The sequence below is a fragment of the Dermacentor andersoni genome, chromosome 2 (assembly GCF_023375885.2).
Source record: "Dermacentor andersoni chromosome 2, qqDerAnde1_hic_scaffold, whole genome shotgun sequence".
Taxonomy (NCBI): domain Eukaryota; kingdom Metazoa; phylum Arthropoda; class Arachnida; order Ixodida; family Ixodidae; genus Dermacentor; species Dermacentor andersoni.
Window position 1 is genome coordinate 23985898 of NC_092815.1, and position 60951 is coordinate 24046848.

The following is a 60951-nucleotide window of genomic DNA, read 5'->3' on the forward strand; positions in this document are numbered from 1 at the left end:
ATGACGTGATTAAGAACTTACACAGAGAGACAAATGACACTTCTGGCACTTTTCAACTCTATCTAGGCCGTCGGATACCTCCCATCCTCATGGAAGGAGAGAGCGCAAACTTTTATTTTCGAATCAACAAGATTCGAGTCCGGCGTCCTTTTAGTGGGTTTGGAAGCTATTGTTATTCCCGTCTTGAAGCTGGGTAAAGACCCTTTCTTGGCGGCAAGTTATCGCCCGATAGCTCTTACAAGTTGTCTGTGTAAGCTATTTGAAAAACTGATTAATCGTAGACTAATACATTTCTTTGAACTGAACAATATGCCTGATCCCTATGAGTGTGGCTTCAGAGAAGGGCAGTCCACGACTGATCATCTTGTGCGCATTGAAGGAACTATCCGTGATGCATTTGTACATAAACAGTTCTTCTTATCGATATTCCTCGCTATGGAGAAGGCGTATGACACAACGTGGCGATACGGGATCTTGCGAGACTTATCGGGAATGGGCATTCGTGGGAATATGTTAAACATACTAGAAAGCTATTTGTCCAAATGTACCTTCCGCGCGAAAGTCGGCGATGTATTATCGCGACCTTTTATACAAGAAACTGGTATACCCCAAAGAGGTGTGCTTAGCTGCACGCTCTTTATCGTGAAGACGAACAGCCTTCGTGCTTCATTACCGCCAGCCATTTTTTATTCCGTTTACGTAGACGACATAAAAATAGGTTTCAAATCCTGCAACCTTGCAGTGTACGAGAGGCAAGTACAACAGGGCTTGATCAAAGTGTCCAAATGGGCAGATCAAAACGGATTTAAAGTGAACCCCAACAAAAGTTCTTGTGTGCTTTTCACAAGAAACAAAGGGCCCATTGCAGATCCCAATATCGAAATGCATGGGCAGATAATACCTGTGAACAAAGAGCACAAGTTCTTAGGCATCATACTTGACTCTCAACTAACTTTTATTCCACACGTAAAGTATCTCAAGGTGAAATGCTTAAAAACAATGAACTTACTGAAAGTTTTATCCCATACAACATGGGGCAAGTTCTTAGGCATCATACTTGACTCTCAACTAACTTTTATTCCACACGTAAAGTATCTCAAGGTGAAATGCTTAAAAACAATGAACTTACTGAAAGTTTTATCCCATACAACATGGGGCAGCGACAGGAAACGTTTAATGAATCCTTACAAGAGCCTCATTCGATCACGAGTGGACTATGGTGCCGTGATCTATCATTCTGCTGCCCCTAGTGCGCTAAAAATTCTAGATCCGGTCCACCATCTAGGAATCCGACTGGCCACTGGCGCTTTCAGAACAAGTCCCATTGAAAGCTTATATGTAGAACCAAATGAGTGGACACACCATCTTCAGAGAACGTACATCAGCCAAACATATTTTCTAAAAGCTCACTCTAATCCTTAACATCCGTATTTTAATACCGTTAACGATATGAGATGTGCTACCCTCTTTCGTAATCGTCCATCAGTAAGACAGCCCTTTTTACTGCGTGTGAGGGAGCTTAGCGTTGAAATGGATGTCCCACTCCTCAAACATCGCTTAATGCCTCCAGCTAAGCTACTACCTCCTTGGTAGTGGCAGCTAAGACAATGTGATATATCTTTCCTACTGTCAGGATTGGGGGCTCAATCCCATCGCTCGAGATCCGTTGCCAAGATTGGAGTCCGGCATGAATTCGAAGGTAGCTGGCCCATGCCGCCGTCCAACTTAAACACGCTGAGGACGTTGATGAAGGGAAGAACTGCTTCTCATCGAGAACGAGGAAAATGGGTTTATTTACAGAAATTAAATCAGTCTAACATGACTGCTTAAGAAAAAGAGTGTCAGTCCAACCTGACTGCACGAGAGAAGTGTGTCGAGCCTCCGCCCAACAGCCGTTTTTAAACGCTCGGTCCTTCGGCGATACAAAGCAGCGAATGTTCGTTTCGTCATCGCAAAACTAGCCGCCTCCCGCGACAAGGTGACGCACACACACACGCAAACACACAGGTGCGAAGGACAGGAGCCGACGACAGAGGGGAGTCGTTCCGCAGTATCGTTTACGCCCACACACACGCAAACACACAGGTGCGAAAGACTGGAGCCGCCGACAGAGGGGAGTCGTTCCGGGAAGCTCGGAGACATTCTGGGTAGCTCGTTGTCCCGCCGCGGCTTGCTCATGCGTAGCGAAATCAGGTTCGCGCTGGGGACCTCGGGCACAATAGTTCGTCCGTCGAACCCGTTTCGTCACAACGGAGATGGGGCTCGTGGATGGAGGCGGTTTTCAGCACAAAGCCCGCTTCTTCGAACGCAGTCTAGCTGCAGCGACGGAGAGTGGGGGATGCGCGCCTTGTCCCCCAGTCGTAATTGGGTGGCAATTTTTCCTTGCAGCTCGCCATTCTTAACACTACAAGTTACAAAGCACGCTCCAGAGATTGAAATCCGAATGCATTTCCTGGAACTGCAGTACAAGCACTCCTGCACGGAGTTCTACACAGACGCATCGAAGTCACGCGACGGGGTGTCCTACGCAGCCGTCGATCCATCGTTCTCGGAATCTGATGTACTGCATTCGGAAACAAGTATCTTTACGTCTGAGGCCTACGCACTATTGTCGGCTGTGAAGCATATAAGGAAATCAAAACTCCAAAAATCAGTTATATATACGGACTCCCTAAGTATTGTGAAGGCCTTGTCATTCTGTAAGCACAAAAATCCAGTAATTATTGAACTCTATTCCGTCCTCTGTAAAGCGTATATATCTAACCAGCATGTGGTTATATGCTGGGTGCCTTGCCATAGGGGCATCGAGGGTAACGTTCTAGCGTACCAGATGGCCACATCCATTGCATCGCATTCTGTTAATCCTACCGCTGCAGTCCCTGTCACAGGTATGAGGCCCTTCTTGCACAGGAAACTACGAAACTACTAAACTACTGGCAACGCTTGTGGGATATGAAAACAAATAATAAGCTGCACGTAATAAAGCCGCAATTAGGTTTCTGGCCTTCTGTAACAAAATCACGCCGAACAGATGTCCTATTTTGTCGTCTTAGGATAGGACAAACATTTGGCACCCATAACTTTTTACTTACTGAAAATGAACCTCCAACCTGTGGTAGATGCGGGGAGAGGCTGATCGTCCTCCACGTCCTCCTGGAGTGTCGAGAAGCCGAATCTGAGAGAAAACAACATTTTCCCCTAGCATATCGGCAGCACATCCCCCTTCATCCTGTAATGCTACTCGGCTCAGAACCGCTCTTAGACACTAACGCAGTCCCAGGTTTCCTGAAGGATGTTGTGTTACATGTTATTAGCCCCATACATTCGTAGTGCTTCCTCTCTTCAGAGGATGCCACTGTGATAGTTGTTTCGTATAGCACATGCCTCTAGGCCCTTGTGTTTCAATGGCTCTGCCGAGGCAGTAGTGCTCTAGCCAATTTTAACATCTCACATATTTTTATGTAGTGTCATTTTTTCGCGATGCATTTTAGTGTTCATAGTACACGTCATAAGTGATTGCCGTAATGTTATTACACGTAGATTTTATGTAATTTTCATCAACTCTTTTATACCCCTTTTCAGCCACGTTACATTAACTTTACAGAACTCATTAGTCCACTGCGAACTCATTAACAGTAGCATGGCGCTCGTTGGCCATACCTGGCCCTTGCGCTATTAAACGTCAAACATTCATTCATTCACTTCGACAGTTCTCATTTTATGGCTTGCATTGCCATTCTATATTATTATCACAGGGTGTCTACCAACCGGGAAAATCGGGAATTCTCAGGGATTTTGAATAGTCTAGAAGTACTCAAGGAATTTGTGCTTCTATCAGGAAAAATTAGCTGTAATTTAATTGAAAGGGAACGAAAGTCGCGGTAATGCTGGCTCGAGTCACACAGAGGAATCGTAATGAATCGTTTTTGACGCCCCGTCGTCGGCTGGCGGAGTTCCTGCTTACAGTCAACGACCGACTTTCCGGACGACCGATAATTCGGACGGTTTTGCGGCACCACCACGTGCGCCATAGAGTCAACGTATAAAAACGTCTGAAATTTCAGACGCAACAACCCTTCGCCGTCCGATTCTCCGAACTTTTCTGTCGTGACCGCAGGTCCGAAACGGCATTAATCAAAGCGACCGCCGCCGCCATTTTGATTACCTCGCCGCCTCGAACCGGCTCTCTCGCACGCAGATCCGTTGGTACTAACGCTGCAACGCTAGGCTTAGCTGCTTCGACGCTAGCTATTAAGCTTCTTGTCGTTCTGTGCCGTTTTTTTCATTGAACGAATTCGCCGCTGTCAGCAATGGCACCGAATCCGCCTTTGTGGTCCTCGCGATTGGCTTCGAAGCTCGGAAAGCTCGGTGCGTTGCATAATGCTAGTTCCCGAAAGTCAGCTTCGCCTCAAGAAAGTAATGTTACGCTGTGAAGCAAACGCAAAAGTATTGCGGTGAAGCATGAGAGTACGAAGGGACAATTGTCACGGGACACAGTACGTATTCCTCAATTATACACGCGTGCACCCGCCATCTCCTGTCACAGTACGAGCACCGATATGCCTAATAAGTGTACTGGCAGGCTTTCGGAGCTGTTTCGTATGTCCCTGTGGGGACTTGCGCCCTTAAGGGCAATAAAAGACATGCATTCATTTTTTTCGAACAGCCCGATTTTTCGGACGTTTTCGAGGCCCCTAGGGAGTACAAAAAAATGGGACGTTGACTGTACAAATGACCAAGAGGATGCCTCAAATTGTCCGTGGGGTGAACGCGCGGCGCAAGGAGGACGAGAACGGAAAGGACCTACGCATTTATGAATAAATAGGAAAGAAAGCATGCCGCCGCTTCTTTGAAGGAGCTTGATTTCAAAAAACAAAGTGTTGCCTGAAGCCGAGATGCAGGTGTCCCTCTATCAAACTCTTTAAAGGAGTGAAACGCAATAACGAGGCGTTGTGGGTAGGCTAAGCGTATATTAGGGCACATCGTTCTCTAGGTGACCTTGCTACCTTGCTTCAGCATATGTCAGGATAGTTGACGTTGACTTACCAGCTGTTGAGAGAGGATCTCACTTGTGACAAAACTTGCTCTTTATGCCATTGAGCTTGCTATTAGTTGTTACAAATAGCCTATGTTCGAAAATATTTGCTTCTGTATGCTTATTCATTTTATTCGTATTTGAGGATGTTCGACTCGATTCGCAGTGGGTTTTACCATTTTTCTTTTTCGCAGATATTTTATTAGCTGTGCATTTTACTAACCATTCTGTTTTCTTTTTGAATGAAATAAACACTACTCCTTAATATTCAAACTGGATTAAGTCGTTTTTTTTTATTTTTGAACATGCTCACTAGAGAGTAAAAGCTTTGGGCGACATGGTGTCAGCCCGTCTTGACATAAAACAAAGTTCTACGTCACTCAGGGAATTTCGCAATGACACTCAGGGAAAACCTGGAAAACTCAGGGAATTGAGAAATGTCAACTAGGTAGACACCCTGGTATATCACCTACGTTAATGTAAATATTTGGTAGCGACATCTTGCGACGCTTTGTCTGACCACACCGCATTAGAAATGTTTTTGTTACATGCGTGTTCTCGTCGAATGAAAAATATGCAGAATTAATGTTTACGTTTACGTCGCGGCCGACAACCTATACACCAGCAGCAAGTAGAACATGGTTGGTTACCGAAATAATAGCCGTTTCCTCTGTGGTTAAACTCTGCGTCACAAGATGGTGCCACCTACTTGGCCGCTCGCGCCACCGTCTCCACAACCAGGCATTCCGTGAACTGCAATACGTTTACAGACAGACCAAAACTTTCTTATATCTGCGTCCTCCTTGGTTAAAGTCTGCGTCACTTGATCGCGCCAACAACCCTGCCGATTGCGTTAAAGGGCAACTCCGGCGTTTTCTTAACCATATTAGGATAATAAACAGCTTTAGTTTAGCGCGGAATAGCGGGGTCGAAATGCGCATGCGCAGAACGCTAAACGACCAGTACTGTTTAGCGTTTAGCGTACGCGCGCTATTTCTCCGATTTTACGCTACCGTCTTTGCGTGGTTTACGTTGCTATCACGTGGTGCAAGATGACGACAAATGTTCAACTGCGCCGTTGCGAAGCCAACTTTACGGGCGTGATGCCGACTCGTCGTTTCCGTCAATGCCACCGACATTGCAATCAGCGGAACATCGAACGTGTGCTGCATTCATCGGCTCCGTGTTTCAGGTACGGTATCCGACGATATTAAGTCAAGGACATTGGTGAAGTGATACGAAACACATCATATTGACACTTGTATTCCAGTATGACTGGATGCAGCGCACCATACTGCACAAACCACACGTAAAGTGGCAAAGCCTTTTACGCGGTGTAGTGCGGAGGGATAGACGTGCGCCGGCGACTAGTATGGGCACTGCGTGTGGGCCGAGGCCAGCCGGCTCCGAAAGGGACCACGATATGCGAGGTGCATTCACCTTGTTTACAGAGGTGAGTTTGCCTTGTTTATACTAAAGCAACATTTATCTCGAGTAACACCCTTATCGCTGAGATGCGTACGTACGCCTGGCATGAAAGGTTGTTCACTTGTACGATTTTTGGCATACATGTGCAGCGTGACACAGATACGGGGCAAAGAATGAACTATATGTCTCTGTCGCGCTGCACATATACGCCAAGAATGTTAACCTACTAACTCGCCTGATTCGCTGTGTTGCTTGTACGGTTGTTCTGACTATGCGACTCTAGAACAGTGTGTTCAAAACAGAGTAAATACTAGCAGATACAATTTGCCCGCTGCACCCAGGTTTTTCGCTCCTCTTTTTCTTTCTTTTTCTTCTTTTTTTTTTTGTCGGCGTACTGATTTTTTATGTAACGTTGATTAATGTGCTAGTGTTAATTGTTTTGTAGTAAGCGAGAACCTCGCGCGCTTCCGCTTAGGCGAGAGACAGCTGTGATAGCTTCAGCATTTACCGCCCACAATGTTACTTGTTCGATCGATCTTAGTCGACGTGAGCAATGTAAAATTCTGCTTGTATGTTTAATAAGCGCTGTGTTATAGTAAATTGACCTGAGTAGTATGAGGAGACCAAGAAAAATGTGTTGTCTTATTACAGCCTACAAGGTGTGAATAATTACTTTGCAAGTTTGTCATTTTGATGTGATTAGTGCAATAAAAATAACATGTTGTTATTCTTAATTGCTTGTTGCCTTTCCAATTGCTTTGAATTCTGCCCCCCGAGGCGCCACGAACCAGCACTCGTGCCCGGCTTCCAGCAGCCATCGGTCATCCATTCCCTTGTACGAAATAAATTTGATCTAGAAGCTCGTGCATCTTGAATCTTTGTATCGGCGCTGTGCCAGCTGGCCCTGTAGATTCCCAAGCTCTAGCTTCCGCCCGGCAAAACGTCCCCTAGCTGCGCCAATTGCGGGAACAAGACTCGTCGAAACTTTCTGCAGAGCTGCTGCTACAAAGCGGCTGTTTAGTCTGCGGTATGAATGAATCGTAAAAATAAGTTTTGCATAAAATGTGCGCTTGTAAACATTTCAAATGTGTTTAAATCCACGTGTCTGCGCCGCATATATCGAGATCGTGCAGCTGTTGTGAGCGACGGTTAGTAATGAATGACGCTCTGTTAACTATCACAGACCCGATAGTTCTCTTGGCGACAATCATTAAACGGCTGGTTCCGGCACCCACAATGCGCTCACATAATTTTACACCTTACGTGCGTGAAGTTTTCCTTAAACGCCTTTTAAACCATTTCTTGCCTTCCGGCCTCGGCGAGAAAACTTCATATGCATGCTGCACCGCTTTTTGTTGCAAAGTACAGCGCGTTCGCACTCGAATTTTTTAGCTGTTCGAGCCGTGAGGGTAATCACGATTTTATTCCGGGGAACCGAGGTGCTGTATGTACGTTCGTGCGTGTGTTTCCATGTGTACGTGCATATACGTACATACAAACTAAAAATTTCGAGGGGTTGGAACCCTACTCCCCTCCGGCTACGCCAATGGTTCGAGCGTAGCCTGCACATTAAAAAATGCCATCTGGCTCAGCGCTTGCGAACAATTGCCGTATGTAGGTCGCGACCAGCAGGCAAAAAAAAATAGAACACCGCGCGGCATTTGCCTCCTGCGCACGCGACAACTGGCTTCACTACATAACTGGAACATAATGACGAACCTGGATGGATGGATGGATGGATGGATGGATGGATGGATGCATGGATGGATGGATGGATGGATGGATGGATGGATGGATGGATGGATGGATGGATGGATGGACGGACGGATGGACGGATGGACGGATGGACGGACGGACGGATGGACGGACGGACGGACGGATGGACGGACGGATGGACGGACGGACGGACGGACGGATGGACGGACGGACGGACGGATGTTATGAGCGTCCCCTATCGAACGGGGCGGTGGGTTGCACCACCAAGCTCTTGCTATTATACTGCCTAATGTCCTACCTAATTTTTTTAAGAAAAAAAATACTATGAACTCCCACAACCAAATTTTCTGACTCCCTATTGCAAACTTTACTTTTGCACGCCTCCGTTTTTTGTCGTTTCCCTACTTTTCTCCCACCAATCTTCCAATCGCCTCTTACTTATCTCTATTGCGGACGTTTTCTTTTCCCCTGCTCTCGCTGAACTCAAGGGCTTCAAGGAGGCCATCCACCCTCCGAGATGCCAGTGCCACCTTTTGGTAAAGTCGTGAGATAGGCGCGACGATGGGATATCGCCTCTGTGATTGCAAGATTTCGGAGGCTACGGTAGACAGTTTGTACTACTGTTCTGCCGCAGATCGGCGCACATGGAAAGTACTAAGTAGCACTAAGTACTAAGTAGTGTATATACCTGTGGTAGCATATACAGTATCTCTAGCACTAAGACAACGCGCTCCGAGAGGCTTTACGCGCCTCTGGCCTCTATTGCGCTGCCTCTCGCGCTTTCCAGACGCACACACAGATAGACTTGCTTAGGTGTGATATGTATGCGAAATTCAAAGCGTAATGGAATAGCGTCCCGCATGTCTTGTCACAGGTAGGGTGGTTCAATTTGCTTAGAAACTCATCAATAATCTTAAATAACCAATAAACGAGGTACCAAAACTGAAACGGGTAGCTGCTTCGTGTGACCTCAGGATGGGTCGATTGCGTCACATCCCACACTACCGTGATGTAAACACGCAGAGCGCGTGCTGAAGACGCAGTACACGTGGCGCTAACGCCAAAGAAGTGAAGCTGATGATGTCTCCTGACGTCTCGGGGAGTTCTTCCAGCTCTTTCGAACTAGACAGCGGCGATTTCAGTGACAATTTCAGCGAAAGTTATATTTATTTATTTATTTTATTGTACCCTAAAGACTGAAGTATTACAGAGGGAAGTTGGTAAAAAACATGCACAAGTGAATAACAAAGCAGCAAAATATGGTTAGTTATTACAGCAAAATTGATTAGTTAGTTACATCCGGGGGTGATGATTACTGATAAGGCCGAACGAAACTTTGAGTTGTCCTTGATTGTGACAACTGCGTCAGGAAGGTGGTTCCATTCCTGAGAGGTCCCAGGAGTTATATACTGTATATCTGAGCGCTGAAGGATCGCCGCTTTTGAGCAGCTGACGAGCCTAAGCTGAACGCATTATGCTGCGTCAAGACGAAGAGAAGCACCGGTTATCACGTCTGTCAAAACGATGATTGTCGACCGTCCTCTCGTAGGAAAAGGAGCCAGCTTCGTCGTTTCTGGACGAAGTGGCGGGCAACGTTTTTAGATTAGGTCCTAATCTAAAAACGTTGGTGGCGTTGTAGTCTCTGACGTCACAAACAGAGGGTGGGCAGTAAATAGTCATACATTCGTGGGCCTGAGTCTGGAACACGCAAACAATCTCTAAAATTAATTTTCAGGAAACCTAAACGACTTGCAGCCATATAGTTTGGCGCTGATAATGAGAGTGCAAAAGAGAACGTATGTTCAAACATTAATTAAGGTCAGTGGACATCGCAAAATCGCCGGAGTTGCCTACAGTAACCCGGTATTTCGCAATGAAGCTTTATGGCGACAGCTGAATTCGAAACACAGCTAAACATGCAAATTACCCGCCTATGATCGGCCTTCTCTATCCCTTTGGCCATTTTGCTTTTCACAGACTGCCACAGACGCTTCATTGTGGCTTCGGCTTGTTGTGCTTAAAGTTCGATGAATACATGATGATAAATTTCACGTTTCGGCCTATTTAACGTACCAAACCACGATCTGATTTGCGCGACGAAAGACGGCGCGCGAGATTGAGCTGCGATCGTCGGCTTCCCTCGCGAGCTTTCGCTTTACACCTACACCATGCGGTGCGCGGCGATGGCGGCGACTGCGGCAGAAATGCGCCTGGTGCGTCCATCGCAATAAATGTAGTGTTAAGAATGGCGAGCTGCAAGGAAAAATTGCCACCCAATTACGACTGGGGGACAAGACGCGCATCCCCCACTCTCCGTCGCTGCAGCTAGGCTGCGTTCGAAGAAGCGGGCTTTGTGCTGAAAACCGCCTCCATCCACCAGCCCCATCGCCGTTGTGACGAAACGGGTTCGACGGACGAACTATTGTGCCCGAGGTCCCCAGCGCCGACCTGATTTGCTACGCGTGAGCAAGCCGCAGCGGGACAACGAGCTACCCAGAATGTCTCCGAGGTACCCGGAACGACTCCCCTCTGACGTCGGCTCCAGACCTCGGAATGTGTGTGCCTTTGTGTGCGTAAACTGTTCTTCGGGGCGGCGGCGAATTTACAATGAGTAAACGAACGCTCGCGTCACCTTGTTTCGCGGGAGGCGGCTAGTTTTGCGATGACGAAACGAACCTTTGCCGCCAGGTATCGCCGGCGGACCGAGTGTTTAAAAACGGCTGGTGTGCGGATGCTCGACACACTTTCTCTTGAGCAGTCATGTTGGACTGACATTCTTTTTCTCAAGCAGTCATGTTAGACTGATTTAAATACTGTAAATAAACCCATATTCCTCGTTCTCGATGAGAAGCAGTTCTTCCCTTCATCAACGTCCTCAGCGTGGATAAGTTGGACGACGGCATGGGCCAGCTACCTTCGAATTCATGCCGAACTCCAATCTTGGCAACGGATCTCGAGCGATGGGATTGAGCCCCCAATCCTGACAGTAGGAGACGCTGTACGATTCGGCGTCCGACACGGCGTCGGACGCAATCGCACCCGCTGGACGCCATATCAAACGCCGAACCGTACCGTGTGTCTGCTGCTGCACGGCAGCAAGTTCAAGGTGGGATTATTATGCGAGAAAAAGAAAAAGAAACATACTTCTTGATTGAGAAAGTGGGGGGAGGGGGTGACGTTCATTACGCGAGTGCGTCCATTAAGCGAGTAACTACGGTATTTCAATGCACGCGGCCGAGTTTTGCGAAAACCAGAAAAGAGCGTCTGTCCTGTCACGTCCTTGTTTACCCCCTGCTGTTAAACCGTTCATACATTTACAGTAAAGCTTGGAGCAAGTTGGACTATATTTTGTATTTTGCCCGATTGCATAATTCAGAATCAGTTTTATTCGTGACAAAAACGGGGATAATTACATGATAAGTATTTACAGAATAAGGTCCCGTAGTCAGAGACTGAAATGGGACCTCCTCTGCATGATGAGTAGAATTAATAATACAAACAACAATGGCAACATGCAAAATTCATGATGATAAAAGTTTTTAGGAGACAAGGCATAAATGAACAGAAAAGCAGAAGAATTTATTAAACAATAATAAAACTTCACATTAGTCAACAAAAGGTGAAACTACGAAGGGAGCTTAAGAAAAAAAGTAAATAAAAAAATGCGGGAGACAAATATAGAAACAAAGTGAAAGTTAAAAATACAACACATACTACACTCAAATGGGAAAGTCGGAGAAAGCTAAAAGAAAGTGCTTAAGTTCTGTACGAAATTTGTGAGCTTTGAACAATTTTAAAGGGAATGGTAATGTGTTCCAGAGAGATAAAGCTGAAAAGTGTAATGACTGCTTACATAGTCGGTGCGAACGAAGGGTAAAATGAAGTTCATATTGCCTGCAAATCTAATATTGTTTATATTAGTAAGGGATGTCTTTGGTATGATGGTTACTGAAATGTCATTGTTTAATGCCCAAAAAATAAATATGGCCAGGTTATATTTAACAAGGTCAGTCACATTCACAGCTGATTTGTGCTAATTCTATGAGGTGAAAATGTTATTAGGCGAATAGCTTGATTCTGAATGACTTGCGACAAAGTTAAGTGACTGTTATAAGTGTTTCCCCATGATTCAATGTTATAATTAATATGAGAATGAACAAAAGCATAATAAAGTGACTTAAGAGTAGAAAGTGAGAAATATGGTCGTGCTATGAAAAAAACGAGTATTCCATATGCCATTTTCTTTTTTACATTAGCTATGTGAAGGTGAAATTTAAGGTGGCGATCAAATTCCACACCTACATAGATGCAATGATCAATGCAGCGATTAGGTGATTGTTGATTGAAATAGACTGAAGGAGCTCAAGCAATCGCTGATGCGAGGCAAAAACAACAAAATTGGTCTTATTGTGGTTAACCTGCAGTTTATTAGGTTCACACCATGTGGAAATTTTCACGAGATCTTCGTTTAGCTTACTTGTTAGCGTTGTTACACAATGGTTAGAAATATATATAATAGTGTCGTCAGTGTACAGAATGCACTTCGATGAGCAGAGGGAACTAGGCAGATCATTAATACAAGTTAGGAAACGTAGGGGACCTAATATGGACCCCTGTGGCAAACCAATGTTAGTAGTAGTTTCTTTAGCATAGTACACAGAAACGTTAACAACTTGTTTTAAATTCTATCTTGCAAGTAACTGCGGATTAGAAATAGAGGCGGTCCAGGTATTCCAACAGCTTCAAGTTTAGCACAAATAATTGTGTGATTAGATCTGTTGAAGGCCTTGGATAGGTCAATGAATATTGAGGCTGCAAATTTACCTTCATCAATCGCTTTTTTCAGATAATCAGTAAGAGATATAGGTGCTAGAGTAGTTGAAAAGTCAGAACGAAAGCCAAACTGATAAGGGGAAAGAATACTAAATTTATCTAAATATTTTGTTAGACGGTTTTTTTTATAAGTTTTTCAATATCTTTATTAAAACATAGAAGAATGCAAATGGGTCTATAATTCTGTGTAGGCGTGTGATCACCTTTTTTTGAAAACATGAATGACTCGACCGTGTTTGAGTTCACGTGGGAAAATATCAGTTTTAAAAGTCAGGTTAATTATAGCTGAGAGGACGTTAGCAATATGTTGTGCGATCATTTTAATGTGATAAGCGTTAATATTATCTAGGCTAGCACTAGTGGCTTGAAGGGTTCTAATTATTAGAATTACTTCATCAGGTGTTCTTGGAAAAAGGAAAAATGAGTGAGGTAAGCGGTTAAAGGACATGTTAAAGCATGAAGTGGAATCAGAAGTGCTATTGAAGAAAGCACCACAAAAGGCATTTGCAATATCAAGCAGATTAATGTATACCATGTCATTGTGAATGATTCTCGAAATGACGTTCTGAGGCTTATGGTTTAAAAAGGTGTTAACTATTTCCCACTTTTTCCTAGTTCTATAATTTTTTGTTCATTATAATTCCTCTTTGCACTCCTCAGCTGTGCAGAAAGTGAGTTAGAAAATTTTTTGTAAAGGGCAAGTAGTTTAGTATTGAAAGGTTGCTTCTTAGTATTTTTATACAAATTTTCACGAGACCGCATTGCTTTCAGAAGGCTATCTGCAAGCCATGGATTTAGTTCTTATTAATTAATCAACCTCTCAAATATTATATTCAGAGCAAGAGCGTCAATCAAAATTCTGGGCCATCCTGAAAAATTTGCACTTCAGCTTTGTGCTGCTCAATACATCCTATTAAAGGTTTTTTCCAAGCCTGAAAGAAAGCCTCCAAATACGAAAAAATGTTGGGGCACTTCCTTCCAAGTCAGTATCCACATTGGCCACTAAACCCAACCGCACGCCATTATCTTGCTTTTGTTAACGTCGAGGTGTCCTTCGTGCATTAGTGCCAGGACAGTTGGCCTTGATGCCTGTGGTATTACAACTCTGATCTTCCATAGCAAACACCCCTGCTCAATACAGAGCACATGCTGATGCGAGAAATATGCACAGTACTTTTGGTTCGTTTTCCTTTGGTTAGTCTCGCCACCTCATGTCAATTACTGCTTTAAGTAGCACGTCCTTTTCTGTTTCTTGTGCAATATCTTTTGCAGTGAAAAACGCTTTTATCAACGGCGAGAAAAAAATTGATTTGTTGTACTAATGGAAGGCGTGATGAGACATCCGCATGCTTGACACTTGGCCCTTTCTTATATTAGAGAGTGTACCGATAAGAAGCAAACAAGTTTTTTCATCATTCCACTTGTGCTGCTGCCATTTGGAGAATGCCTTCTCGGATTGAAATGAGTCAATTGTTAATGGTCAACATTTTATTATCTCTAACTCTTGCTGACCAATTATAATTCTAAATTGGAAGAAAAAGTTACGAAGAACAGTATGTGGTGCAAACTGTTGGTGAAACCTTGGTTCTAGAGATGGATGCAATCAGATTACTGTATGTAAGTCGGTTGTTATAAGGCACATCATACCTATTGCTTAAAATCGCAGTCTTTATATTATTACATAGGCGTATGCACTTTATTCCATGTGTATTACAAAGTAAAAAAGTTCATCACAAATCATCGACGATGATTCTCAATAAGACTTGTTGCTAGGCAAGTTGGTTCATACTGTGACAAAGAATAAAGGTAATTGAAAGGTAGTGCTTGTCCGTGTATCTTACTATATTCTTGTGTTGAAATTCGTGCAGTAAATTTATTTCCTCGCAGTGATCCTCAATGTAAATGAATAGCCCAAATGAACACACAAGCAAACAAAAGAGCGAGAGAAAGAGCAAAAGGATGTTTTCCTTACCGAGTCCAACCGCCATCTACCGACGTACCTACAACTTACCTGCTACAAAAGTGACAGAAAGAGCCCAAGAAAGTTATTTGCTTTAAAAAGTCCAGGCTAACAAATGGTGCTGCCTTCACAGCAATGCATACAATGGCAGAGCTGTGGCATCTTTCATTGCATGGTGATGCACATGAGTGCTTTTGTATGCGCATAAGTTTGCAAGTGACTAATCTGTGTTCTGTAGTCTCCCTGTGAGATGAAAAATGCCACTGACTGATTGTGCCATAAATAGGTATCATCACTAAACATGAATAGCACTAGTGGCATATCCTACCGCTTCCCACCAATGTCAGTGTACATTCATGATCACACTCATCTGTCACTGTTTCCAGCATGTTTCCATTGCACGACTTAATGACCCCGGTCACCACTGCTGATGGAAAAATTCTGATAAAAAATGTTCCACAGCATTTTCTACGTTACCACTGCTGGACTGTGACCAGTTGCACTAAAGAAAAGGCTACCACAAAAATTCATTGTCGGTCCCTTTAACTAACCTGAGGAAGACCTTCAGCTTGGTTACCAAGGTGGATGCCAGAGCTTGGGCTATGGCCTCAACCCTTTCTTTTGCCAGACAAATGCCTGCTTCATCATTATGGTGGCCAAGACAGTGCACCCTACTTTGTAGAAACTGACATTTCTTCGTGTTAATACGCAAGCCGTGTTTACGCAGCCTTTCCAGAACTTGTTCCGTTCATTGCTGGCATTTCTGTTCTGTTCTACCTGAAATTAGAACATCACCTAGACAACAAACTGTGCTTGCTATTCTATTTAAGGGACTCCATTACGGACTGAAGTATTTCCAGTGCACTAGGAATTCCAGAAGGCAACCTGGTATATTGAACAGCCTAAGATTAGTACTGATAGTAAGCACCTTTTATGACTTCCCATCCCCTTTTAGCTGCATGTATGCCTTCAACAAATCCAAGACTGTGAACTTCTTTCCACCAGCCAAGGACGCAAAGACATCCTCTTGCAAAGGTATCAGGTAATGCACCACAGTGAGACAGGGGTCCAAAGCTACATGACAATCTCCGCGAAACCTGATAGTTGCGTCATCACTCTTGGGAACAATTACAAGAGGCGTCACCTATTCGCTTTCTCCTGCCCTATTCGCTTTCTCCTGCACTGAGTATAACACTCCTTTGGCTTCAAGGTCATCCAAGTTGTCCGCTCTCCGTCAGCCAGTGCCACAACCAACGACAGCCTAAAACAAGCACCATCACGCCATACAATAATGTCATGCTGCTTTTTCCTGTGACATTTGTGCCTTTGTAAGTATGCAGCCAGAAATTAACTTGCTCTAGCTGCATCCTAGCAAAATGCCTGATCAGTTCATTTTCTGGAATAATAGATACGGTCGACCCAAAGTCTATCTCCACTGAAATCCATTTTCTGTTCACATTCAAATGAAATTTGTATGAGAGAGAGAGAAAATGAAAAGGAGAAAGGCAGGGATGTTAACCAGACATACGTTGCTACCCTGCACTGCAGAAAAGGGATATAGGAATGCAAAGAGCGAGAGGTGAGAGAGAAAGAGCACTAGTTGTACGCATACTTGAAGGTGCTGTATACGGACAATTTTGCTTATGGACCAAATATGTACAATCGAACACTCGACACTTCATCTTCTTCAACAAAACTGTTCCGTTTAGTATTGCACATGCTAGCCAAGTGCCTTATCTTAGAGCAATTAAAGTGTCTCGATGACAGCATTGGGGTCAATGCTCTTGCCAACATCTCAAGCACAGTGGTCCACTGTGTAGTCCAGCCATCCTCTTTCGAGACAACATAGTTTTCTGACGAAGCTTGTTTCCCCATGGCCAGTTGGTGTCCAGAGGAGACTGGGTCGAGGTGCGCCCTGCCTCAGCATGTTTTTCAAATGCAATGTGACATACACATTGCCATGAAGGTTAATCATGGCCGGTCGTTGCTGAAACTGTCCCGATCACACCAATTTTGCATGTTCTTCGGCAGCTTCCACAGATGTGACATGGTGCAAGCCTTTTCCTATGTTATTGCTGTCTTCAATAGCCAGCAGCTTGCATCGGACATCCTCGCTGTGTGCCCTCCCACAACCAGTTGATCCCACAGTGCTTCATTCCAAAAATATGCCTACCTCACAATTCATTGCCAGCTTCTTCAGTTGTACAATAATGTTGTCTGCCAACTCTTGTGTGCATTTGTGGAAGCCAAACTGCTCTGCTGCAACAAAAAACAAACCTCTTTGGTGGGTAACACTTTAGAAGCAACTGCTTCAGCGGCTCATATGTTTTCTTTCCAGGGGTCTCAGGAAACACCAAATTGTGTAGGGTCACATAGGCACTTTTCCTCAGCACTGTGATAAACATATCAGAGTGAAACTGTTGACACTAGCAAATGCATTGAAGCATTCAATGTAGGCTTTCAGGTTACCTGTTGCTGGACAGAACTTCAGCAGGTGTTTCATGAGCACCTAGCTGGCTTCTGTACTTTCTTTTGTGTCTGGCAAGATGCCTGAATTTTCTGCACATCCAAGACTGCCGTGGATTATTTAGCCATCCTTATCATCACTGTTAGAGGCCAGACATACACCAGGCAGAAGACACATTTATTCGGCAGTGGCTTGCACACCAATATGAATACGATAAGACACACAGCCCAATGCAGCTCGGGTTTATATACATAAATAGGTGTCACTGCTTATGCACTGATACTCATGACCCTCTGCTAGCTAGGTACACAACACACACAAGAATAAGTTATGCTCACATAAAGCAAGCAAAATGTAAACAAAGAGGCTTAAATGGGAGCACTTAAGTATTAGAATGAGAGTATTCAAGAAACATTCTCATGTGACAATTTATGCTGCAGAAAGCAGAATGTCCTTCATATGCAAAAGCAACTTTAGCATTAAACAAGCTGTTGAAATCAATCATAAAAACAAGCCTCTTACTCTTACCTCTATTAAGTAGAATTTATTGATGACATTGGATCTGAAACCCTTATTAACTTGAATTACCTATAAGTCATGTGCCATTGAATGCAAAGGTAATTCATCTCTCCTGAGTCTGCTGTCACTTGGGTGGTGTACCCTCTTAAGTAATTCAAAGAAGATGATTGACATTGAACAAAATACAGTGAGAACAATGTGCCACATGAAAGACAAGAGCAGATACATTACGGTTGCACAAGTCTAACATACCACACTGTGTATGTTATGCAGGAGTAATGCTCATGTTCACTAACGTATTGAAATGTAACTTATACAGATGTGTTACTCACTTACATTCAGTCATGTCGGCCATGACAACTTGTACAGAAGTATCAGAAGACAGGAACCTACACCTGAAACATGGCGAAGCACCTCACACGCATGTTTCTGCAGCTTACACACAAAACACCACATCAATTTACTATGTTATCCATCAGCCAACTGAAATGGCTACTAATTATTTGTCCGCCGACGTTTGTCACAAGGTACACGGTCAAACATCCAGTCATCATCATTCAGGCCAAGTTCATCATCATTGACAATTCCTAAAGTGTGTGTTGCGGTGACTTCCTGCGTTGACGGTTTACTTTGGTTAAGAAATGACAGTGTGTTGTAGACACAACTGCTTGCATTTTCAGATGGACTTGTGGTGTTTGTTGAAGAGCTACTTATTAATACAGTCCCATTTGCCACAGCTTTCAAAGTGGTGCTATGTGGCGATGTCTGACATGTCTTCACCAGCGCAAACCTTTTCAACTTCTCTTGTGCACTACTGAACGAAGTAGTTGGTCTCTGCTTTGATGCTTTCTCTGATGAGGCACAATCTTGCTCCTTCAAAACACTGACATCACCTGAGGTATTTTGTAGTGTGCAGTCAGTGACACTTTGCTGGGAAGGCTGAATGCGATTTTCATGGCTGGGTGTCAATTTATCACCTTCACTTGAGTCCCCTGATGATGTCGCAGGATGCTCTGCCACTTGCTCTGAGGAATGTACCACTCTGTGCAAGTTATCTTCAGCATGAGAGTTCACCCCCAAGAAAGGCCTCCTCTCATGTGCTGAGGCCTGATTTTTTGGCTTCCGAACAAAAGTTTTAAGTAGCTTTGCAATGTCAACACTTTGATGAACATCAGATTTGGGGGAGACATCACTTGTATTTCTTGCAAATGGCACACCCTCCTCTGATGCTTCCTCAGCCTGATGTGCCTCCGAAGTGCGCCTCTTCGTTTTCAGTGCAATACAATGTTTATGAAGTGAATTGTGGAGACTAGTGCTACATTCACTGTTAAGACCTTCCAACCGATCTTCATCTGAACTAACTACACTGTGCCGTGCTTTCTTTGAGCCGCTTTGATGCTTTTCTTTTGCACTTTTTGATCCTTTTCGACTATTGTGGGATTCTGCACATGCAGCCATTCTAGATATGCCAAGATTCCGAGCTCTCTTAGTTGCTTCATCATGATGCGACTTCAGCTGCCCTGTGTTACTCTTCTGTGATGTGTCACTGATACGACCAGCCGTGTTAACACACTGATCTTGAAAATCGTCATTAGAAGACAGGTTCAGTTTTTCGGCAGCGCGTATGTGCTCATTGCAGCTCCTGTCTTGTAGTGATAATTGGGAGTGATCACTGCTCCTGTGGAATGGGTAACTCTTCCTACTGCAGTGCCTTAGTTCCTCGTCAAGGATGTCAAGAAGGCCAAGACGGGTCAGAATAACTTTTGCTGAAAGAACAAGAAAGGTGCAGCAATGCAAGCACAATGTAACTTTGAAGGGAGCTTTGCAATATCATCAGACCTGTAAATATGTATACAGGGTGTCCCAGCTAACTTTAGCCAGAGTTTAAAAATATATTAATGCCATGTAGCTGGACAGAACCAAGGTAATGTTGTTTGCCATCACTTGGAGATACTCAAATTATTTTCTTCATTCTGCCTAATTAGATAATTAGTCTTAATTATGGAACTTCTCAAATATTATGATTAGGTGAAAGGTGTCAATGAGAAATTGTAAAGCGACATCAAAAACTCCCAATACAGCTTTCTGTTGCTCAATACAGGCTATATAAAAGTGTTTTTCCAAGCTTTAAAGAAGCCTACAAATGCACGCAAAATTGCCGCGCGACTGGCCACTCGAGGCACTTTGCGTGTATTCGCAGGCTTCTTTCACGTTTGGAAAAACAATTTTATGAAGCACGTACTGCGCAACAGAAAGCTGTATCGGGAGTTTTTCATGTTGTTCTACAATTTTAGGATCAATCCTTTTCATCTAATTATAATATTTGAGAAAATGATTAATTAATTAGGATTGATTATGTTTTTAAGTAGAATGCAAAAAAATGATAGCCCCACCCCTACCAGGAACAAGGGTGCATGCGAAGCTTGTGCAACCCTAGGGGAGCAGTCGGTTAGTTTTTTTAGCATTTGAGACACATTATGCCGCTACTGTGAAGAGGGGTGCAAGTGAAGCTCGAGATCTGCGGCTTTTCGTTGTCGTAACACTTCAGGTTCACGCTCCCTCACGGCGAGGTTGGCACATCGACGATGAGCCCTTTTTCGAGCAAGTTCCTGGCGGCTTTCATCCAATGCTGCATGTTCCTCAGCCGAATGCACGACGCACGGCCCGCTCCCGCTGCCGTTCTTTCAACACAGCCTGCTCTTTGTCCACGTAGCTGGACAGAACCAATGTAATGCTGTTTGCCATCACTTGGAAATATACTCAGATTATTTTTTTTTGCATTCCATCTGATTCATAATTAGTACTAATAATTTAACGAACTTCTCAAATATTAGTAGTTAGATGAAAAGTGTCAATGAAAAAATTGTATAGCAACATGAAAAAAGCCCACTACAGCTTTCTCTTGCTCAATACGTGCGACATAAAAGCTTTTTCCCGAGTGTGAAAGAAGGCCACAAAAATTTAGAGGATGCTTAAGCTTCGCCTTTAAGAGTGGAATGTGATAGATTTCGAAGATCCCCAACTGCTTGTCACGGTTCCCGGCAACCACAGCTTTCGTGTGGAGGTGAGCGCGATGGTGTTGTTACAAGGAACCGAGCAGGCTGAGCCGCTCGGAAAAGGGGTTTATGTTTGAATTGCCGTGTAACAGAATTATATTTTCTGCAATATTAAAATTAAACTCCGACGCTATCACGTCTGCAGATTGTGTTTAGGTCGTACTTTATGATTGCTGGATGTATTTTACTTTGAGAAATTCAATTAGTTCAGTAACGCCTCTGCACCACACGGGCCTGCATGGTTGTGGTTCAGAATTTTTCACCAAGCGATGTCCGATGCCGACACTGGACCTTTTGTGACACGGGGGCCCTTGACACTATCGCGTTAATACATGCAAAATTACTGTGCGTCTGGTTACTCAAAGCACTTTGAGTGTTTTCGCTGGCTTTTTTCATGCTCGAAAAAACACTTTTATGTAACACGTATTGGGCAACAGAAAACTGTATTGCAAGTTTTTCATTTTGCTCTACAATATTCTGATTGATGCTTTTAATCTAATTATAATATTTGAGAAGTTCATTAATCATTTAAGACTAATTATATAATTAGGTAGAATGCAAGAAATAATCTGAGTACCTCCAAGCGACAGCAAACAACATTACCTTGGTTCTTCCCGCTAGTGGCATTTGCATATTTCTAAATCTTGTTACATGATAGCTGGGACATCCTGTATACCTGTATGTATATGGTGAGCAAAACGAGACGAAGGTGAAAGCTGGAGCCAACGTTTCAACAAGTGGACTTGTTGAAATGTTGGCTCCCGCTTTTACTATGTTCTCGTTTCGCTCATCATCTTGAATTTCCATCTCCCACCTTCCCTGTGTTTTCCCAATATGTACATGCGTATCACACATAATATTAGCATTAGAAATTTGCTACAGGACATGGGATCTACGAGAGGGCTACATTTCAGCTAACTGTGGGCTCGCAGCCTGATACAGATTAATGTTTTCACCCTAGAGTGAAATATGTGGTTCACATATTGGTGTCCCCTTGGACAGCCTAAAGGAACAAACTGCAGGAAAATTTAGTATTCACATAGAACTTACACCTCATAAACTTTTGATGCCAACTGTACATAAGTAAAATATCAAATGATGCTAGTGAGAAAGTTTCTTTCAGAAGCCACATGCCACTTTGCAAAGCCAGCCCACATGCCAAGTATCTGCCTTTGAAAGAGGCCAATGTTCAAATGTACATGAGACAGATCACTAGAGTGTTTCTCATTATTACCAATGCTGCTGTTGAGGTGCAATAAAGGCACAGAAACTGCGTATCTGATCATTGTCTTGGAGGATTTCACAGGCACATGGGATTTCGAATGAGTGCATTTCTAAAACTAAAAGTGGCTGCAGTAAAAAGCAAAGATGTTGCACTACAATACAGTTTACCTTGATTTCGATACTCCTTCTCCGGGTCTGTTGCAAATCCAGTGTGCAATGCATCAACATTTTCCACAAGAGCTGAACTTTGCATGGACACTTCCATAAGTGCCACAGCGACCACTGCATCTTGGACACCAACTTCCTCTCGAAACATGAGCCTTGCATGACCTGTTGGCAGATTATAATGTGTAATTAAATGGGAAAGGCTTGAATGCAGACATTCAGATTCAACTCAATGTTTCACTACAGGCAAAGGCATGTTTTTTATTACAGCATCTGCATTGGCTGCCTTACACTGCCCTTATTCCGCATGCTATGGGGTGACATGGATGATGTTTGATCCTATGTGAGTTCACTATCATCGCTACCGTGACAGTTACTTCACAACCTAAAACCAGAGATTAATATATTACATCATCCATAAGCTTTCATTTTAAGTCAGGCCAACACTGTCTGCCGCCCTGGCATACAATGTTGGCCTGTGAGGCTGACGATGGTTATAAGCAAAATAATTGCTGCTCGCCCTTCAACTTATAGTGAGGTTTTACTGTATATATCCAAGTTAGCCTGCAATACTCAGAAGCAGCAGACAAGGGCAAGCTGTTTTCTTTTAAATTATTTTAATTTTAGTAGTTTTCTATGAGCCCACACATTTGTGTATTATGAAGTATAAGCAAGTTGGCGTTAAATTTCTTTCTGCTGAGAAAGCTGCAGCTGCACCTTTATCGGAAATATTTTAGTCAAATTTAAATACTGTGCTCGAACTAACTAAACATTTAAATACATTCGAACAGGCAAAGCTTACACAACAGTAACAGACTTCCTTGGTGACACCACAATCAGCCATTCAGGATTAACACATCAATCCAAAAACAAAATAAACATATCTCGCCACTTGTCCACCTGTTACTTTTGCAGTCATTGGCCATTACAAAAGTGGATCTTAGCTGCACCTCTAAGCACTAGCTTGAGGAGTTTATTGATTACTGACACTAAAGACGCTCGGTGACCATACTGTAACTGCATAACATGAGCCTAAAACTTGTACTAGGCGCAAACAGTTTATGTGAAACCAAGTATAAGTTATAATACTTAAGTAATGGTCCACAAATATTACTTCAAATGAGGCAGGGGTAGCAAGTACACTAGCTAAAAATATTTTTTTAGTTTGTCGCACTTGGAGGATGGGGCAAAAATGCACTCTAGGATTTCACAGCCATTATTTGTGCATGTCATGCTTTCAATATGTAATTTGTAAACATTTCGTTGGAAGACTAGAAAGAGTGCATAAAAGACAGCAAAAACACAACATGGGTGCAGACTCGCAACTGGATATTTATTGGGAAAGCATCTAGCATTGCGAGTCGCCGGCTGTGTTGTGTTCTCACTGTCCTAAGTCCTTTGTGTGCTGTTTCTAGCCTTCCAGAATGTACCAACTTGCCCAGCTCTCGATTCTTTCACATGGATTGAATTATTTCAAGATAAGCAAGTTCACTTTTAAAATGGTCATTATTTTAAAGTGAAAAGCTTTCTCTGGTTCTTTCGTCTGTTTTCGTGGTCGGTGGCTGGTGGTCAGAGGTTGACACTGTTGAAGCTTGGGCAAGTTGGTGTGACATTCTTTTTCAACAGCGCAAAGGATGAGGTCACTTGTGTTGTTCTTGTGCACTCATCTTGTCCTTGTCCTTTGCGCTTTTGAAAAAGAAAGTCAGAGGTTGTTGGACAAAGGTTAATGGCAGCAGGTTGAAAAAAAAACACCTTCGCAAAGGGCATGCACCCCTCATGTTGCAGGGTGCGTTCACTGCTGAACGCCAACAGTAATAGCTCTCTGAAGTGCGCATGCTGTCCACCTATTCTACTGCTATGGACGTGCTGGTTAACAGCTCTGTACTCCGTAGAATTACGCAATGAAACAACAAACATTACCTAAGTGTTCTCACTGCAACAAATATATGTCATCAAGTACACCATTCTTTTGATAAAACGAATAGTACCTTTCTTTAAGCATTCAGCTATTTGCTTACATTGGCAATCATCGTCGATGGTTTTTGCTAAAATTTTAATTGTGGCACCATATTTATATTTATGCTCACTTAATATTTCTTACACAATAGGGGCCAATGCAAAATACTGAAAGTAGGCTTTTCTGCACTATATTAGGTTGCCCTACTCAATTTGGTCCTCACTCTCATAGCACCACTGAACTAGGGGTAGGCTTGCAAACAGCAAGGATGTAGTGAGGAAAAGATGGCTGCAAGGGTAGCGGCACCAGCTCATGTACTCCAGCTTTATTCCCACTTATAGGGTGATGTACGCCGTATTGTGAAGGGTCAAACAAGATGTGCGAGGAAATGTACTAGCATAATTTCACATATTCAGTAAATTTTGCACATTTCCAAATATTTCACATGTAGAAGATACAAAGAAATAGTCTGATGGCTTCATACCCTGTGACAGTCGAACTAGACTCTCCAAAAGTCGCAGTGTTGTCCTGGCAGCATCACGCTGAGCTACACTCCTCTGACATCTGTAGTACTCCTGCAGAACTCTATAACAGCAACCAATACACCATGAATTAGCATTGGTAACAGACACATGACACTTGAGATGGGCATGTTGCAATCATTTTCTGATGCAAATAACTATATACTTGCTGAACAACTGACACCACAAGAAGCTAGCTGTGCTCAGGTAAAGTAACAGCTGCTGCAGCAGTGCCCGAGCCATCACACTTACAGCCAACTGACAAAAGCAGCTAGACTAACTACATTACACAAAGCACATAGCACTGAATCTTTCTTTAGTTAACGGGGTCCTTGCAGTTACACATAGTACTTGGCTCTTATACCTGGAACACTAACAAAAGCTAGTACTAATTCAAGGTCGACTGGCAGGATGGCATTATTTCTACATTTGTGCAGTGCAAAAAAGTTGTTTTTAAGAAATGAAACAAAGGATAAAATAAGAAGCTTGTAAAGAAGCAGCAGTTGTGAACCAGTAGAGTATGGGTGAGTGACAATAGCTTACATAGAATGCACATTTATTGCAAATGTTGAAGTGCTATTTGCTGCGGGTTGAGGAAATCGAAGCTACTGAATTCTTCATTTTTTCCGTAAACTTATCAACTATTGGAATTGTGCGCTTCAGTTTGACATTAATTACATTTCAATTTGAATTTCATCTGGGCAAAACAACTGACACTCACCCAAGCCTACAAGCTACAGTGATGTGACAAGCGTTCACATGTTTGATAGTTTGCTGATAGTTTGCTTTCAGCAAACCAAGGCCATCACAGATGGAAATGAAAATAACTGCTCCAAAAATAACTATAAGAATATTGTAACGACAAAGTTTAGTGCAACAACCAAGAAACTAAGAAGGAAAGTACTTTAATTAGTACTGAGCTCTTGCTCTTAGCCACCAAGTAAGCTCAATGAAAATCTGAACTCCTCACTACCAGAAATAGAAAAAAACTGCTACCTTTGAGCATCTTCAGTCAACCTGGGAGTGAGAGTTTTGATTGTCAAAAAGTAGGAGCGCATTCGGCTTATGGACCAATATCCAGTGTCCTCCCGTTCTTCTGGAAAATGCAAAGCATATGACACTTTTAATGATCCATCTGGTAATTTTTAACATGTCAAGCACCAAAGAGTATTGCAGCATGTTTGAAAGATAGTTCTGGACAACTTCAAGAAGTGCAGAGAAATCAAAACCAAGAGAAGGAGAAATCAATGCCATTAGATAACCTTATGGCATTGATTTTAGCGGAACCTTGCATAACATGCCAGTGTTTCCTAAATTCCCCTACCCTGCAATCAAACAACAAGTCCAATCAAACCTCATTATAATGAAGTTGCATTTAGGCACGAAAGCAGCTTCACTATATCTGATATTCATTATAAGCATATGTGCAGATATCAGCAGAAAAATAATTGTGATCACATCTATGTAAAGGAAACGCAAGCAAGGTGCCTCCAATAGGCCAGAAAAATGTCATCTTTACATTTCGATGGCTTGTTGACACCTTGCCGTGGTGACGCAAGGCACAGGAATGACAATAAGTTACATACATGAACTCTGCACTGCTTCGGATATGTAACAATAGGTGTTGTTACACGGGTAGACACGGTGGCTTGCTGACTGCAGTCCAACCAAGCCACACCATTGCTGACGTCATTCGACTTTTCTGACATGGAGGGGACCCACACTTGGATACTCTACTACTACGTCGATCAGTCATGCCCATGCACATAATCTCACACTCTATCGCTAAGGTCAACGAGTGCAAACGCATTAACGGCAAGCTTCCTACGATGGCTTATTACCAGCCACTTTGCAGCAGCAGTGCTTAAGCTGCTAACTCAAACCTGGTTATAACTAGAGTTGTTTCATCAATAGTCAGCCAGTAAACTTCTGGTTTAGTGCCTGGTAGACATGGCAGCAAATGGCCACTACATTTGCAACATTGTGCGTGTGGTACATGTCCAAAACATTGTGTGGTGTCCGAAATGTTGGCTATTGCCATCATTGATTGGTGCTAGGGGTGGGCAGCGATGCCACAGGAGTTGTGCTGGTCCAAAAATTTAGGCATCTACAAATCGGTTGGCGGCAGTAATTGACAGTTTTGCCACCAGAAGGTATATGGTTAGCCATGTGCACATAAAGAATTGCTTCACTATAAATGATACTGTGTGTGATCCTGCATTTTCTGCTTCGCTATGACAGAAAACCCTATAGAAATAAAGCACAGTCAACCAAATTTTGGATGTACTTCTTCATATCCAATAACTTGTTATATCTGTGTTCATTATATCGAAGTTTGACTGTTTCATCCTTTTCCTTGTGTCGCAAGAGTGTCATCACAGCTTGAATGACACAAAAAAGTCTAGAAAGGTTTTCCAGTGCCATGAGCATGTGTTACTGCCAGTGGCTGTGGGACAAGGAGGTTTGACTGATGCATCTGAGTAACGCTGTTCTATGGGCGAAATCATCCACACTGTGGCATCAAAACTTCTATCTCACTCCCGCAGGTTTTATATACATTATGCCTAGAAGCATATTGATTACATGTGATTGCAAGAGAGCAAGTTGCCATGATGCTTAGCACATGCAGCTAAAAGCCATCTCTCCACTTGCAATTCGAAGCTGGGAGGTGGGTTCAAACACTGTATGGTGTACATTGCGAACCGACTACCGGTGGAACCGTGATTACGTGCAACTATATTTAAGCGCCTCTTTGTAAGGCGCATAATTAGTAGCATGAGCAACTGACCCAGCGTGTCGTCTGTCTGTGTTCACTTGCAACGGGGATGGAAACCAAGAAAACATGTGCACACTTAGTAGCATGCCAAATGAGTCCGAGGTATCGCTGTACGACAAGATGAAGGTACATCAACTTGCCCAACTGTCGGTTCCTGTTACACATTTCAGTGTGTGACTCGGGTCTGAAAAAACTTGCTTTAGGACCCCTTTAACTGCTTTCACTGTAACTAATATTATCAGGCTTAATGTTCAAGTATGATGAGCACTTCGTTACTACGGAATAAAGTAGCAGCGCTAACTCAGAAAGGTAGAGGTGCCACCACTAACCAACCTGGAAATGTTTAAAACCACTTCAGCAAATCTAGCACGATGATCTCACCCCTTTTCTGATATTGAGGAGCAAATGCTCCATATGGAAATCATAAAACATGCTCTACGAAGAAAAAATAAGCTGACATAGTAAAAAAAAAGTGAGGTATCAATAACAGACTACAAACTACAACACTGCCACATACCTTCACAACTGTTAACGATTATAAGGGCTAAAAGCAACCTACCAGTAAAAAGCATATTAAGTACAGAAGTTTCCATCATGTGTTTAGTTATTTTTATAATAAACCATACTTTCTATAAAATTTCGTGTCAATTTATTTCACATATTTCAATCTTTCCATCAGTCTGAACAAATCTCAGTGTCTCTCAAAGAGTATGAATATTATTGCGACTGGAATGTATGTGTATTTGATGAAGATATTGGCTTTACATCATTTTTTTTTACTCACCAAGTGGGTTTTGTCCTCGGAGAATAAATTTGGAGACCAGTCGATCCCAGTCTTGATTATGAGAATCCTTCAAGACAAGAACTAAGTCAAATCGACTAAGCAAAGGACTGGCAATGCCAGTGTTCACATCCAGCTCCTGCAAAAGTATATGTTGTTAGTGTAGTGAGTATTTATGCAGTTTTGGCTTCAGTATCAAAGTTATGTAGCGCCTCTACCAGCCAACCACTTTACACCCTGTGACATCTTGTCACATCATTGTACATAACCAACCATCCCCTGATCATAAACTCATTATTCCTCCATTCTCTGATTGCGTCTGCTTGCCTCCGTGTCGCCCAGCTGGTGGAGTTCTTTGTTCAGCCATTTATGCCTCCCCGCTGGCTGCCTCAGCAGTTGCCACATTGGGCGCCTCCATTTTATTTTATCCATTTACACATGTCCCTACATTTATTTTTGTATCTTTTCTATTATGTATCCTTTCTATATCCAATAGGCTTCTGTTATCCAGAGGAAGCTGTTACTGGTGAGTGCAATGTGGACATTGCCTATATGAAAGGGTGCATGGTGTAGGAGATTGATTAATCTTCTATCTGACTATTTATTAAGCCTTTTGCTATCGAGTATTCTCTGCAAGAACAATCCAAATTTACCGAATGTATTTATTTGTTCAAAGAAACATATACACAATGAAACAGCCAGAAATACGTACTATTGAATATCTTTGTTTCAGAACAGGGTTTAAGAAAATACATTATGAAAAATCTAAAATGAGAGGTTGTTTAACTTTAGTACTAATAATTTTGCTGCAGGGCTTCAAAACTATAAGGTTAGCTGAGAAAAGTGTACTCTTTGCATTAAAATAGAGCAGTACTATCACTCTGATGAACACCTATATAACTTATGTGCAAACTTACACAATGTAGTGAAGTCAAACCTGTGCGTGTAGGTTTTCATATGCTTGAGCTCAGCTTGTTCTCATTGGGAATGGTACAAATTTTGACAACTAGCCTGGCTCGTCCTTGGTATGAATGCCCTCCTATCACATGCAAGCTAGTGAATTCAGCTTCCTTACCCCATCTGCTGAGCACGAGCCCTTTGGATTTGTGGCTGCCAGCACAGAACATCTTGTACTCAGCTTGGTCACCAAGCCTGCCTGTAACATAAAAGGTTGAGGCAGGATGAGATGCGACCACGAAAGAAAGAAAGAGAGAAGAACAGGTGAGCAAGAAAAAAAATGAATGACCGCTTAAAACGTGAGTGCTGGATTGTCAATGGTAACTGAAGCTGGACATGCATGCACATTTTGGCCAATGGATTGGCTTGGCTGACCTGCAGCTGGCAAGCCAACATGATGATCCCCTATGATCATGTATATTGCACAGCTGCATATTGACGATGGTTCAAAGCACATTTGCACCTTAGCACTGTTTATGTGCCATGTATCAACATGATGAGCAAAACGAGAACAAGGTGAAAGCAGGAGCCAACGTTTCGACAAGTGGACTTGTCTTCTTCAAGGCGACATATGCATTCCTTGCCACGGTATATATAGGTGGGGTTCTTCTAAAGGGGAGAGGTCGTAAGGCGGGTGCGTGCAGCAACGAGCGAAGGTGTGTTAGCAGCGAAGGTAACGAATTGAGAATAAAGGAGTGCTGTGCACAAAGCCAGGGACACGGCCGTCTGTCAATCACATGTCAACGCTTGTGTGTCAGCCGGGATGTCAATGGCGTGCACAGCAGCCCTCTATTATGGTCGTGGGCTATAGTGTCACTGAAAGAGATAATAGATGGAGCGGCAGAAACGGGTGCCTGGGGGGAAAAATAAATAAATAAAAAGAAAAATGCTAAAATGGTATAAATAAATAAAAAGAAAAAAATGGAAAGGAGAAAAAAGAAAAGGAGAAAAAAAAAAACGCTAAGAAACCAAACTAAGTCTTGTTGCTTATAGCTTGAAATTTAGCATAGCGAATAGATTCTAAAGCTCCCTTTGAAACGTTTATGCCTATTGGTTGCAATGTCTTGAACTTATGGATGAGGTATGATTCTCTGTATTTTCTTTCTCATTCAAAATGGAAATTTGACTGAAGATGTAGAGTTTAAGTTCATCAAAGTTATGACCTGGTTGGTTGAAATGCTTGGTGACGGCTTTAGGAAGCTCTTTAGCTGTGTTCGCGCAATGTCAGTTTAATCTGACGTTCACTGATTGTCCCGTTTCAATGATATATTGTTTCTTACAGAAGGAACATTCAAGCAAATAAATCACATCCAAACTTGTACAAGTGAAGCTAGATTTGACTTCGTGTGTATAACTATTTGCAGTGCTTTTAATTTTAATGTCACTTTGAAGGTGCCTGCAGGTTTTGCACCTGGGGCGACAACATGCTTTAATTATGGGGGAACGCAAGTCGCCATGGCTAGCCACTAACAATCCATCAAAATCAACAGGAGACTCTCTGCTGGCCTATCAGAGGCATTACATTTGCACTTCTCTCACAGAGACCCAATAGCAAAACTTTTTCTCACTAATACCAGCGTGTACGCTTACAGTAAAGTTCAACTGTACAAGTACAGGAATGAGGAACTGCTTAACTTATAGGTCTAGCCACTGAGAAACTGGCTATGTTCACCTAAAACCATGCACCTGACCTTTAGCTGCTCAGTCTGTGGTCTGAGACCGCAGACTGAGCACTACTAAGGGCCACAGATGCTGGTTTGAATAACCTTAAATTTATATTACTGGAAAATTTATACACTGATTAAATATATAGACAGGTATGTACACACACAGAGTATATGCTTCCTTCAAAAGTACCCAATAAAATCGCATTACACACATATAGTGCTAGAGAAAATATTGTCACCTGAGTCACTGTGTGTTTCAGAATATTTCTGTATAGGTGACTGTTTTGTCAGCACGTGATTTTGGAAGATAATTTTGCATAGGAGCCCCCCCCCCCCCCATATCATGATTATCTACTGCTTTATGAGCATGTGCTGTCACCGCGTGACTCATTTTTCGCTAAGAGGAGTCACCTAATCTTAAAGGTATTTGCTCAGGGAAAAAACAAGTTTGAATCAACTAAAACCTGCTTGAATTAGATTACCTTATTTAAGTACCCCAGAGACATACATGGCCAACCAAAAGTTTTTAATGTTAGCTTAATTAATCAAAATTAAGAACTATTTCAGAATAAATGATCATGACTTGGTAGATTTAGTGATTTCCAAAATGACTATTAAATTGCTGTCATCTGACTTTCTTTATATTACTTACGAAAGATATCTGTAGCCTGGTTGGAAGTGTTTGTTGTTCATTTAGAAAATGTGCATCCTTTAGGAATATCTTTTACTTGCTAAGTCACTGTGCTGTCTTGCAAGCTCATGTGGATAGGGTTCAGCAAGAACAAGCTGAAGTAGCACACCTTCGCCACACTGATTGTCTGCTGCTCCATGGCCTCATGAATGCTGCCACGGTCATGCTCTCGAATACTGTTGAACTCATCGATGCAACAGATACCTCCATCTGCCAGGACCAAAGCTCCAGCCTCCAGCTGCCATTCCCCACCATCCTGCATGGTTGACGCACAAGCTGTGTCATCATGACTCTTCAACACAAGCATGCTAAAGGCAAACGCAGTGGCTCATACCAGCAAACAAGATACACTTGCCATGTGAACTGATTCTGCTGCTGATGGGAGATATAAATAAATAAGACTTTGTCAAAAGTTGAAACTGTATAAGGAAAATAACATGTACTTTTGGTTCCCACTTATGAACTCTAAACAAATAGTAATTTGTTGATGGATGAAACTGGCATTTGCAAATTGTATGTAGTTATCTCGATCAACTCAGAATATTATCTTGTAGTCCATTTATTCCCCTAATATTCTAGAAGATATAAGAATGCATTCAGAAGTACCTAACGGAGTTGTTGTTATAAGGTTACCTATTACATTATCACTTTTTCTAGATTCTTAAGCGCAAGTAATGAGAGCCAAATGAAGCTCTTTTGTACAGTCCCTTTTAAACCAACACATGGGCTTTGTTGTTTCTAAATATTGAGTAAAAGCCTTCTAGGTTTGCTTCAAACTATGTGAAACACCCAGAATAGCCATGTAGGAAGTACATGTGCTACTTCTTTCATTACACATTGTTTTTCTTTAGTATCATTGTAGAACTATCACGAACAAGGTGGCATAGCTGGCATCTGGGGATACTTGTTGTGGACTGTTGATCCCCAAGACCCAACTGTCAATAAAAGCTGTTGCAGCTGTTGGAATCAGCGCTGTCACAAGTTATTCAACAAGTGGTGCATATACAAAAACCAAAGATATGATGCTGGCTGCAGCTTATGGTGCAATATGCTACATCAGAAAGAAATTAAACATTTCATCAAGATGGATAAGCAGGGTAGTGTTGTGACTTTGGGGTGGAGGACGAGAGACGGACTCTTTCTGCAGACGAGGAAGAAACGAAAAATTTTATACAACATTTACAGATAGTGGATGATAGCGTACATGTAGCTGTAAGAGCACATCAGACCGACTGGGCGGCTGGAGGCGACTCTCTCTTCACAATGGGCCAGTGCTCCCTTAAATCCTTTTGGCGACTCCTCGTTGGCAGGAACCAGGTGGAGCGGATGATGACATCAACCACGTCGAATTCTTGATTCGTTGCGGAGATGGCTGGGTGCTTCTTGAAGTCACCTACCGTGTCGAATTCTTGATTCATCGCAAAGAAGTGGGAGCTCTTGTCACCTCGATGATAGGCACAAAGTATGGCAGCTCCCGTCGCTTCGATGATAGGCACGTGGTATGGCACTACAGTAGTTGGCTGACATTCATCATGAGTATTTTTTCTAGTATGAACCCCATGGGAGCAATCTTGTGCACAACAGCGACAAGCGACGTGATGGAGATGGGAGGGCAGGTGAGCACGAGGTAACGGGATCAAGTCCGCACTGGGGGCTCGTTCCTGCTCCTTCTAAACCAGATAAAGAAGTAGGGTGCACGCAGCTCTGCTTGCTCCGATTCAAGCTTGGCTCCCCCCACATCTTTCCTCGTCACTTTGATGGCATATGACATCAAAGTGACGTCATATGACATGGCGAAGTGTCGTGTCTTCTTTCTTGGTCTGTGTTGCATATGAATTCGTTCCATACAGTGGAACAAATTGTTGCCAACTTACCTTGATTGCAGCTGCAGTAAGGCCGGCACTAGTGCTGCCAATCCCTGTTGTCAAGACCGAACGAGCACTCATTTTGGCTGCATATTTCAGGAACTGAGACTTGGCTGTTCCTGTTCATGTAAATAAAGATGCTTCCATAAGAGCAGGCAAAAAGCAAAACTATATGTAATTAAACTCGGAGAGATAATTGTGCAGATGTCTTTAACACTGGGCCACAGTGCACAGAGTTGTCACGTCTGGACGTAGCTAAGTTAAGAAAACATGGTAGCTGACACCACCACACTCCCAACTCATTCCACTGTTGTACTCAAGCATGAGCGAAACCTATCACACTGAAGCGCACATAGAACTTTCTGTTTATAAGGAATGACCAACATTTAAAACTGCAACATTTTTTCACAGTGACAGCACAGAATTTATAGGTGCAAAAGGCAATGGAGCATGCAAATGCACAGCATCGTTGGATACAGAAACGTTAGCAACAAATGACAGCATTGTCCAGTCAGGGGGACTTGGTAGAACACAAAAAAAGCAATTGTCACTCAAGGTCAGAAATGCAAGATTAGATCCCTTTTATGCACTTTTTGATGTGATGGACGCTTACCATTTGTATTCAGCAAGGTGACAAAGTAGTACTGATGGTAAGGAGTGATTGGTCATAATGTCTAAAGAAGCTTTATCAAAAGATGTCATGCTTCATGCATTATTATAATAAGCACAAATGGTGACAGAGACTTCAAATAGTTCCAGGAAATGGTAGGTAATGTTGCAAGCAAAACTGTGGGCTCCCTGCAGGTTTATGAGAACCCTGTTTAACGATGGGGAAGGTTTATTTGCTATGTCAGAAGCCACATGCCGACTGAACAACAGATAAAATAACATGTTTATTTATCATTTTAGTTTTTTGTACCTTTCTCCCCTGAAGCCACTGATAATGTCATGCATGAAAGTCGGGGATGCAACACAGCATTCACCACATTAAAAAAATTGCAGCAGAACCCATCTCACAATGACTGTCAAAGGTAATGCATTAATATTGAATCAATATAGCGACATATCGTATTGCCACCGTCAAAACAAGTTATGTAAGAGGCACGTACTGCAGCGGGACTCCTCTTTCGTGCTTCCCTACATATCTTCCCTACATATACTCAGCGCCATCTAGTGCTGCCACCGCAAAACCTACATGTGGCCTCCAAAATGCAGGGCACACCAGTGTGTGCGAATGATGAAAAATGTGCCATACGGCAACCGCTCTCCTCTGTCATGCTTCCTTTTGGACGGACACACTGCACCACTTAGTGGCCTCCAAGATGAGAAGCATGGCACGCCAATGCCTGCAGACACTGAGATTTGCTCTCTCGCTTGTCACACACTCAGTGGCACATCGTCAGTGACCCAACTTAGTGAGAGGTTCACAGAAGAGCGGCAAATCCATAGTGCATTCATGGCACAGCTCACTAAAGCGTTGGCGTGAAGGGCATTCATTGAAAAGTGGCCTATACAACCAGTGCATTTTGTGGCGCAGCCTGCTTATGTGTCAGGTTGCTGTTCTTGAGGAACTCTTGTGACAAACCCAGTCACCCAAGTTCGCATCAAAGAGGTCCACTGGAGACTGGCACTGACCTAGTGAAGCATAGCCAGAGCTGCAAGTTGGCATCAAAGAGTTTCTTCAAACAGCAGTACCTAGCCAGTCCCGCATCTACAGTACTGCAAGTTGGTGTCAAAGAGTTTCTTTGAACATGGTACCGACCCACTCCCACATCTGCAGTGACCCATGTTGGCATGAAAGAGGTTAGTTGAAGAGTGGGACATATGTACGCATTGCCACATATTCAGTGACCCAAGCTGCTTCAATGGTTGGCTTCGAACCCCAATACTTCAGCACAGCAGCTCGACGCGCTACCCATTCAACAACAAACTACTCAGTGACTCAAGTAGGTGGGAGAATGGTTAGATACAAATAAACATACCTAGATACAAAGATAGAAACATACATACATAGACTACGAAAAGTGCCTGAGGTATCTTAAGCTAATGCATTAAAAAGCAATGCACGGCCCTTTTCAGGAGCACAACAAAAATAGCAACCTAGGGCTTGGTAGTTGTACATATTAGCTGCAAAACTCACCTGGATCTCCGACAAGGAGCAAATGGGATTCGCCACGAATTCGAGTGCCACTTGTATCACAATGCTGGAAGTTAAAATAGTTTCCAAGCTTTAAAGGTACAATATAGAATAACATGAGTAATTGGCAAGAATTTTTCACCACTTGAAGATTTAGGAAGAATAAATGCCAATCAATATTTGGGTAGAACTGGGATTCAAACACGGAATCCTTCCTGTTTTCTAATTATATCTGATTTCGAATAGTATCTGGCTTGGGATTACAGGATACCAGGCCATGTACTATAACCATTCGGCTATCATCACACTAGCACCAGCATGAATTCACATCGGTCACTGCTGTTTGTGAAAGAGCATGTGTTTGTTGTCAGATGAAAGAAGAGGCATGTATAAGTCTTCAAGGAAAAGTTAAAGTGTTGATATTATTTATAAAAAAAGAAGCGGTTGCAATTCCAGTAGCCGTGTGATTGTGATTAGTTTCTTGTTGTGAAATATTTGCGATGTTCATTGTGCAAGCTTCTACTGGTCAGGTTGAAGAAAAACATGTGCGCAAGTGTTCTGTCTGTGGGCAATTAGAAATTACGGCATTCCACAAGTGCAACGTCAAATGGCAATTGTTCCTAACACAAGGCCAAATTCCTCCGTGTCCACTCTGAGTGCAGATATTACTGCAACAATTAGTAAGAGGCACTGTTTTCACACATATACCTTGTGAAGATTCATGATCACTTTCACATGACTATTTCACACATGTCAACTCTGCCTGTATATGTGACTTTTCACTATAACTGTGCAGGAATAATCTTTAGGGCCCAACAGACTTTCTGAGGTGATATGCCCAATAACCACTGCTGTGCTGTGTTGCTTGCCAGTTCCTTGTATCTGATAGCCGTGCCCTGTGCTGAGCAGCTGTTGTCTTTATATGTCAAACATCTATTTTTATCTAGCAAGTCATTCATCACATATTTGAGGCTTAAGGCCCAGACATTAAGGGGCTCTGAAACACATTTTGAGCATTTTAGATAAACATCTTAGTCACTAGACAATGAAGTCATTATCATCTGGGCCGAATAGTACTTCTGCACTCATAGCCTACCTGCTGTAGCAACAACTTGATTTGCACGAGTTCGTTCATTTTGAATATATATATATACAAGCAGCGTGATTGGAAGAGAATGAAAACATACACAGCGGCACTAATCCTGTTGTGTATTTTTTTGTCCTCGTCTCCTCATGCTGCATTATATCTTCAACCACCTCCTTTTTCATTTCACCTCCTACAATCCCCTGCCACTTTTTGTGTTCACTCAGATACACCTTTATGATATACATCAGCTGGCTTTCTATACATGTCACAACTAGGCAGTGCCTCTGGCAGAAGCAAAAGTGGAGAAGTATCATAACTGATGGAGCAGTCGTGCTATCTGGTGGTGAAGTATACTGCTGTGCCAGTGCTATGGGCTTCAAGATCTATGCTTCTGCTAGAAGCACTGCTTTAGTGTGACTTTCACCCCCAGTGGCCATTGCTTTTGCGAGTATGCAAAAATATAGATTAAACTTGGTGGGCAATTCAGGAAGCTAAAACAAAGAGCAGATGGTCTTTTGAACAAAGCTGTAGGCTCCTTGCTGCAAGTTGATAAATAAAGTTAGGCTCAAATGCTCACGACAGAATTATGTAGTGACTAACCTGGTTTATTTACTGTTTATTGTATTGTATTTGTTTTGTAGCTTTGTAATTAAGTTTGAAATAGGAGAATAGGAGAAAAACTTGGGCAGGTTGTATGTCAGGGACACAGCCACAGTGAGGTAACTGAAACATTTCGAGGGTGTGTGGATACTAGGGTACAGAAATTACATAACCAAATAAATATTACATTTATTCAAGCATTACAAAGCTTACATGCTTAACTTATGTTATAGCTAGTGGGGTTTTATGGTCAAATTTTTCAGTCGTGCTCACTCCCTATTTATAGTGGGCTCATTTGTTTTTCGGAGGGTGTTTGGGCACTAGGGTATATAAATGACCCCCTTACTGATGGCACACGCAACTTCCCTGTAGATGGTTGGGGCTCCTTCATTTGCCTTAATCTCCTGCACCTGCACTCTCTAAAGAGATGGACAAGTTCCATCGTAGACAAAGGGGGTTGGATATCCATCTGCCTTGCTGCCCGAATCTCTTCACGCCACTTCAGCACTCTATGCATCGGATGCAGGGGGGCCCTACCTGAGCAATGATTACATTTCTGCAACAAATTGCACGCTTGTAGGCCTTATAACACCCGATAAGCAACAGTTTGAGATTGATAGATTATACCTACTAAGGCACAGTGAGCGCTCTCAAACGCGACCATTCCTGCTTGGATGGACAAATGTACTGTCGAGCTATGCCTCTCTGAATGCCGTATGCAAGGCTAAATATAGGCCCAAATGTGTCATGGGTGGCATGACAATGGTGATATCTGCACACACGACCCATGCATGACTTAGTAATGGCTCCTTTCCTTTAGACAATGATACCAAAGCAAGGCGTGTGCATAGTACTGTTGCAAAGGTATAAGTGATAACAATAACACGTTTTTGTTACATGCGGTTTTAGCAAGCGACCACCCCTGATTGATTTTAAAGATGTTTCACATCAAAATCTTACAGCATGATTTGGAATGAAATGCAAGGTGCCTTCTCTGGCTGGTAACTACATAAAACAAACTCATGTTATAAACTGTATTTACTCACATATCTACAACAGCCATCACTGGGATTCGAACTGATGTTAATCAAGCAGTGCTGATTTGGGAGTTGGGCGTGCTAACCACAATGCTATCGTTCAACAAATATGCTGGACAATTAATTCAAGGTTTTGCACTCCACACAGTCTCAGGGCAGCGCTAATGCCTGTGCATGTATTTCGGAGGCCAAACAAACAATACTGTAGCGGACGAGGATGACAGTATGTGTATCACATAGAAATCATTCTTGACAAGATGGCAGTGTGCTCACATTAAATCCTTCATTGTCATGCTCATGAAAGCAGCGTCAGTGGCACAAAGGAGACGTACGGCACATACCCACAATGGAGTTTGCACTAAGAATCAGGCGGCTGGTGGGAAACAGTGAAAAATGCCTTGATGGCATCAATGCCAACGACAACATCGCAGCAATAATGCAACATAGTTTAAACAGTAGCTCACAGGATCGACAACCACGAAGTGCCCAGCGCGGCAAATGTACAGGGGGAAAGAAATTGCTGAAATCTTGTAAGCAATGCAACATTTCACTTACGACATCAGTTGCAGTAAATGTTCTGGCCTCAGAATTGATTAACCTCTCGGCAGAGGCTTCAAAATAACTCTTGGGGTTCAAAAAGCTAGAAGTCTAACACATAACGTCAACAATGCCACTTAAACATTGATTTACACAAATTCGAGAGATGGCATAAGGAAACTTCATATTTAAAGGTCATCTTATATGCCACGCTGCCAAAATGTCGGCCAGGTAGGTGCTTGAACGCCGTCCTAATTAATTAAAAGGTCCTGAAATGGCTTGGACAAATTTTGTAGACGCGTAGGGTACAGCACCATTAAAACAACAGCACCACAGCTGAAGTGAAGCGTCTAAAGACGCTTCATTTAGATGCTTCGTCTATGGATGCTGAGAGCTACAGATGATTACAAATTACTCTGCTCCCTAACCATGCATTGTCTCCTCAACTCGTTTGCCAAATAAATTGGGCTAAGCTCCGCCTTTACTGGCTCTGCATCACAATGCGACATCATGTCATCTACTTCCGGTTGTCATGGAGCCTCTCCAATCTCTCCGCTCGCCGCCTGGCCACCGATGCTCCACGAGAGCTATCCAAGCGCTGTGCAGTGCGATGTTCTGTCGCAGTGCCGAGCGCGTCCAGTATTCTGGTAATCACAGGCAAGCTGGGCATTTTGACAGGTGGGCGGAGGCGTAAATTAAGACCTTCCATACTACTACCGATGTTATGAGGGTGCTTTAGTGCAAACGTGAGTGGTTTGAGCGGTCTGAGCGGCCTGCACGGTGCAGCCACCTGATGGCGCAGAGCCTCGCAAGCCAAACACAGAGCTACTACTGCTCTAACCTAATGTGAAACATTTTCTATGTTCAAACAGGCAATGTGTCCACGATTATGTTCCTGCCGAAAATTTACACCAGTGACAAAGTAGAATAGACTTGATTACTGCTATATTAGCTCTGTGTGTTTGTCTGGGTGAGCTCCGTGCCACCAGGTGGTTGTACCATGCAGACCATTCATTTTTGCACCTCCACTCATCCAGTAAAATGCCCAGTCTGCTTGCGCTTGCGTTTACCCAAATACCAGACACGCTAAAACTCCCTGTTGTAGTAGTAATCCTCCGATGTGAAGTGACAACCGCAAACACGTAGATCCTGCCACCAATCGGATACTGGCACATCGATGCGCTGCAGTCACTCTGCTCATCTGCTGCCTTGCAGAGGGACATGATGTCGTACCTTGGCATATCGCCAATTGCTACGTTTGCAGCCCATAACGCAACAAGGGCGAGCCGTGGTGCTTGCAAAAAGAAGGCTTCAGATTAACACTGACCACACAGCTCACATCAACGTGGAGCACGTTGTAACACAAGCAGAAAACACTTGCTGTGTATCAGAAGTGCTTGAGTGTAGTGATAAATTGTCGTATGTTCTCTTTCTTGTTAATTGTTATATATATATATATATATATATATATATATATAAACAAATTAACCAACATTCCAACTATTATGAACAACATTTGTTCACCATAAAGCTGGAAAAATTATTGATGATATGACCTAGGTAGCCAATCGTATAGATTGCCCCACTGACATCAGATGTGCAACATGCATCGATTGGAGTGGGGTGGCTGGAAACTCAAGGGAGCGATGACGCTGCAATCAGTAGCATTGTACATTTTTAAAGCCTTATAATTAATTACACGCTTCATGGTGAGCGCTTAAATGTGTCACTTAATGATTGGAAGAACCTGCCCTAACGACTCAGTATGTTTGTACAAAATCACCGAAATCATCTCAGGGTCCCTTAAGAAAACAGAAAATATGACTGTTTTACAGAAGTTCTCTAAAATTATTACACTGACCAAAACACAACCTAGAAGCGAAAATAAACATGATGCAGCAAGATTGTCTGAATCAATTGTCTGAATATTGAAATAGTAAAATGTTACCGCCCTTAACAAAAAATATAGCATAAGCCTTTGACCAAACTGTTGAAAACAAAAGGTATAAAGCTATAGATTTCAACTAAATAAGTCTAACCTATTTAGACATGGGGAGTCTGAGTGTGCTAAAGCCTGTCCATGCACATATTTTGGACTCCACAGCATGCACTACTATAAAGAAGTTGCATAAACTCCTAGGGAGATAAAGTCACAACTTATTTATCTAATCTACACTTTTCCTTCTGTAATATCATCGAACTTATAGTCATTGTTTAAATACTAAACATCACTAAATATTTTGTATCCTTACTTTAAATTAATTTATTTTTATGCAACCGCAAGCCTCCCCGACAACCAACCACCTTATAGCTGCTAGTTTCTTGTCCAGTTAAATCAATTAAATTCTGGGCTCTTACATGCCAAAACCACAACATGGTTATGACGCATGCTGTACTGGGGGACTCCAGATTAATTTTGACCACCTAGGTTTCTTTAAAATGCACCTAATGCATGGTACACATTATGTTTTTGTATTTTGCCCCCATCAAAATGTTGCCTCCAGGGCCGGAATTTGATCCCATGCCTTCGGACTTAGCAGTGCAACACCAAAGCCACTATGCCACCATGGCGGGTATCTTATCCAGTTCCCCGTAGTGAGTGAGCACAATTATTTGAGGAAGAAGCAGGCAAACAAAAATAAGATGGTAGTGTTTATAGTGGGAGAATGCTGCTGTCACAGCAAATGAGCTCAGAGCCAAAGTAATCTCTGCAGTTTGCTTCTTTTTAGTGACCAATTAGGAAGGGTGGTTAAGTATATGAATGCATTCATTATGCGTATAGACGTGGTATGCGCATATACAGTATATATTTCTTGAAGTGCCACTTCAAGCATGCAGAGCAACCAAAAGAAAACAATGTTTTATCTAGATTAGAGTTTTATTTAAGAGCGATGTATCCTGGCAACACCAACTGGTCAACATAGGGATCATGAAGCTTAGGCTAGGAATAGAGTTTTCTTTTTTTTTGCTCTTTCCAAAACTGCCTTTTCTTTAATGTATTTTTTTACACATTTCTTTATATGAGGCATAAAATGAGAAAATGCTAGACTTCTGTACATTTTCTGATGTGCTAAGTTCTAGTGTAGTAGCTGCAAACATCTTTATTTGAGACATTTCTAAAGGAAAAGCTAAATCAACTTGAATTAAGCTTGAACAGACCTCAGGAAAGGGTTTACTCCAGTGAGAGTTAAAAAGAAAAAGTTTGTTAAGGTATCAAGCAAATGATAACTACAAGTATGCAAAACAGTGGGCATAAAATTTGAATACTGACCAAACTTCAAAAATTGAAAAGTGCATTTGAAATGAAAATCCGTGTAAAAAACAAAAGCCCCTTTCATCTCCTCACACATGCCTCATCTATGAGGCCTTAGTTCCTCACGAAAGTGAATTGAAATATGTATTAGGTGATGACTACAACAAGAAAAGGCAGGCACTTCACCAAGCACAGTATGTTGAGCCACGGGCACTTTATTACAAGTACTTCTTTACAATATTCAAGTTAACAATTTGCGTTGAAATTTTTACACTAAAGATAACCTAGCATAATCCTGAAAACCAAAACTGAAATTAAGTCTTTTTCAGAAGAATGCAACATTTCTTACTAGTATTTCTTCCCAACAGTTCTTTGTTTAAGGTACCTGCATGGCCACAATAATGTAATAAATTTGCAATTTTTTTTTTCGCTCCTACAAACAAGACTGGCAGATTGGGTTAGCCGGTATTCCATTATGTTCAGGATGTCTAGCTCGAAGCAGTGGCAACAGTACAACATTGTGCAGGCACGAGCCCACAAAGCCAAAGTGGTTGAAGAAATAATAAGTAACATCACATGCTGAAAAGAAAGAGTTTGCAAAATGTGCTGCAAAATCAAGACATAAAATGTTACCCACACGAACACCTCCAGCGAGAACCAGTGCCACAGCCAGCTTGACAAGGTACAGGCCATACACTTGAGGACATACACTGGCTAGGATGAGGTCTCTTCCAATGAGAGGACAATCCCTGTGCTCATCCCAGAATTCTTTGAACTCTTTCTTCTGCACAAAACACAACAGCATGCTATGTAGCGGAGCCCTCTTATTACAAGCCTGGCTTTAGGTGGGACCTGTTCACCAAATCAAATTTTCTACAAAAGAATTATCGGTTGATTCATGAGAATTCATGGAGAATTCATGGAGAGACTTTATCAGAAGAAGAGACTAAAGCATCACATCAGGTCACCCCTTTATGTGAGCTCTGTCGAGCGGCACTCACCACTTCTGCAGTGACGTCCTGTGAAGCGTACTGTTCCTCGGCAACTTCCACATTGTGCGCATGAAAGACAAAGTTGACATCAGGGCGCTGCCCACGGATGAACTTGTGCTGGCGTGCAGAGAGAATGCCACTGCGCAAATGAGATTCACTCAAGTTGTGACACCTTCAGGTGCAGAATAATTTATCTGTTGAAAATTCAGCATATGCATGTTTCTTGTATCTTCAACATCCTTAAGTATGAACGTACAGCACCATACCTGATTAACAATTACAGTTTTTGAGCATGCTTCGTCACGTGCACAGATGTGGGCTCCAGATTTCAACTCTCAGAAATGCATAAAATTTTGATTGTGACTATTTTGATTGTGATGTGCTTGGAAAATGCCGTGCCACTTAAAGAATCGGACCGATGTTGTGAATTGTCTCCGCAAAACAAAATAAAAAGAACAATGCAAGTCATCAGGCTTGTGAGAGGCAGATTCACTTAAACGCTGCGTTTTCAATTGCCATGTTAGGCATGAAAACATACACTTGTTTGTCATTATTCCTGGCTGGGTCCTTTTCTCAACAGATGCAAATCGTTACTCTTAAAAAAAATAAACAGACAGAACCCTCTATATGACCACACACTGGTACAGTGAACGAACAGACATTCATGTAGCAACTATTCTCTCTAGCATACCCTACACATACTATAATCAATTATGCAGATTTAATCAGAAGTGTGTTAAGACATATGTGCAACACATTTTAACTCTTTCCTCCCTGGGCCAAGAAATATTGATAATTTTGATTGACAGCTTTTTGACACACCGTCACACGTTGCCGTCAAAATGCCCCCACAAGCAACTCCATGTACCATGTGAAATAAAGGCTGCACTTCTGAACTTATGGCTACAATTGGCCATTTTCAGTACATTGGGAAGTTTTGAGAAATAAAACTTCAACAGGAGGTATTGTTGAAACTGGCCTCCACTACAGTCGACTCTCGTTACAATGGACCCTGATAATCTAACAAAAAAGGTCCGTTTTATCCGAAGTTCGTAATATCCGAAATGCCTCACTTCCGAAACTTTCGTCGCAATGTCTAACAGCTTTATTGCAAAGAGTGAGTTACAAAGATCCAAAGTAAAAAAAAAAAAAACAAGAAAAGTTGCAATGTTGCACGAAAGGCAAAGCATCGATTGTGATTAAAGGGACCCTGAAACGATTTTGATGATTTTGTACAAACGTACTCAATCATTAGAGTAGGTCCTTTTGATCATTAATTGACATGTCTAAGCACTCTGCATCAGAGCGGAGTGACTGCAGCGCATCAGACTGTCGCTATCCGATCAGCACCAGGATATGCACGTTTGCGGCCGTCACTTTACACCGCAAGAACACTACCACAACAGCGTTTCGCAAGTCCAGTATTCGGGTAAACACAAGCACAAGGGGACTGGGCCTGATCATTTGACCGTGCCGTCTCACGGGGTGAGCAGAAGCGCAAACGTGAATGGTCTGAACGGTGCAGCCACCTGCTGGCACAGAGCTCAACTAAACACAGTAGCAGTAACGAAGTGTATTCTTCTTTGCTGTCAGTGTAAATTTTTCACGGGAGTGTAATCGTTAGCACATTGTTTTTGTAAATGTTTAAAATGTTTTGCACTTGTTTAGAGCAATATTAGCTCTTTGTTTGGGTGGTTAAGCTCCGTGCCAACAGGTGGCTGGGCCGTGCACACTGATCAGGCCACTCACGTACGGCTACGCTAAAGTTTCTTCATCAGCTTGGGTTTATGCCTCCACCGATCCGTCGAAATGCTCAGCTCGCCTGTGGTTGCCAGAATACCAGACACATTCGGCACTGTGACAGAATGCTTGCAATGCACACTGCTTCGATAGATCTCGCTTGTGGTGAACTGCCAAGCAGCTGGCGGAGAGGTTGGAAAGGATTTGCACGCACGCTCCTAGAGAAGTGGAAGTAGATGACACGACGTGCCATCATGACGCAGAGCCAGTGAAGGCGGAGCTTAGCCCCGATCACTCGGCAAACGAGTTGAGGAGAAAATGCATGGCTATGGAGGAGGGCAACACATAATTGTCCATAGCTCTCTTAATATGAGACACTTCACACAAATTGTGGTGCGAATGATTAACTGTAGCTGTACCCTACTTGTCTACAAAATTTGTCCGAACCGTTTCAGGATCCCTTTAAGCAAGATAAGCATGACTGCAGCAGCAAGTGACTTGACCTTCATGCTGTCTCTCGCTCCAACGCGAACTAAACATCGAAAGCACAGCACATATGAAGCTTCCAGCACTGGGTGTGCTTTGTCCACATCGCAGATCGCTTTAAAGATGAGGCCCGTGCGGGCTCGCACTTTGTTCACATTACAGATCGCTTTCAAGATATGACGCCCGCGTGGGCACGCACTCAATCCACATTGCAGATTGCTTCAAGATACACCTGCGTGGCCACGCTGTTAACAGCAGCCACTAGAGTAGAACCTCCCCTCCCACCCCATTCCCTCGCCTGCCCCTCGTGCCTCACACGCAAACGACTGTGCGCTTCTGCCTCGCTTTCCTGCCTCCCTTGTGTGCAAGATATTGAGCCGTGATCGTTGCCTGACCCTAGCAAGTCGCTTGCCAGCCCATGCCGACACGGCAAAAGTCCGTTTTATGCGCCCGATTTTGACAAAAATTGTTGCTAATTTCGTCCGCTGTAGCCGATGGTTCGTTGCAGCGCGGTTCAATAAAAGCGAACTTAGTTGTATTAATAAAATAGGTAGGACAAACTACTGGGCCAAAATATGGTTCGTTATATCCGAAAATCTGTTGTGTGCGGTTCTGTTGTAATGAGCGTAGATTGTAATAATATACCCAACGACAACTTTCCGTGGCAGCGCAGCCAAAGCTACGCACATGCACTCTCACATGCGGAGCTTCTGCTCTTGTGTTACTACGCCAAGTGGTGCCGAAGTTTTGCTGGCAGTTTATAGGATAAGGAAAACCAGATGTGGATACCAGAAAGCCAGAAAACAAGGAACAGGAAGGAAAAGAAATCCTTTCCTTAAGAAATATTTTTATTTGCTATGAAATAAATCCTGAACAAAAAAAATAAACATAATAAGTGCTATAGTTTCTTTAACGGAACATAGCTTACGGTTGCTTACATTCGCTTACTGCATGCAGATGTGCAGTAAAAGAATGTGTGCTTCAGCTCCATATCTTTCGCTGCGCTGTCACAGAAAGTTGTTGCCGGGTGTAGCACTTCCGCAATCAAACAATGCAAAATTTGCAAACAATGCAGTTTGGCCAACTCAGGTGCATATCTTTTAAATGACAGCAGCAGTGAAAATGTGGGAGCTTCTCTCGAGATGTCTGATTTCTCGCTCTGATTTTTATGCTGCTTTAACAATGCTTCAAACACCAGCACATGTTCAGAAGAGCATGTTGTTTTGCATTATTGTGCTTGAATAATATTAAGTGCAATTTTATTTTTTCCTGCAATAAGTTGTTTTTATTTATTAGCTTTTGGACAGCATATGTAACACATATTATGAGAAATCCTCCCTGCTGTGTGGAGTTTTTCCTCACACAGAAGCGTGCAGTTGATTTCGGACCAGCCTTTCACAGAATCTTGACTAGCAGTCTGATCCTTTCTTTTTGGAACATATCCTGTGCAAACACGTTTATTTATTCATTTACAATACTGTGCAATGCTTCAAATTACTGCGCAACAAATTATAAATTCAGTCGGACAACTTTATAAATAAGTGCTTAGGGCCTCCGAAATAATTAGTTATAGTACAGGTCGCTTTGTTGTAAAGGTCACACACCGCAGAGCCCACACTAGAACCAGGACAGAATTATTCCTTTGTTTTAAAGGTCATTTAATTGTAGAGGCATTCGTTGTAGAGACACTCGACTGTACTGCACAAAGCATGAGAAGTCTTCAGCTACAGTTCAAGGTGCACAACAGCCAGCTTTCTAACAGAGAGAAACTAACCAAGCGATAATCGAGTACAAGGAGACTTGTGGATCTCCCCAACATGACAATCATTGCTTCAAGAACCTAAAGAATGCTGAAAAATAAAGAAACTACATGCTTGCTGCAAGGAGCCAAGACAAACACTTCCTGTACAATAGGTGCATACATATTGAAATTTGTAAATCCATGGCTTCCTCGCATAGCAGGGGCATCACTATGGCTTATATTCATGCCAGCAAATGTGCACAATATTTCTTTTACCTTGTCCAACTTGGAGAAGTTAGAAACCAGAAGTACGGCAAATATTTTGTATACTCAAGATTTTATTTGCACCCAGTACTATTAGTGACACTTGAAAATTATACTTTTTGTCATGGTTCGTAGCATCATTCTTTGAAATTTCACATAAGAATTCTAAAAAACTCCCTGAGCAATTATTTCTGCCTTTTATTTCTCCAGTTGTAATTTTCTCTGATACTAAGCCCTTTATTGGACTGAAACAAGCACCACGAGGTTTCTGGAATGATATTTTGATAGCCCATGTAATATTGTGGGCATTTAGAGCCCCTTAATGCCCAAGCTAAGAGCAAGCTAATTAATTTGACTTTATTTGTATATTCTTGCAAATCCTACCTACACTGTGTCTTTTTTTTCCAGGACTACATGAACAATAACATCCACGTGTGTGCGTATAATAGCATTTTTATTGCAGAGTGGAAATTAACTTCTACTATTTTTAACAAAACGATGAATTGGGCTGGTTGGTATACATTCCTTGTTTTATTTTGAGAGGATCTGAGATCTAAGGGGATCAGAGAGGACGCAATCTGAGAGGATCTGTTGATTTCATTCCCCACTTTGTCCACACAGACGCCTTGCATGGTTATGTTCATTTAAATATATGATCTGGTCTGACAATAAACCAGTAGGCAGTTTGCACTTTTTCACGTCAGTTTGTGTCTTCGTTCATACTCAGTGTTCCTCTTGTCTCCATTAATGTGTGCCATACACAGAGCAAGAACAATGAAATTCCACTGTGTTACTTAATGCAGGTGCATATGAGCCACTCCTTCTGGTTAGCTTTATTTTTGTCTTGTTGACATTTACATTTTCCTAGATGTAGTATGTTTATGTGCTTGTGGTATGCATGTGCGTGTCATATGGGCAATGGAGTAGCCTCAGTTTTTAAACTGTGTCCTGGGGTAGCAGCCGGCTCTAACATAATATTACCGTCTGTCCGCAGTTATTAGACAACAAACAAATAAGAGTTACAGTTGCATTACAGCTCTTTAGTTACAATTATAACCATCCCATTTTTCCTCTTGGTCAAAGAATTACTATCCCTCACATCATATTTGTGTAAATACAGTACTTCTAATGCGATGTCCAGAGATATGCCCATGGCATAACTGCTTGTGATGGCAGGACTAACCTGACCACCACTTCCTGTCCAGGCTTGCAGCATCCAACCAAGTCATCTTCAAGGACAACCCACATGCTTCCAGGAACATTGCGAAGAACAAGGTTGTTGGCTTTCTCCTGAATCAGTACTTCCTGGTAGTCACTGCACTTGGACAAGTCTGTTTCTGTGTGAGAGAAGCAGAAAGAACATGAAAAAGAGAAGTCAACCACACAAAAACTGTGTTTCTAACATGAAAGACTAAAGGAGTTGTTGGGCTCATTGGTATTTGCTCGCCGACATAATGTAGCACGAAGACACAATTACAAAGAAGAGACACAGAACGTGTCACAGGCGCCTGTGATGTGTTCTGTGTCTCTTCTTTGTAATTGTGCCTTTACGCCACATTACGGTGCTACATTATGAATAAACATTGGAAGCAGCTGTCTTGGCTCTTTTATGCAAATCTGATGTAATAGTTCTGCAGAAACCTGCAAGGTGTAGATAAGTAATTATTAAAGAGAAAATTAGACATCCACCCAAATGTAGCTAAGTGCTACAAAGGAAGCCCATACGGGTTCCCCGAAAGAAAAGCTTCGCCGTTGAAAAATTCGTCCTGGTTTGGGACTCAAATCTGGGACCACCGCCTTTCCGGGGCAGCCGCTCTACCATCTGAGCTAACCAAACCAGGTGGCTAGCAGATGGCAAGTGAAGACAAATTTATCAACAACTCAGAAACAAAGGCAAGAGTTTTTGTAGCACTTAGCTACATTTGGGTGGATGTCTCATTTTCCCTTTATTTATGCAAGTCTTCTGATTAAAACAACATTTTTTGCAACAGTGCTGCAAAATTGTTCCAGGGGGGTTGCTGCCGTCCTTAATGGATGAAAGTAAAGTTAACAACAATAGACTGCTCTGCTCCTGCAAGCACTTGCAACCCGACTTGTACAGAAAGCTAGAAAAATGTAGTAAAATTAACTTTGTTCCAAACAATTTAGGTAAGTAAATAGAGTATAAATTACCAAACTCTGGAAAGTATTTGGGTAATATACTGAATAATATACACATAATTCATTATCTGACATATACATACTTTCAAGATGCAAATAACCTTATAAGGTAACAAAAACATTGCCAAGTTCCAACAAGAAAACCCAAAAATTTCAAGGAAATACTTAGCAATATGTGTGACTCTGTAGGAATCACACATCACATACTGTGTCAGCAATTGATAGTTACGGCATGAACACCCAATTAGAATGTTGCTTATTGTGTTGAAAATGTTTTGCCGCATTCTGTGCCTATCATGGGCAAAGCTTCTGCATCAGCTCTACAACTTTCACTTTTCACCACCATGGCTGCCTGCCTCCTTTCAGCCTCCCCGTTGCAACAACCTCCAATGACATCATACATTCTACCACCATGTTGCACCATTGCCTCAAACACCTGCAAGCTTTCCTATTGTGAACTGCTGTTGTCACTTTCATGCACAGCTCTCACCACAGGGCCTTACAGAGCATATCTTGCTAAGACTTCTACTTTTACGTAATTATGTTTAATTGCATGAGGCACTCATCAAGACTATGCATCAAAATGAATAAAGGGAGTCCACTGTGTCTATGCTAACTTGCAGCTCATTAACCCAGTTCCTCGGTCTGCAGCAATTGTTTACAAATTGCATACGCTTGTGCCTTATGGATAAGCTTGCTAGAAAATTATGTGTTTCAGTAATTATACCTATGTCTGTCGCAATCACCCAGCTCAATTCTGAAAGCTCTAAGTCTGTTCATATCGTACACTATATCTGAGCCAAGTTTCAGCTTGCTACTCAGCTCCTGTGCTTGTAGCAACTGTTTGAAACCTCATTGCAAGTTTTGGACACTATGTACAGACCAGACGCATGCTGACACGAAAAATATGATGTGAAATTTACTGTAACTGCCAATCAGAAAATCACTTATTGGTTCATACGACTGGCTGTTTCTCAAAATATGCATCTGACCTTCAGATAGTTTCGTATTTCGAAATATGCTGTGGCTATCTTGAAAAATGGGTACAAGACACCAGGGAAAGTATTTAAGTTAAAGTAATCCATACTAACCTTTCAAATCATTACCCTACTACATTGTTTTCCTTTTTGCTGGAGTTTGTTTGTATTAGATTATCATTGTCATCAAATTGTCACTCAGCAAAACGTGCACCTACAGTACCCAAAGTTCCCTCAACGTTGTCGCCAATTCTATAGCAAATGTGTCTGGTCAGACTGTATGTACATCACAAATGGTGTTATACATTCTCGAATTATATGCAAGTGCCACTAATTATTCTGCAATCTACAGCGAAACATGTATAAATAGCTGTTGAACTCAACCTGTGGGATTAACTTCAAACCTGTGGATTAGATTTGTAAACAAATAATTATTTGCTTTAAAATTGTAGGCATGCATGTTTCCTGTCAGCACTCTTCTCAGTTGGTACTACTGTAGAGTACACTGACAAATGCACAACAGATGCTATGTGACAAGGAGTGCCCTTTGTTACAGTGAGGTAGCACAGTGGACGTTAGTACCAATCACAAAAAGTAAGGATTACTGATTGTTATTGCAGCTACTGAGAACATCACATGGCCAAGGGAACCATGAATTCATGTATTGGAGGTGGGCAAGGTACAATAAAAGAGGCAACTACTGCTAGAGTCACTACTATTGGTGTGTTTTCTCAAGTATGCCTCATCACCCACTTATTTCTCAGTCTCTTAGCTTAAAAACCAGACTGTGCAGTGCCTTGCCCCTACTTTATTTTTCATCCATCTTATTTTGTCTTTTAACCAACATCAATGTAGCCTCACAGCTTATAAAGTCAAACTTCATTATAACAAAGTTGCATCCAATCCAAAATTACCCTCATTATATGATGGTATTTTTCATTGCGATATATTCGTTACACACTGATATCATGGGAGTCGTACTTTACATTTACTTCGTTATATCCAATAATTTGTTACATCTATTTTCCTTATATCGACGTTCAACTGTATATAAAATGAGACTGCTAGAAATTCCCTATTCAGGTAAGCACCCAAAAATTTATATTTTTAACATCCTTCACCTTTTTAACTGCAGTACTCAAATTTATAACAGCAAGAGTTAGTGAAGGCAGGAGAAGCAGTCCAGCTTGTCTGACCCAAGCAATTAATGCTGTTTAGTCTTTCTTCACCTTTCCCAGGTAAGTGCAAGGAGCCGAGCTTTCAAATGACATAACAAATAGATTGGCCACCTTGAACCAGCTTCCTTGCACTGTAAGTAATCCTTCTACAGCCACTGTGACAGAGAAAATTAGGTGCAACACTTGGAATTATTTTGGGCACGCGGCACATGCACATATATAATCATCACATGTACTTCTCCACTTCAAGGTTATGTTAGCAAGCTAGTTTGTTTTCCTTGTACTCTCCTATAGGAGAGCAAGGAAAACAAACTAGCAGACTCTTGTGCTCTGCATTGGTGAAGGATTTTGGCTGTGCAAAGAAGCTACCTTAGAGGTTCAGCAAAAGTTTCATGGTTTAGTACACACAATTACCCCATGCTAGTACTGAGGTGCAAAGCTTCCATGATGAGCCAGAAAGCTGTTCTAGTTGGTTGGTTGACTTGTGTGTTTTAGCTACAGCATTAAAGATGAAGTAACATGAAATTCAAGGACCAGTAAGGCAGTTGAGCACTCGCCCTGCAAATATTGTCACACAAGTTCTCATGATATGGTACAAGTTCTGAAGGAATGTCCCATGTGGCATCTACAATGCTCAAATGCAAGCAACCAAAGTTGGTAAGTCCAACCAGCTAGCAAATCAAGATGGTTCATACCTTTTGAGGAAGGCATAAACTTGGAGCCACGACAACCAATTGGATTTGGACATGTGGTAGGCTTGGTCAGCATGCAGAACATGACCAAGTCAGCTCTGATGGTGAAAGAGTAGCCACACGTAGCACACAGGTAGTCCCTCGAATGTTCCAATACCTTCATTCCTTTTATTCTCAAAACTGTTCCTGTGAGAAAGCGAATGAGGAATAATATATAGCATAAACAATGGCTGCAGTTAATGCTTCTTATTACTGCCTTCTCCAGGAGCAAATGCCTATGACACTCTTATATACAACAGAGAATAAAAGTAAGGTCATTGTGCTCAAAAAGGAAGTAACAGGTTAACTGTTGCAAAGAAGAAAGACCGGTGGACAAACGTCTATAACGGGGAAGGGGGGGGAGGAGTTACACATACGCAAAAGCCACTATATCTCAAGTGACAATGAACATATATCTGCCAAGTGTGTCATGATATGATATAAAAAACAGGCACTGCAGCATGTTGCTGCTCCAAGCCATCTTAAATATCACACTACAGATTGCATGCAATGTCTGTCTTCTATAACAAAAACAAAATTCCAAATACTATACTAGCTCAGCTTTTCAGTTAAAAGCAAATATAAACACTCAGGCATATCGAATTTTCTGACAGTCCAGTCTATGATTAACTTAAAACAAGCTATGCACAGCACTAACATGTGAGCGCAGGAGCATATGCATGCAGGACATTACCAGTTATGGCCTGAAATCTTGAAACTTGCTTGCATTTGGGTAGTGTGGCTGTTTGAATGAACTGAGGGAGATTTACAAGTCGAAGATGGACTTTCTCTTTCAAATTCTGAAAAAGTAGCAAGATATAACCAGTGAGGTAATGCGAGGGTGAGATTGGCTCTTTATTATAAAAACAGAATATATGTGCTTAAATTGTTGCAGCTGCTGAGCAAATTCCTGCTAGACTAGAAAGAAAAAAAATTGTTTTATCAGGCCATATCTCAAAAGGAGAATTAATGTTACAGAATAATGTAAAACAACTCTACTGCTGGTTTGATAGTCAACTGCACAGCTTGAAGCAGGCAAGCAAGCTGCTTCCTTACCATTATAACATACAGCTTCACAGTTTATACAGCAGCTACATGCAATTAGGGCAAGCCACTTTAACATGATGTATGGATGAGATTCTGACGGCACATCATGAATAATGAGGATGAGTTGCACTCACTGTAGTTCCATGAACAAAAAATTTCGGCAGAACCCATCTCACGACATTAATGTGATTAGCTTTAAAGAGTCCTGAACCACCCCTCGGGCTTGGTGAAATAACATAGTCCGCGGGTAGCATACGCTGCTGTGAACATCTCAGCCAAGTTTTGCTGTTGTATGTGGTGAGAGGAGCTTGCAAGCGGATCGCAAAGTCATCTTTCTCTCAAACATTCTCTTTCCAACACAAGGCAGCCCTGTCCTCACTGTCTTCCGGACGCTTTATTTCACCATCAGATGATTTATTTCCTCATTCCCATTAGACAGCTGCTATTGGCTAATAGCTGACATCAAGCTGCAGTCGGCGACATGGCGAAGACACAGCGGCCACTGCAAGCTGCTGCCACGAGTCCACTGGTGAAGCACACTGTGGCTGGCTGAGGACAACGGTGTTAAGCTTATGTTTAGCGCTTCATGGGCACCAAAGACAGAAGTCATGGCGTCTATGTTAACATCCAAAATGAAATTTGAACTGCACGCCATGGTGAAACTTAGAAGGTGGAGCATTGTGGGCACACCCCACAGCATCATAGCCTTCACAGTGCAAGGCATTGAAGAAGGAACAGGAGCACAGCAGAAGCCGTGTTTGATTGCCAATAACTCTGCTTCTGCTGAACGCATTAAGGTACTTTTTGTGGCAAAGTATTTCTGAAATAGCCTATTTTCACTTCAAATGCCTTTCTACACTTGAATAAAAAGTGGTTCAGGGCCCTTTTAAAACAATTAGTGACACACTGTATTGCCGCCGCAAGGACGCGTTATCTATGAGGTGTGTATGCAACCGGGTTCCTCTACCGTGCTTCCCAATGAACACGCTGTGCCATCTCATGGTGCTGTGCAAAGTTTGCGTGTGGCACATATGTATATATATCCAGACAAGATTGCCAGAGAATAAATGACATGGGTTCAATTCTACCCAGCAGCAGAAAAATATTTAATGATTTTTTTGTAATTGAAGAGCAGCACATACCCAGTGACCCAAGCCCGACGGTTGGCTTTGAACCCTGTTTCCTCAGAACAGCAACTCCAATGCTGTACCCATTAAGCCACGGGCTACCCAGTGACTCAAGTTGGCAGGAAAACAGATAGAAAGATAGTTCCCTGAAAGTGTGTGAAGTTCCCAAGAATGCTAATTCAATTAATAATTTGTTACACGTACATGAATGTGCAACTCCTTTTAATGCAATTAGCATCCTTTAGTAACTTGACCCACTTTTCAGTTTAAATGTAACCTCTTTCACCCAGTGACCAAAGTTGTCTTCTAGCTTGGGCCACTAGGTGTGTGCTGGCTGCTGTCTTGCCAAGAAGACAGCATGGGTGACTGGGTATGAGGCCGAATAGAGAACTCACTGCTGGCTAGCCTAGTAGACAACTTGGGTCAATCGGTATGCACCACTAGGTATGCACCCAAAGAGACAACTTCAGCGCTGTGTATGTGACATTGGTATGTGCCCATTCTTGACCAATCTCCCAGAATGGATGTGCCAAGCCTTAAATATATTAAAACGATAAAGCCCCATCCACAATAGGCAGAGCACGACCACTTAATGATCATGATGATGATGACCTTAATGGAGAGCCATTGTAACAAAGTTGCAGCGAGGATACTAGCGATACTATAGAGTTTCACCTAATGTGCAGTGCATGATTAAAACAAGATATACTGTGTCATGGTATCATTTAGCATTGTTGTTGGCAGCGAGACTGCAACCAATTCGTGCCTCTGCTGTGGCAATACGGTTTGTCGCCACGTTGCTTTAATGCTAATCGCACATTCATCTTCAGACGGGTTCTGCTGGAATTCTTTTTAGAATGCATATTTATTATATAAGGAACATAAGGAGGTCAAAGGAAAAAGGCTGCATAAGCAGGCAAGCCAATCAACTTCTTTTTACATTAAGGTGGTGGAAACAATGTATGCAGTACAGGCAAAGTCACAGCTTAATGGCCATAAAATGGAAATGAGGATACTGAGGAGTTTTGCATGAGAGTATGGAAAAATAAAGCACATTCTTACAATGACAAAAATTGACTAAGCCACTTGGCAATGCACCATTCTGCCAAGCCATATCGTATTCATTTATGTTTCAGGTGCATGTTTTGTTGGCCACTCTCAAACAGCTCATCCATGCTGCCTTGGGTCATTTGTCCTTAAAATATTATTCCCGGTGAAGTCATTTCCACATACCTGAGCCTTCAGGTAATTAACCTTTTATGAAGTGTTGCCACATAATAACGACTGTCTCATTTTTTTGTTATCTATACAAGCTGTTTGTACATTTTCTTTTTTTTTTTTTCGCTGCATCCTGTGTATTCCATATTTATTTTTATTTTATTTTACAAATACCTCACAGGCTCCATGTAGGAGTATTATGTGAGGTGTACTAGACAATAATTTTTAACAAGAACAAGAAAACAAACAAAAGAAATTCAAGAACCAGGTATTATACAATGGTAAAATGTAGTAGATATGGTGTAACATTGTTATAATAGAATACTTAGTAGGTTTTATGCGAAATTGGGTGGGCCTACATGATATCACTATAAAATCTATAAACATTATTTCAAGTGATCATGTGGTTAGCAAAAACAGTCATAGATGGTTAGTATTTTATTTCTAAATGCCATATGATCATGAATACAGACGACATCATCAGGGAGGTCATTCCATTGACCAATTACACATGGAAGCGTAGATGTGTTAAAGGCTTGGGTACGGCCGAAAAGATGATTAAAACAATGTTGATTACGAAGCCTGCCAGATATGTGATGTGGTTTTGATAATGGTAAGGTATTTTCGTGTACGCTGTAGACTATTTTATGCAATAAACAGAGAGTGGCTATTTTCCTACGTGATTCCAAGAATGATAGTGATAATGAAGTCTTCATGTTAGGCACACTGGAGTGTCGGTTATAGTATTGAGCGATGAAACGTGCAGCATGGTTTTGCAGATTTCAGTAAGTTGATTAGATAGACTTGGTGAGGTGACCAGACGGATAATGCACATTTGAGTTGTGTACGAACAACTGTCTGGTATGCTAGTTCCGTGTTATGGAAGGTGCCACATGAAGATTACGTTCCAAGTATCCTAGTGTGCGCGATGCCATGGGAGTAATTTTTTCAATGTGTGTTGACCAAGAAAGATTAGACGTGAAGTTAATACGAAGGTACCTGTAGTTGGGCATTACCGATATAGAATTATTATTAAGAGTGTATGTGTAAGTCGAGTTTGATTGCTTTTGGCTGAATGTCATTAGTTTTCATTTGTCAGCGTTAACTGTCATTTGCCACTGCGAGCACCAAAGAGTTATTTTGTGAAGATCCTGTTGTAGTACCAGATGATCTGCGTGAGTTATAATTTTACAGTATATTATGCAATCGTCAGCAAACAAACGGATGCTAGATGTTATATGAGATGGAAGGTCATTAATGTAGATAAGAAATAATAAAGGACCCAGGACGCTGCCTTGAGGAACACCGGAAGTAACGTCAGATAACATAAATGAGGTGTTATTAACCCAAGTAAACTGCTTGCATAGGCATAAAAAGTTATGGAGCATTGATATAGTTAAAGAATCAAGGTTAAGGGACAACAGTTTAGTAATTAAACGGCAATGTGCTACATGATTGAAAGCTTTAGAAAAATCGACATAAATGCAATCTGTCTGTGTGTTACTTTCCATATTAGAAAATAGGTCATGGGTGAATTCAGTTTAGTAATTAAACGGCAATGTGCTACATGATTGAAAGCTTTAGAAAAATCGACATAAATGCAGTCTGTCTGTGTGTTACTTTCCATATTAGAAAATAAGTCATGGGTGAATTCTATTAGCTGGGTTTCACATGACAAGCCTTTTATAAAACCGTGTTGTTGGTGAAAAAGAAATGGTTATTTTCTAGATGTTGCGCAATGTTAGATGCAATTATGTGTTCAAGTATTTTGCAAGAGATACTAGTCAGGGATATGGGGCGATAGTTATTTACATTACTTTTGTTTCCACATTTGAATATGCGTATTACCTTACCAATTTTCTAATCGTGTGGAAGTGTACCAGTAGATAATGACTGAGTGAAGATATGATAAAGGATTAAACTGCAAGGTATTATTGTTAGTTTGAGGATTTTAGTGTTGATTTCATCAATACCGGAGCTTGTCGATACTTTAAGTTTCGTAATTATGGCAGCAATCCCTTCTACGGTTAACTCTATGCGGTTCATATACCTATAATTGACGTCAGCAATACTAGGAATATTTGAGCAGTTTTTCTTCATAAATATGAATGTAAAGTACTCGTTTAAAACATCGGCAAATCTTTCTTCTTGAATCGAATTACTGGCTTCATCCTGTAGTGTTAAGTTAGTCGGAGAGGAAGCCGGGGAAATGGTACACCAGAATTTTTTGGGATTGTTAGTCACTAGGAACTGTAAGTCATGCGGAAAAAAAAACTTATGCTTAGCTTTACGAACAGCACGACAATATGCAGTTTCACATTATGTTTGTTTTAACCAAGATGCAGGAGTGTTTCGTTTATATATATTGAACAAGGGTTTCTTTTTATTTTGTAGAGTTCGCACAGATCTATGATACCACGGTTTTGATATGTTAAGTCGGAATGAAATTAAAGGTGTATGTGTATGCATTAGTGTTAATAACTTGTGTTTGAAAATCGTCCAGTTTTTGTCGACAGTACGGGATTCGCTTTCTTTAATCTGCTTTTTGCTTTTCTTGTCTTCTCAAGCTAGGTTCCTCTTTGTTTATGCTCTATTTCCTTTACATTATTTAACCCCACCGCTACCCCTTACTGTATGGTCCTTCTAGAGCTTGTAAAGTTCGCGTAAGTAAGTAAATAAACAAACAAAAGAATGGCACCCAAGTGAAAGTGTTCATTCGGTCCGATCGAGTGGACTATACTTGCTCGAACACCAGCTAAAATCACCAGACACTAAAAGGAAACCGGCTGTAGAGCTGAGAATTGGAGAGCAATGGTCAGTAATTATACCTAGTAAAGGCAAAAGACAACAGGCAATAAGCACATGTGCAATAAATGTGAAAAATTTAAATAGAAACCCAAACCATGATTATAGAGTGTGATTGCATATGTAATTAAAGAGAAAGGGAGAGCGATATCAAAGCCAGCCTCACGTATTTGTCTCCAACGGAGCAATCATCCAGAGCATCTCTCAATGCCAAAGCCACGGATGTGTTCATGGAATCAAGGGTTTTCAGTGGGTTGTACAGGAGAGATTCCCCGAACTCCACACTGGCATCAAAGAGTGTAGTACCGCTAAAAGAAAATAAGCATCATTGTACACATAGAAGATGGTGCCATACCCGAACACAATGCTAAATATAATGTCACACGCCAACACGCAGGACTCTGTTCATTCTTAACAGCAGTACAGCAATTAATGCAGGTGGTACTGATATGGAAGAACAGGAATGATGGTGGAAGAACTAATATCCCAATATTGTCTTACTTGACTCGTAGGCAATAATGTCGCCTGTCATCGTCAGATGCCAGAATAGCCTCAAGATCATGCTTGTGATTTTCCAGCAGAAACGTCTTCAAGAAACCTGCATAAAAGATTGGCGATTATTCGTTCAACTTATGGATGACAACAACATCCTACCTTCGATGCGGTTCATGTACGACGACGTTTGGGTCGGCGATTGAAATTAAACACTCGGCGAACTGAATGTATGCCGTCTGCTAGATTAGTACAGACAACGCACGCACGCGCATTTGTTGGGAAGTGTAGCTCGAGTCGTAGCTGCTACGAGCCGTTCTAGCAGTTCTGGTTCCGGTTCTGCTGAACTAGTTTCGGTTTTGTTGGATAATCGAACCTTTCTACTACTAGATGGAGCGTACTGAGGAAAAGAACCGCGACTTCAGACGGGACGTAAGACGAAGGAGTGGACAGGACGAGCGGTAACTAGCAACTGAGGTTTATTACGTGTTATTACCATGAAACTCATAGCAGCAAAAGGTTGCGTCTGCGCGCAGCGTGCCTTGACATACTGAAGAACAAGATGAAACACACGTGGCAGAAAGCATCCTAAATAACTATGGAAAGTGCCATGGTTAATCAAAAACCGGATTTCTTTATCTAGGAGAGCCACTGAAGGCTCACTTACACACGTATCTAAGCAAAGTCTGCGCATGTGTGCCGCTTCCGTAATTTCTCGCTCAAGTCTCGAGTCTCCCGTCCTACAATGATGACTTTATTGAATTTGGGGTAGCAACCTTTGCATTCCCTGTGGTGTCTGGGGAGATTGACGCCGCTATCACACTTCAAGGAGCGGAAATGTTGCCGCGGTCTATCATTAAGAGGAAGCTTTAGCTCGGGCCCAACTCCGACGCGGCCTATTCAAATACATGTAAAAACGCAAGAACATTTTTCTGAAATAACCCCTGGACCGATTTTACTGAAATTTGTTGCATTTGAGAGAGAAAGTTAAATTCTAGTCACTGTTGGAAGCGGAATTTCGATTTATGGCTTGCATTTTCTTAAAACGATTTTCAAATATTTGACCGTTTGAAAGAAATAGAAGCACGAAGTTTACATATTCATAGCTCTGCATCAAGAACTGATACCGCGGTTCTGTAAACGGCATCCATTAGATCATTCAAAGCGGACAAATTCGATGTGTCATTTTACATCTTACGTGAATTTGTTACGTTGGTTACAACGGTTTTGCAAAAGTTGTATTTTCCTACGATTAAATTTTTTTATATTCATTTGTAACATATCAATTTTGTCCGCTTTAGATGTACTATTAGATTCAATTCACAGAATTGTATTATCATTTTTAGTTGTTGAGTTACAGAGTTGTAAACTTGATAGTTTCGTTTTTTGACAATTTTCAATTTTTGCCAATTTTTAGTAAAAAATTGACGACCTAACTCAAAAATTCGAAACCAACAGTCACTAGATTTTAAGTTTGTCTTTTAAATGCAGCAAACCCCGTCAAATTTGGTGCAGTGGTTGCCGAGAAAAACGAATTCTCCTTTTACATGTATTTAGATAGGAGCACCCGAGCTAAAGCTTCCTCTTAATACATTGGCCAGTTTGGCTGTGAACACTGCATGCCGTATCACAGCGGAAATTGGTACACCACATTGGTGGCACAGTACGTGCACGTATACTGATACTCGTGCTTAGTAGTACAGGCGACCTTGCGCGGACCATCC

At 42.0% G+C, this 60951-nt stretch overlaps 1 protein-coding gene across 1 annotated transcript; it reads right to left on the reverse strand.

Moving 5' to 3' along the window:
* Positions 1-17595: 17595 nt before the first annotated feature.
* Positions 17596-59493, reverse strand: LOC126542777 (uncharacterized). Its single transcript, XM_050189835.3, has 17 exons — positions 59390-59493; positions 59237-59333; positions 58902-59043; positions 53233-53338; positions 52503-52685; positions 48676-48829; positions 43271-43400; positions 42907-43053; positions 35759-35822; positions 33628-33737; positions 31863-32009; positions 29514-29594; positions 28442-28577; positions 25878-25977; positions 24845-24945; positions 22407-22568; positions 17596-19724 (listed from the first exon to the last, which is right to left on the reverse strand). Exons 1-17 carry the CDS (start codon positions 59403-59405, stop codon positions 18454-18456), a joined length of 3147 nt encoding a protein of 1048 aa, XP_050045792.2. The 5' UTR covers positions 59406-59493; the 3' UTR covers positions 17596-18453.
* Positions 59494-60951: the final 1458 nt, after the last annotated feature.

Coding starts and splice junctions, on each gene's coding strand:
- LOC126542777 (XM_050189835.3), bottom strand. Junction 48,830..52,502: donor GTTTATGCCTTCCTCAAAAG/GTATGAACCATC, acceptor TCTCTCACACAG/AAACAGACTTGTCCAAGTGC. Junction 43,054..43,270: donor AGGACGTCACTGCAGAAGTG/GTGAGTGCCGCT, acceptor TGTTTTGTGCAG/AAGAAAGAGTTCAAAGAATT.